Source organism: Bos taurus, chromosome 20 (assembly GCF_002263795.3).
Source record: "Bos taurus isolate L1 Dominette 01449 registration number 42190680 breed Hereford chromosome 20, ARS-UCD2.0, whole genome shotgun sequence".
Taxonomy (NCBI): domain Eukaryota; kingdom Metazoa; phylum Chordata; class Mammalia; order Artiodactyla; family Bovidae; genus Bos; species Bos taurus.
In genome coordinates this window covers 66,363,923-66,436,011 of record NC_037347.1, presented here as the reverse complement: position 1 = coordinate 66,436,011, position 72,089 = coordinate 66,363,923, and positions in this window count along the sequence as shown.

Below are 72,089 nucleotides of genomic sequence, written 5' to 3'. Positions count from 1 at the left end.
CAGGGTTGATTAAATTAAGGATCTTAAAAGGGGGGAGGTTGTCCTGGATTGTCTGGGTAGGTCCCACATATAATCATAAGTGTCCTCCTAAGAGGAAGGTGGGGGAGATTTGACTACAGAACAGACAGCAATGGTTGCAGTGATGTGGTCATAAGCTGAGGGATGCTAGTGGGACCCGAAGCTGCAAGAGGCAAGGACCCTCTCTCCTCAGAACCTCCAGGAGTGGCCGGCCCCACCCAGCCCTCAGCGTTAGCACCCCCGACACTGATTTTGGCTTTCTGGCCTTCAAGACCATCAGAGAATGAATCTGTGCTGTGTTTCAGGCACCAGGTTTGTGGTCATTTGTGAGAGCGGCTGTGAGAACTGGGACAGCAGCACTTCATCTTCCCCAGGGAGAAGGGAGGGCCCTGGGGCTGCTTACTTGCTCCTTTAGGTTGGGGTCTCCATTCGGTTGGCTCAGAGGAGGATAGACAGAGAGAATCAATGAGAGAAGGTTCTGGAATGAGCTTGCTTCAATTTGATGAAAAGTGTGCATGTCCGGAGATGAAGCTCTAGCCTTGGGGATGCATCTCAGGCGTCCCTCCAACTTGTCAGCATCCACAGGTCGGCACGTGGCTTGCCTGGTCCAGTGGGGGTTGGGGGTCCGTGACCACCGGGCCGCAGGAGGGTGTGTCCTGCGTCCCCCGGGGGGCTGCCTTGGGCTGCCCTGGTCTGACTCTGCCTCACTCCCCAGCCCCCTGGGGTCTGCTCCTCCCTCACACAGACGTTTCATCACCACGTGGGTGGGGTGGTCATGGCGTGTCCTGTGCGAGGAGGCAGGTCCCAGGGAGCAGGAGAGATGTGACCACTGGCCATCACACAGATGTCTCAGGAGACCTCCAGAGACCAAGAGACTCTGCCGAGTGTCTAGACTGGCTCTTCACAGGGTCTTAGAAATACTTTTATTTTATTTTTTTTTAATTTTAAATAAAATTTTTTTTTTATTGGAGGATAATTGCTTTAAAATGTTGTGTTCATTCCTGCCGTACAACAAAGCAAATCAGCTGTACATATTCATATATTCCCCTCCCTTCTGAACCTCCCTCCCACCCACCCTAGAAATGCTTTCAGATACAAGGGAGCTGGCTTGGGCAAACTCCGGGGGGTAGTGGGGAACAGGGAGGCCTGCTGCCGCCCATGGGGTCGCAGAGAGCCAGACACGACTGAGCGACTGAACAGTGGCAGAGCTGGGAAGGGGCCCCGTAACCACCTGCCCTCACCTCCGGGGCAGAGGCCCGCTCGCTGTCCCTGTGCCTCTGGGCCAATGCTCAGGGACTGGTCAGGGGGCTTTGGCAGAGATGGCTCATGTGCGCGTCACCTCTGATCACTTGTCACCGGGACTGTTGGGGGTGCCGAGCTGGAGTGGAGCTAAGCTAAGCTGGGCGTTGTGGGGAAGCTCCAAGCCCACAGAGCGGTTCTGAAAACCAGCCGCTCAGGGCCCCCAACACCTGCTATTTATCTGGGCTTGGTTGGGGCTTGTGTGGGGGCTCCACGGGGCCACCCCATCTCAGTGGTTTGCCAGCAGCATTCCCAGGACTCAGCGTGTGATCAACCTTGTGGCTCAGACTTATTCCAACAAAAGGATACACATCTAAACCAGCCAAGGGAGGGGGTGCACTGGGTGAAGCCCAGAAGGGACCAGGCGTGAGCGGGCAGGACCCGCCCCCCAGGGGACACCCTCCAGGGGAGCCCCTCATGGTGGGGAGAGGCCCATATCCCTTCAAGGGGGAGCTGAGACAGGGGTACGCAGTAGTCTCGGTGGCCAGGGCTTTTACTGGGGGGCTGGTCACGAGGGTACCCACTGCCGAGTGGGGCTGGAAATCCCAGACCCCAGAAGGAAGCTGGTGATCTGGACACAGTGAGCCCCTCTATCAGCGAGGGATGGGGGAGCCCTGCATTCTGGCACTCGGGGAGGAGCAAGCCAGGGCCTCATTCCTGCTCTAAAGCGGGGAGTTGTTTGTCTGGGAACTTACCTATGGGAACCGAGTGGGCTGGGGGTGGTGGGAGGCCCTTCCCATCTCGGCATCTCCAGCACAATCCTGAATCTTAACCTCCAGCCTCCCCCAAGCATGGAGAGTGCTCAGTAGATGTTCACCAGGGAGGGAAGGAATGAAGGTGTGGAGTGGCTTCTAGAACCCTCCTTGGGGCTGCTCCCTTGCCCCGTGCTGAGTCCCTCAGCCCCACAGGGCCCGCTCTGAGCCGGCCTCCACTGGATGGGGAGTTTCAGTCCACACTCACCTGACCGGCCCCGTCGGCCTGACTTGGGAGCCCTGAGGCAGGGCTTTAAAAGCCTTTATTTGCTTTCTCCACTGCTGCGCCCTGAGTCCTGAGCACTGCCTGGCACACACACATGCTCAGAAGAACCGGTCCCTAGACCAGCCTCTGGGATCAGAGGACAATCTGTTCCCACCGGCCCAGCTTCCCTGGAGCCTGGGGAGGAGCGGAGCATGCCTTCATGAACCAGAGATTGTGGGGGCACAGGAGAAGGAAATGGCAGCCCACTCCAGTGTTCTTGCCTGGAGAATCCCAGGGATGGGGGAGCCTGGTGGGCTGCCGTCAATGGGGTCACACAGAGTCGAACACAACTGAAGTGACTTAGCAGCAGGCTGTCCCCGGGAAGAATTGTTCTCTGCGGGCACAACCCCTGACTGTCCTCTGGGGTCAGCCTGCCCGGGGTTAATTTCTGCCTTGAGTTTTTACCTCTTTGTTCCCTGAGGAGGGGGCAGGTGGCCCTGGCCACAGCAGGGGTGGGACGACTGGGTTGGTGGGGGCGGCGGTCATCACCTCTGTCTTCCCTGTTCCTTGGCCAGAGGCTGAAGCCACATCTGGCCAGCGCTGGGGTCTGTCATTGCTGGAGAGGATGCTGTGGTCTGCTCCATGAGCTTGCAGACCAGGGCCTCTCTCTGCCTCACCAGCTGACCTCCTGCTTCTCCGTGGCCACATTTATGGGCTTTGATGCCATGGGACTTCTCTGGCCACTTTGGACGGTTCCGTCCTGCTAGCGTGACACTGACTCGCCCACTGGGGCAGGCTCTTTGGGACCAACTCTGGCCATCCCTGCACAGGCATCTGCCCAGGAGCCTCACGTACCTGGGAGCTTGAGGGGCTCCTTGAGGCACAGGGAGCTGGCCGAGGGGCAGGGCTGTGTCTGCCCAGAGGAAGGGGACCTTCTCCTGGTCGTCACAGAGGTGCCTGCCGTGTGAACCAGCAGGCAGGGGGAGCCAGGCACAGCCGCATGGCATTGGATGGTGAACTGTGATCCAGATCCCGGGCTGCCTCCCCAGCTCTGGTGTAGCTACAGCTTTGCGGGTACAGCGGGCGGGGGGCTTGGCGCAGTTGGGGGCTCTCAGAGATTTTCCTCACTGTTTGCCAGTCCCAGGAGACATGCCTGCAGTCCCAGTGTTGCCAAAGGTGTGACTGGAGGGACCCATGAAGGGACAAGAAGGTCCAGCCCGTGCCAGTGGCCAAGGTCATGAGGACTGCTGGTGAGATGGGCCAGTGCACCCGTGGGCTCAGGGGACCGGGGGGAGTGCACATCGGCTTCACGGCGAGGCCCAAGGTCTTTCCCTTTGCTGAGAACTCACTGCCTTGTGACCTGCAAACTACTGAATCTCTAAGACCCACCGGATATCAGCTCCTCGATGAGGGGACCAGTCCCCTTCATGACTCACAGACAGAGTGAATGACTTTGAGAAGAAATATACACTCTTTCCATATTCCTGGGCCAGCATGGTGCAGTAATGAAAAGGGGGAACCGTGTGTGTGTGTGTGTGTGTGTGCGTGTGTGTGTGCGCGTGCATATGTGTGTTTACTTGCACACACAGAGGAAAATACATCCTTAAACGTAATGTGGAGGTGGCCAAGCAGTCACCGGGGGGTCGGCCATGGGGACTGTTGATTTTATCCTCTCATAATTACATTTTTTCACCTGAGACAATTTCCAGTTAAATTTCCGTTAGTCGAGGTACCGAGTGAAGCCCATCTGACCTGGAAAATGATAGGAATGCGTTTATAATCATTCCCACGTAATCTTTTCATCCTGACTTAACCTTTTCCTTCTTTACATAAATGTGGAAATTTGGGCTCTTGACTTAACCGATTTAAGGAGATTACAGAAGGGCTGCTTGGGAGAACAAGCGGGTCATTTAGCTCCCCTCAGCCATGGAGAGATGATGCTCCGAATTTGGGGTCTCATACCCCTGAGAAGAGGCAACTCGGCCGACCCACAGCCTGCTAGTGGCCCACAGGACCCGGGGTCAGTCTCCCTGGGGACTCCTAATGCCCTGGGCACAGCTCTGAGTGCTGGGCAGGTTGGGTTAGTCAGTGCCCTGCAGGATCCTAGGATGTGGGTGCTGGGGTTGTGTGGGGAGGGGAGGAGTGGACCCCCAGACCTCTGGCTGGCGGTGCGCCAGGCCAGATGCCAGCTCCGTGGCCCCCTGGAATGCCCACCCCCTCCGGCAGCACAGCAGTGGCCCTAGGGAGGGAGAAGGAGGCTGCCAGCCCAAGCTGGGGCTCCATCAGCCTTGAAGGCGGCATTGACCGGCGGCCCAGATGAATAAGGCCACGTGCCCGGTAATTCACCAGAGGCCGCGCTGGGGTCCCAGGGCCATCCTGACAGAACGCCACAGGCTGGGAGGGCTAAGACAGCAGACATGTGTCTTTTCACATTCTGGAGCCAGAAGCCTGAAATCCAGGTGGCAGCAGGCCCTCCCTCTCCCTGGAGGCTCCAGGGGACCGATCCATTCTGCCTCTTCCAGCTTCTCATGGTGGCTGGCGATTCTTGCCTCTTCTTGCCTTGTAGAAGCATCACTTCGTCTTAACACAGCCTTTGTTCCTCGGTTTGTGTCCACATCTCCCTCCTCTTGTTAGGACACCAGCACAGGCTCAGCTTAATTTGCCTGATGACATCTGCAAAATCGCCATTTCCAATGATCATCCTATTCTGATGTTCCCGGCAGACGTGGGTTTCTGGAGGGCACTGTGCCACTCAGTACACCAAGCAGCTCCTCGCTCAGCCCCGTCCTTGTCAGCCTGGCCACCAGGACGGAGCAGCACAGCTTCCTCTGTGCCTCAGATGTAGGCGTTTGTTTCTCACAGCGTGGAGCCGAGACGTCCACGACTGGGCTCCTGCTGCAGACTCCGTTCCTGGCGGGTGCGTGGCTATCCTGACACTGGTCCTCGTGTGGCCTTTCCTTGCTGCAGCCCGTGGAGGGAGACTTTTGTCTTCCTCTTCCTGGGGTAGCGGGGAGTTCCATCATGAGGGCTCCACGCTCATCTAACCCTGAAGCCCCGTCTCCACCCCTGGAGGAGGAAACGGCAACCCACTCCAGTGTTCTTGCCTGGAGAATCCCATGGACAGGGGAGCCTGGAGGGCTACAGTCTATGGGGTCACAGTGAGTTAGATTCAACTGGGCACACACACCTACATGCCACATGCCATCACTTTGGGCATTAGGGTTCCTCCTGTGGATTGTGGGGGTGCAAACCTGCAGCCCTTAATGCTCCCGCGCTCGCTCACTCTGTCCCTCAGAGGAGGTGAGCAGGGGTTTCTTAGTGGGTATAGTCATGATGCCAGCTTCTGAGATGTGGCCTCCTTGATCGCAGACAGAGGACCATTCAGTGGTAGGCTGATGGAAGGGAGGGCTTGGAGGATGCTGGCGTCGCAAGGGGTAACAGGGATCACCTGTTCAGTTCCCCAGGCAACTGTGGTGCCACGGCTGTGGTGTGTGGTCCACCTCATCGGACACTGGACCGCGGGTCAGCCCAGGGACTGCTCTCCTGCTCCTATGGGTTTCCAGGGTTCCCAGCTTCTGAGAAGGAGATCATGGTGGGGGCAGGGTTGAGCCCCTTGATTGGCTTGTGTCGAAGTTGGGGTGTGAGTGCAGACATAAGGGGCTTGTGTGAATGGCCCTTTTCCACCTTCCCCCGTGGCACTGGAATCAAGACAGGAGCTGCCTCATCCTCCTCACCGTCCCATCCTCTCCTAGAGGTGGGGTCCTGGCCTGGGGCCTTACCTTTCCCATCTGTGAAATGGGGATAAAATAGCATCCACCCGACAGTGCTGAGGTGAGGATGGCGAGGTGATTCTGTCCAGTGTTCACTGCAGCCGTTCTTGTTATTCCTTCCCTACTACGTCCACACACTATCCATCTGCTAACGTCTGTTTCTGTAAAAGGAGTCATGCGATACGTGCCCTCTGTGCCTGGCTTATTTCCTCGAGTGTCATGTATCACCGCTTCATTCTTTGCTATGGCCAAACAGCACTGGATTGTGTGGGAATACCACATGTCGTTTACCCATCTTTGGCGGGTAAATTTGACGTCTGTCCCTACTTTTTAGTCACTTAGAATAATGCTGCTGTGAACATTTGTGTGCAGGTTTTTGTGTTAGCACATGGTTCATTTCTCTGTGGTGGATAGCCAGGGCTGGCGTTTCTGGATCATGCGGTAATTCCACAGACAATTTATGGAGGAGCCGCCAAGCTGTTTCCCGAAGTGGCCTCACTATTTTACACGCCCACCAGCCATGAGTGAGTGTTCTGATTCTTCCACATGCTCACCAACACTCGTTATTATCTGAATTTTTTAAATGGAAGTATAGCTGGCTTACAATGTTGTGTGAGTTTCTAGTACAGGAAAGTGACTCGGTTATACACGTATCTGTGCACACATGTTCTCTTCCATCCCGGTTTATCACGGGGTATTCAGGATAGACCTCTGTGCTCTACAGCAGGGCCTTGTTGTTTATCCATCCTGTGTATACTAGCTCGTACCTGCTTATCCCACGCTCCCAGGCCAGCCCTCCTCCCCACCCGCCATCTGCCCTGCAACCACAAGTCTGTTCTCTCTGTTTCCATTTTGTAGATAAGTTCGTTGTGTCATACTTCAGAGTCTATGCATAAATGATATCATAAGGTATTTGTCTTTCTCTTTCTGACTTGCTTCGGCTTATGATGATAATTTCTAGGTCCTTCCATATTGCTGCGGTTGGTATTATCCCATTCTCTCTTATGGTCAGGTAGTATTCCCTTGTATGTATGTAACACATCTTCTTTTCTCTGCATCTGTGGATGGATGCTTAGCTTGTTTCCACACATTGTCAATTGTAAACAATGCTGTTGGAACACTGAGGTGCATGTATCTTTTCAGATAAGAGTTTTCTGCAGATATATGCCCTGGAGTGGGGTTGCTGGACCATATTGTAACTATATTTTCAGTTTTTTGAATAACTTCCATACTGCTCTCCATAGTGAGTGGCTGCACCAGCTCACCTTCGCACCAACAGTGCCCCTTTTCCCCTCACCCTCTCCACCATTTATTATTTGTAGACAGTTTGATGATGGCTGCTCACCGCTCCTGCGCCGCCCAACTGCTGCTAGCCGATATTGACTATGCCAAAGCTGTGGACTGTGTGGATCACAATAAACTGTAGGAAATTCTGAAAGAGATGGGACTACCAGACCACCTGACCTGCCTCTTAAGAAACCTGTATACAGGTCAGGAAGCAACAGTTAGACTGAACATGGAACAACAGACTGGTTCCATATAGGAAAAGAAGTACGTCAAGGCTGTATGTTGTCACCCTGCTTATTTAGCTTATATGCAGAGTACATCATGACAAACACTGGGCTGGAAGAAGCACAAGAATCAAGTTTGCAGGGAGAAATATCAATAACCTCAGATATGCAGATGACACCACCCTTATGGCAGAAAGTGAAGAAGAACTAAAGAGCCTTTTGATGAGAGTGAAAGAGGAGAGTGAAAAAGTTGGCTTAAACCTCAACATTCAGAAAACTAAGTTCATGGCATCTGGTCCCATCTCTTCATGGGAAATAGATGGGGAAATAGTGGAAACAGTGTCAGACTTTATTTTTCTGGGCTCCAAAATCACTGCAGATGGTGACTGCAGCCATGAAATTAAAAGATGCTTACTCTTGGAAGAAAAGTTATGATCAACCTAGACAGCTTATTAAAAAGCAGAGACATTACTTTGCCAACAAAGGTCCAACTAGTCAAGGCTATGGTTTTTCCAGTGGTCATGTATGGATGTGAGAGTTGGACTGTGAAGAAAGCTGAGCACCGAACAATTGATGCTTTTGAACTGTGGTGTTGGCAAAGACTCTTGAGAGTCCTTGGACTGCAAGGAGATCCAACCAGTCCATTCTAAAGATCAGTCTTGGGTATTCACTGGAAGGACTGATGCTAAAGCTGAAACTCCAGTACTTTGGCCACCTGATGCGAAGAGTTGATTCATTGGAAAAGACTCTGATGCTGGGAGGGATTGGAGGCAAGAGGAGAAGGGGACAACAGAGGATGAGATGGCTGGATGGCATCACTGACTCGATGGACATGAGTTATAGTGAACTCCAGGAGTTGGTGATGGACAGGGAGGCCTGGCGTGCTGCGATTCATGGGGTCACAAAGAGTCGGACACGACTGAGCAACTGAACTGAATTGATAAGGGATTAATTTTCAAAATATACAACATCTCTTTCAGAATGTTCCACAGTTCATTGTGATCCACACAGTCAAGGCTTTGGTATAGTCAGTAAAGCAGAAGTAGATGTTTTTCTGGAACTCTCTTGCTTTTTTGATGATCCAGCAGATGTTGGCAATTTGATCTCTGGTTCCTCTGCCTTTTCTAAAACCAGCTTGAACATCTGGAAGTTCACGGTTCACGTACTGCTGAAGCCTGGCTTGGAGAATTTTGAGCATTGCTTTACTAGCGTGTGAAATGAGTGCAATTGTGCAGTAGTTTGAGTATTGTTTGGCATTGCCTTTCTTTGGGATTGGAATGAAAACTGACCTTTTCCAGTCCTGTGGCCACTGCTGAGTCTCCCAAATTTGCTGGCATATTGAGTGCAGCACTTTCACAGCATCATCTTTCAGGATTTGAAATAGCTCAACTGGAATTCCATCACCTCCACTAGCTTTGTTCATAGTGATGCTTTCTAAGGCCCACTTGACTTCACATTCCAGGATGTCTGGTTCTAGGTGAGTGATCACACCATCGTGATTATCTCGGTCATGAAGATCTTTTTTGTACAGTTCTTCTGTGTATTCTTGCCATCTCTTCTTAATATCTTCTGCTTCTGTTAGGTCCATACCATTTCTGTCCTTTATCGAGCCCATCTTTGCATGAAATGTTCCCTTGGTATCTCTAATTTTCTTGAAGAGATCTCTGCTGCTGCTAAGTCACTTCGGTCGTGTCCGACTCTGTGCGACCCCATAGACGGCAGCCCACCAGGCTCCCCCATCTCTGGGATTCTCCAGGGAAGAACACTGGAGTGGGTTGTCATTTCCTTCTCTTTCCCATTCTGTTGTTTTCCTCTATTTCTTTGCACTGATCGTTCCTAATCCCTTATAGTTCACATCATTTGCAAATGGGCCCCCTGCATGTGGAGATACTGTGTCTGGTCACCATCAAAGTCCAGCTTTGCAAATTTTGAGCTATTGTTCAGTGGAAGAATCCCTGAAGCACTTTCTAAAAACGCTCACTCTTTTGATTCCAGAGATGCTAATTCTGCAGGTCCGGGGCGTAGACCCCAGAGCTCTTCATTTTTAACTAATACCCCAGGTAGTTCTGAGGATGGCACTTTTTGAAATACTGGGTTCGCTTGTACTCTCTTAGACAATTAGGGGTGGATTCTTAATTCAGCAGGTTAAGTTGAAAGATAAGACAGACGTGACACATGGACCACACGATGCCTCCTGTTTGAGAGAACGGCTACCTGGTCCACCTGAGCTGTGATCACGGTGATGCCGTAAACCACAGGACTGAGAGTGCCTAGTGTGTGCAGGGGTGCATTACAAAGAATGGAACAGATGTATAACTGGCCTGCTTAGCAGGTGCCAAAAAGTGATTCGACATAGGGCAGATTTCCGATGGCCCAGCAGGTTAAAGAATCTGCCTGCAATGCAGGAGGTGCAGGAGACCTGGGTTTGTTTCCTGGGTCAGGAAGATCCCCTGGAGAAGGGAATGGCAACCCACTCCCGTACTCTTGCCTGGAGAATCCCATGGACAGAGGAGCCTGGCAGGCTACAGTCCATGGGGTCACAAAGAGTCGGACACATTTGAGCACATGGCACAGCGTAATTAAAAAGTACCATTGAAGGGACTTCCTTGGTGGTCTGTTGGCTAAGACTTCATGGTCTCTTTGGACCCAGGTTTGATCCTGGGTCAGGGAACTAGATCCCATTGCAAACTAAAGGTTTGCATGCTGCAACTAAGACCCTGAGCAGCCAAATACATAAAATACAAAAAATACCATGGAAAGAGGCAGTGAGGGAGGCCAGGCATCCGCAATGAGTGGGGATTAAACTTAGTTCCCTCTCCCTTTGCAGCCCTCCGCCCTGCGTGCTGCTGTGTGTGCTCAGTCGTGGCCGACTCTGCGCAGCCCCACGGACTGTAGCTCGCCAGCTCCTCTGTCCATGGGATTCTCCAGGCAAAAGGCCTGGAGTGTGTCACCATTTCCCCCTCCAGAGGATCTTCCCAAACGGGGATCGAACCCTCATCTCTTGTGTCTCCTGCATTGGCAGGCAGATTCTTTACCAACTGGGCCACGGGGTTGACGTCTTAGAATTTATTATCTCAGAATATTTGGGATGGGGCTAAACTGAAGCATGGAGCTTTCATGTGACCACTGTTGTTCCAATAGAACTGTGTGTGGGCCTGCTGAACTGAACTGTCAAAAGCCAAAATTAAATGTGACGAAGTTTCCCATAGAGATAATGTTTCAAAAAACCGTTTTATTTTGAAATAATTATACATTCACAGGAAGCAGCAGGAATAATAGAGAAAATCTTCTGTACCTTTTACTTAGTTTCCCAGATGGTCACATTTTATGTAACTATAGCTCAATATCAAAACCAGGAGACTGGTGTTGGTACCATGTGTATAGAACTTTATGCTGGTTCACGATGTGTAAATTTGCATGCATTTTTATTTAGAGCAAGCAGAGGGCCTAATCCAGTTGGCTTCCGGGTTTTATAAACAAAGTCCTATTAGAACACGGCTGCGTTTGCTCATGTGCTTGTTGTCCAGGGCTGCTTTCTGCCGCAGCGGCAGAACTGAGTGCCTGTGGCAGGCCACATGGCCGGCAAAGCCGCAACTATTTACCATCTGGCTTTTCATAGATAAAGTTTTCTAACTCCTGATCTAGAGCATCATTGGATATTTTTTTTTAAATCTAAAAATAAACTGCATTCTCATCCATATTTTTATTTTCTCCCTAAATTTCTTTTGCTACTTGAATTTCATTGGACAATGGGTGTTCACTCATTTCCTTATTGTAGCAAAGGAGACTGTGTGTCAGGGCATTGAGAATCGTGAAGTGGGTCTGTAGACTTGAGCTGCAGACTCGGTGCCCCCAGTAAGGCGGCAGTGTCAGTAAGGGGAGCACCGCCTTGCTGGGGGCCCTGTAGGGAAGCGTGGGGACTGTGACCAAGGGGAGACGCATGCTGGAGGCAGAAGGGCAGGGGTCATTCATCTTCACTGCTGAACCCAAGGCTTGTGTGGCATATTCTACTTTTTAAGGGAAGCCTGAAATCTGGAGCTTTGTGTAACATTTTCTAATTCTTGTGTGTTGGAGACTATAGGCATACTTTGTTTTATCGTGTTCCACTTTATCGCATTTCACAGACACTGTGTCTTTTGTTCCCATTTGTTTTGTTTTTTACAAATTGAAGGTTTCTCGCAACTCTGCATTGAACAAGTCTACTGACCCCATTTTCCAGTACACTGCTATTTTTTAAACCTGTTAGCCATGGGGTCACAAAGAGTCAAACACGACTTAGTGACTAGACAACAACATAGCCAATGTTGCGATAGTTTCAGGTGGACAGCAAAGTGTCTCAGCCATACGAGTGGAGAACGTATCCCCCAGACTTCCCTCCCATCCATCCACGCTGCCACATAGCATTGAGCTGAGTTCCCTGTGCTATACTGGAGGTGGCTGTTGTTTATCATTTTAAATACAGCAGTGTGGACATGTCCATCTCAAACTCACCAACTATCCCTTCCCCCATTCTAAGGCCAGTGGCATTATCTTTAATTAAGGTATGTGCACTGCCTTTTTAGACTTGATGCTGTTTTCCACTTAAGAGAGGACAGAGGAGCCTGGCTTCATAGTAGACGACAGTATAGTGTGAACAAAACTTTCCCATGCACTGGGAAACCAAGTCATTCCCGTGTTGCCGTGATTTGGGACTGACGCTGTCATGTCTCTGAGGTCTGCCTGCAATTAGAACATTCGCAGACTCTTGGCAAGCCAAGCAAAGCAGGTTAGCGGCTCAGAGTTGGCTTAACACTTACCATGCTTGTTCTTGGGTTTTCATGGGAAATCTTATTGATTTGAGCCATCAGTTCACAGGGTTGCAGGTGAGAGAAGATGGTTAAGATAATCTCTCACCACCCCGGCAAAGTGAGTTCAGTCTGCAAGGGATCAATGACAGGTCTATGCATTGTCTCATGGGTGGAGGATGATCCGTTGTCACCATACGACGTGCAATCATTTACCATGGGAAGATTTTCCAAGGAAGCCCAGCAGTCAGGCTCCTGGGGCCGTGCCCAGGGAGGACCCCTGCTGGTGGTGGAGCAGCTACTGTATAAAGAGGTGATTCCCTAAACGAAAGACCGTGGGCGCATGTGTGCTAAGTCCTTCAATCGTATCTGACTTTGCGACCCTATGGACTGAAGTCTTCCAGGCTCCTCTGTACATGGGGCTCTCCAGGCAAGAATAGTGAGGTGGGTTCCCATTTCCTCCTCCAGAGGATCTTTCCAACCCAGGGACTGAACTGCGTCTCTTGTGTCTCCTGCACTGGCAGGTGGGTTTTTCACCACTAGCGCCACCTGGGGAGCCCAAACGTAAGATGTGTGTGTGTGCGTGAAGCCGCTTCAGTCTCGTCCGACTCCATGTGATGCCATGGATGCAGCCCACCAGGCTCCTCTGTCCATGGATTCTCCAGGTAAGAGTACTGGAGTGGGGTGCCATTGCCTTCTCCAGAGAACGTAAGACATCCCTCACTAAATACCAGTACTTTCATGCCCTCAGAGTGGGTTCAATCAACACACACCAGTTGTTTGCAATGGGGATGATTGTCCCTCCCAGGGGCAGTTGGCCATGTTGGGAGGTATTTTTGGTTGTTATAATTGGGGGGCTGCTCGTGGCATCTCATGGGTGGAGGCCAGGAATGCTGCTAAACACCCTACAACATACAGGACAGGCCTCCACCACAAAGAATAATCAGCCCCCCTCCCCCCACCCCCCCACCACCTCCAGATTGCAGCAATACCCAAGTCCAAAAGCCCCAGTGTAGAGCGATGACCTGGATATCCACAGTCATAAGGCCAGGTGCGAAAGTGATGCATCAGTCAGGGTGCAGTTCAGCAAGTGCAGTGGCCTCTAGAGGGTCAGTCCAGTTCATTCATCCCTGACCTCCTTTGAGGAGCAATGTTGTCTGTGATGTGTTCACCGTCTATCAGGAGAATCGGGACCACTGATACATCCTGTACCCAGGGCTCACACGCCTGTGTGGAGGGAAGTGGTTCTGCAGAGGAGGGAGCACCCCACGGCTGGGGTGGGGGAACTGGCTTCTGGAGCAGTGTTTGGAATTTTATTCATTCATTTAATGCAAATGTTGGTCTGCCCTGGTAGTGCGGCTGATAAAGAATCCGCCTGCAATGCGGGAGACCCTGGTTCCATCCCTGGGTTGGGAAGATCCCCTGGAGGAGGAAATGGCACCCCACTCCAGTATTCTTGCCTGGAGAATCTCATGGACAGAGGAGCCTGGCTGGCTACAGTCCATGGGGTCGCAAAGAGCCAGACACGACCGAGTGACTTAGCACAGCAGTGCAAATGTCTATTATTTTAAAGGATTTGCTTAAAATGTGTAGGTGAAAACAGTTGCCTTGCAGGGATCTTTGGTTGCAAGTGAAGGCCCCAAGTGACAGGATTAGAAGCAGGTTGCTTCGTATGCGTGTCAGTGGGACATCGGGGGAGAAGCTTGGATTCTCTGACCTCAGGTGCTGCTGGGGACGTGGCCGCCCGCGAGTTCTGCCAGCAGGACTTTGATAAGCGCTGTGTGAAGCAGGACAGACCGTGTGGAGGAGGAAAGACATTTGAGCTTGTTTCATTTTTCCATCCTTATTGAGTTTGTAGTGTCGAGAAATAAAACTTTTTCTTGGGCCGATACACTACCAATGAGACAAGAATGGCATTTGAGGGAAATGTATCTGAAAAGAGAATTTCATCCGCTTCCTCAAGTGAATCAGTCTGTGTGTGTGTGTGCACACATTCTATCCTGTGTGTGCGTGCTCACAGAAGTGTCCACACGGGTTAAAGAGAAGAAGCGAAAGAAATAAAAATCTTTCTGTTGGAGCTTCAAACAAGCCAAGTGTGAGCTGTTTAATCACAGGCTACTTCCCTGGTGGCCCAGTGGTTAGGACTCCACGCTCTCACTGCTGAGGGCCTGGGGTCAGTGCTTGGGGACCAAGAGCCCATAAGCCATGTGGCTCGGCCAAAATATAAAAAAGAAAAAGATGAAAAAAAGGAAAAGTAGTCTCATCTTATAAAAAACAAAAAACGAAACAGCAAAAGAACAGTGTTTGGGACCCACAAGTCTGGTGTCCTGCCCTGGGGAACAAGCGTCAGTCCTTACTGATGCTGACACAGCTGACCAAGGGATCAGCAGGCCCGGCTGACTTAGCTTAAACCCTCCTCTGATTGTAAATGTGATGGGCATGTTCAGAATTCTGTTGGCAACTCATAATTGCTTGTGGCTCAGCTGGTAAAGAATCTGCCTGCAGTGTGGGAGACCTGGGTTCCATCCCTGGGTTGGGAAGATCCCCTGGAGGAGGAAATGGCAACCCACTCCAGTATTCTGGCCTGGAGAATCCCATGGACAGAGGAGCCTGGCGGGCTACAGTCCATGGGGTCACAAAGAGTCAGACACGACTGAGCAACTTTCACTTATTCACGTTCGCAGCCTTGGAAAATACAGAACAATATAAAGATTATCAAAACCTCTTAGAATTCTGGTGTTTGTTGATAACCCCTGGTACCCATGGGTGTATTTTAGGGCATGGCTCAGGGAACTAGGGCTCGTTGGCCACATTCGGCCTGCTGCTTGTTTGTATGAATAAAGCTTTATTGGGATGTATCCAGCCTGCTGCTTGTTTGTATGAATAAAGCTTTATTGGGACGCAGCCACACTTTTTCACTTACATATTGTCCAGGGCCATTTTCACACGGCAGGGGTGGCGCTGAGTGGATGTGACAGACACTCCACACCCAACAAAGCTGAAGTTGTTCACTATGTGGCTCTTTATTGGAAAAAAAAAAGTTTGGTGACCGCTGCTTAGGGCAGTCTTTATCCTGGGAGTGTGTGTGGGTTCACATGTGACAGACACATTGAGTTGAAGACTCAGCGCGGGTCTGAGTAAGGAGACTTGAGGAACTTGTTCCAAGATTTCTTGGGACATCTGAGCTGAGTCTTCATGGGTATGAGGGAGGCGCCTGGGAGAGAGCGGGGTGGGGGTATTCCCAGGGGGAGTGAGGAGGGTGGTCCAGGCGGGACGGAGGGTCTTGGTGACGGAGGAAGCTGGGGGCATGAATGAGGATGAAGTTTCAGGGTGAAAGGAAAGAGCAGCGGTGGGCTAGGGGTCTCCAGGCAGTGAGCTGCTCTTGTTCCGGGGAGAGTAAGAGAGGAAGGAGACAGGAGCCCCGGCCCCCAGGAAGAGAGACTCCCCAGCAGAGACAAATGCTGCTGAGAAGGGCACGGAGCTAGGTGCAGGGGCGACAGGAGTGGAAATCGCAGGTGGTTAGTGAGTTATGTGTTCACAGGTGCCACACAGGAACGCCTGCCGGATAGGGCTGAGGGGCCGGGTGCACAGATGGGGAAGTGGTAGGGAGGAGCCAGCAGGTACCAGAAGACCGTAGCTGTTTTGTGGAATAAAAATGTGTGCTCAGCAGTTGTGTGCCCGGGGGACAAAAACCCACCCGTAAAAGATTCTGTCCATTAGACTAAATTCATTTCGATGATACAAGCCCCTGATATGGTTGCATTCATTATGGGAAGTTTCCTTTTCCATTATCTTAATATCCATCTGAGTGTAGTCTTATCAGTGATTTATAGACCTGTTTTTGGATCAAGACGCTGCTTCATATATGCAAAAAAATTTCAACGGTGAAATTTTTTCAGGGCTGAAAGGGAAAGACCAGCGGTGGGCTAGGGGTCTCCAGGCAGTGAGCTGCTCTTGTTCGGGGGAGAGTAAAGAGAGAATACCGAGGGGTATTCTTCGGTGATTTACATATAGGTTATTACGTCAATGTGCATATAGACAAAATCTGTATTTTTAATTGCATAAGAAATCACATACCCTAGGGAGAGAAACTATAATATAAATCATTTTACAGAGTCAGTAGTTGCAGCCCAGTTTTGTGTGAATCTGTATTTTAGCATGAAGTTTGACAAAGAAATGAGTATCTTAAGAAGTTTAGGTGGTAAACGCTTAATAAAGGCATCGGAAATAACTTAGTTTAGAATTCAGTGAAAAGTTTCCCTCCATTTAAATGAACTGGAGCTGAAGGCCAGTATTTGGGATGACTGATAGTTTAGGATCTGCTCATAAGGCAGTGGCGGTGGGGGGACTTCCCGGGTGGCTCAGTGATAAGGAAGCCATCTGCAACACAGGAGACCCGGGTTTGACCCCTGGGTCAGGAAGATCCCCTGGAGGAGCAAATGGCAACCCGCTCCAGTATTCTCGCCTGGATGATCCCATGGACAGAAGGGTCTGGAGGGCTACAGACCATGGGGTCCCAAAAGAGTTGGACTCAACTTAGTGACTAAACAATCGCAATGAGGTAGTTGTGTGACTTTTCACTACTCCTTTTTTTTTTTCTTTTTTTAGCTCAAGTGCTAAAGAGATGGGTGTGCGCATACTAAGTCCCCTCACTTGTATCTGACTCTCTGCGACCCCATGGACTGTAGCCCTCCAGGCTCCTCTGTCCATGGGCAAGAATACTGGAGTGGGCCGCCATGCCCTCCTCCAGGGGATCTTCCCCACCTCGGATCTGAACCCGTGTCTCCTGTGGCTCCTGCATTGCAGGTGGATTCTTTATCATTGAGCCATCAAGGAAGCCGTTAAAGGGACAATGGTTGTTAATTTTTAACCCTCAGTGCCACCAGGCCAAGTAGAGTGGTTCTGGGGTGACTCTGAGAGGAGGGCTGTGTGGGGGTCACTGTCTCTACCTGTGAAAAGGACATAGTCAGGGGTGGGAGATGGGGAGGCTTTAGAGAAGATCCTCAAGCAGATGAAAATCTTGTTAGTGATTTCACTAACAAGAGCCCGTTTTCCCATTCATCATGCAGTCAACAGGCTTTGGTTTCTCTAATGACCACCCCCAGTATGGGGTTTGCTGGCACTGAACTGGGAGAATCACAGGAGCCTTTACTCCCTGAGATCATCAAGATGGGGTTTGCAAAGAGATGGCCGAGAGGCAAAGACCCACTGTCTCACACACCCCTCATTTTCCAGGGAGTGAGGATGAGCCGGAAGGCTCTGGGTTAGCTCCTCCAGGCCCTGTTGCTCCTGGCTCCACAAGAGGGCCGGTGAGGATGCTGGGCCCCCTGCCAGGGCCGGTGTCGCTGGAGGAGATGGGGTGCTTGCAGGAGCCCAGGAGCAAGCAGGCTCTGTGGGGACTCTTAACCCAGAGGCCAGATTCCACAGCGGTCTCACAGGAGAGCCCCCAACACCCTCCAGGGTGAGGACCCTGAGCTGGTCCAGGGATGCCCTAGTGCAGCTATCCCTGGCCCCAGAATCTCTCCAGGTTGGGTGTGATGGGAAATCTCGGAGACGTGCCCTGCAGGGGCAACACCTGTCCTTCCATCCTGGGAGCAGTGAAAACGGGCCAGAGGCTGCCTGACAGCTTATCTTTGGCTGGCGTCGGATATCCGGGTGCGAATCTCCAGTCTGGGAACGCCGGGTGTCGGCTTCCACAGCACAGCTGACTTGGCGCCTCGCCTCTGCAATCTCCACAAAATTTATCCGGAATTTCCTGCTGGGCCAGATCCACTCCGACTTTGAACTTTTAAGAAAGCAGCTCCTGGGGTTACGTAAGTGGTGTGCTCTGGATGTGAGCCGGGAGGGCGCAACAGGAAACTGAGGGAGCAGAGCAGAGGGGTTTGTTCCTGGTCCAGGCCCAGCGGGGCTGGCATGGGGCGACCCGCCCTGCCCTCCCTGCCTGGGGAGCCTCTGGAGGCAGGGCCTTCAAATGGGTGGGGCTCTTCTGCTTCCAACTACACTCACCCCAACAAAACAGCCGCCTTGGGACCATTGCTTCTGGGCTCTGCAAGGGACCAGCAGGTGGATCTGAAATGAACCTTAGTTAAGGTTGTAAGAATATGACACCTCCGTGTTCAACCCTGACTCATCACACTCACCAGGGGACCCTGTGAAGCGACTGCTGCAGGGCCGCATTGCCAGAGACCAGGACTGAATTGAGTGGGGCTGAGCCTGGGGGTCAACGTGTCAAAGCTCTCTTGGCTTTTCTGGGATCTAGCCAGGGTGGAGCCCCATGGATCAAAGGCCTTTCTTTCACAGATGACATTCACTGATCCCACGCCTCGGAGCCTCGGCTTCAATCTGCAAACCAAGAATCTTGGCTCCTGTGATCTCCCGGATCTGCTGTGAGTGACTAAAAGTTGCTCAGTTGTGTCCGACTCTGACCCCAAGGACTGTAGCCCGCCAGGCTCCTCTGTCCATGGGATTCTCCAGGCAAGAATACTGGAGTGGGTGGCATGCCCTCTTCCAGGGGATCTTCCTGACCCAGGGATCGAACCCAGTTCTCCCGCATTGCAGGCGGATTCTTTACCATCTGAGCCACCAGGAAAGCCCCCGGGCTCTGCTAGCCCCAGTGTTTTATGACCCTGAAGTTCAAACGCTGTGGGAATCCTAGTAGTGCTCGAGGCCACAAGACTTCCCCGAATGGCACTGTAATCTTGGCCGTGCTGTCTCTGCCTCCAACCTTCCCTGCCTGCAGGGGACTGTCTAAACTCCTGGGGAGCTCCTTTATGCACTGTCTCTTATTTCCCTTGTCATCCAGCATTCAGTCCATGAATCTTCTCACACCTACCAGGCCCATGTCCCTATCCACTGGCCAGAACAAAACACGAGCTCTGCCAGCCCCTGGAATTCCTTCCCATACTTCCCTTCATTCACTACCCCTCTCTGTCTGTCCCGACCTCTATCACCTTAGATGAGCTTTGCCTGCTCTTGAACTTGGCCTCTATGGCAACATACAGCAGGTTGTAACTGTACGGCTTCTTTCGCGTGACTGTGTCTTTGAAGTTCATCCACGTTGTTGCAGCTGTCCGTCATCAGTCTTCATCATCACCATGTGCTACGGACTCAGTGTCTGTGTCTACTGCACAACGCGAAAGTTGAGACGTTTTATCCAGCGGACATTCTTAGAACTTCAAGCCCAGGAGGCAGCCTCTCAACTAACCCTGAGAATACTGCTCTGAAGAGGTGAAGGGGGAGCCAGGATATATAAGAGTTTTTGCAACAAAGACCAGGTACTTGGAATGGCAAGAGAACATTGATAATTAAAGAAAATCAGACATCTCAAGGGATTTAGCTCTCTTCTTTGGATGGAAAGAGGCAAGAGTCTGGGCTCACTGAAGTCATTCTTTTGATATGTCCCCTGAGGCCAGTATCCTGTGCTTTCTCATCCAGTCTCCTCAAGGCGGCAGGGGTGGCTGCAGTCTGACGGCTGTGAATGGGCCGGCATTCTTTGTTTCCATCCTGAGTCCCCACAGGGCTCACCGTGGGGGAGGCTGCGATCGCTGATGGCTGAGACATCCTTTGTCTACTGAAATGGCAGGCCATATTTGTGTCCTTCCAAAATTCATATGTCGGAGCCTAAATTCCCCACAGGGTGGTATGAGGAGGTAGGGCCGCTGGGGGTGATTAGGTGGTAAGAGTGGAGCCCTCAGGAATGGGGTTAGTGCCCTCGTAAGGCGATGAGGGGGCCAGAGCTATCTCTCTCTCCACCACGTGAGGACACAGGGAGAGTCAGCCATCTGCCAGCCAGGAAGTGGACTCTCACCAGACATCAGACCTGTCGGCGTCTAGATCTTGGACGTCTGGCCCCTAGAGCTATGAGAGGCCCCCCGGTCTACAGTGTTCTGTTATTCGCCTGAACTGACAAACACATTATGCCATATTCCATTGTCTGACTCTCTTCCCAGGTGGCAGTAGTGGTAAAGAATCTGCCTGCCAATACAGGAGTTTCAAGAGACGCGAGTTTGATCTCTGGTTGGTGAAGATCGCCTGGTGGAGGGCATGGAGATCCACTCCAGTATTCTTGCCTGGAGAATCCCATGGACAGAGGAGCCTTGTGGCCACAGTCCACAGGACTGTGAAGAGCTGGACTTGACTGAGCACATGCACATTGTCAGACTAGCCTTTGTCTTGATGTACATTTGGGTTGTTTCCAGTTTGCGGCTATTTTAAAGCAGCCAGGAACATTCTTGTATTTGTCTCTACCTTTCAGCAGATAGTATCACCTTGGATTTGTTTCATTTGAACTTGAAAAGCTGGTCTGGACATTTAGGAAGATTGTATAGGAAATGAACACACAAGAAACCTGTTTGGTTTTGATGCAAATTGCAGAATGAAGAATGATCACCACACTCAGATTTGACACAGCTGCTTGGCTTTAAAGATGTGCTTGGCCACAGTTTTATTACCTAAAAAGTCAATGAATGGAGTTTGTATTGAGCAAGGAGTAACTATATCATTGCTACGGCTCCTTCCTGCTCCTCCTGACCTGGGGATGAACGGATGGAGTCTGAAGTGATGGGTGAGATGGGGCGAACGTGGAAGATCAGTTGCACTTCTGGAATGCACGCGGATGTGGACGTGTGTCCCACAGTGTCAGAGGGCAACCCCACTGCTCCGACTGTGCCTCCTGCCCAAGCTAAATCTTGCCTTTTGAAAAATAACATGAGGATTTGAAGATGAATTTTGAAGACCGTATAGTTAAAGCTAATGGCTGTTTTCTAGAAATCTTCCAGGCTTATGGCTGTGTTGGGTAAAGTGGAGGGACTTTTACTGTATAATCCTCGGTCACCTGTTGAAAACAGGAAGCATGAGGAAACCCAGTTAGACGCAAGAGTGGAGCTCGCTTTGTTTTGGCTCCATTGCCAACTGCTGTGGGTAACACCGCACGGAGTGTTCCTTTTGATTTCTATTTCAACTGAAGTATGGTTGCTTTACAGTGTTTTAGGTGTGCAGCGGGTATTCAGTTACAGATGTGTGTACATGGTGTATGTGTGTGTGTGCGAGCTCAGTTGTGTCCAAGTCTTTGCAGCTCCCCTGGACTGTAGCCCGCCAGGCTCCTCCATCCATGGGATTCTCCAGGCAAGAAAACTGGAGTGGGTTGCCATGCCCTCCTCCAGGGGATCCTCCCGACCCAGGGATTGAACCCACATCTCCTGCAGTTCCTGCATTGCAGGCCGGTTCTTTACTGCTGAGCTACCAGGGAAGCCCATGTATAGTGTACGTTACATATTATATATATATATATATATATATATATATTATTTTTCAGGTTCTTTTCCATTAGAATCTATTACAAGATATTGGGTGGGTCCCCTGTGCTATATAGTATAGGTCCTTGTTGGTTATTTGTTTTACACATTGGAGTGTATATAGTTTAATTCCAAACTCCTAATTTACCTCTCCCCATTTTTTTCCCCTTTGGTAACTAAAGGTTTGTTTTCTACATTTGTGAGCCTATTTCTGTTTTATAAGTAAGCTCATTTGTATCCTTGTTTAAGATTCCACACATAAGTGATATCATACACTATTTATCTCTGCCTGACTTACTTTGCTTGGTATGATCATCTCTAGGGCCATCCATGTTGCTGCAAAGGGCATTATGTCATTCTTTTTATGGCTGAGTCATATTTCATCATATACAGACCATGTCTTTGTTATCCATTCCTCTGTGGATGGACATTTAGGTTGCTTCCATGTCTTGGCTATTGATGACCTCAATAATACTTCAATCAGGATTCAGTAATCAATAATCTTTCCCTTTTCATTGAAATTTGAATCATCTGGTTGCCCATGTGTTGATCTGAGTGGTGAGTTTTCCAGTACAGAGGGTGTTAGGCTGTATTCCCTCAGGGTCAAGTTCATTGAGACGCACCCAGGGACCAGTACCTGGTCATCCCACGTGGCTGCCACGGGGCTCGGCCCTGCTGCTGCCTGAGCTGCTGCATTTGTAACGAGGTTCCCCTGTGTTTTGTTTTCTCTTTAGAATCCCCTTTATCAGGTTTTGGTGTCATGTTGGCCTCATAAAATGAATTGAGGAGACTTCCACTTTTGCCTGTGGTCTGGAACAGTTGGGTAATATTGGAATCTTTGTTGATTTTAGATAATTATATAGAAACTCCCTCAGACACCCACACAGCTCCCTCTGTCACTTTGTCTAGTGAGTTGGTGGGTGTCAACGTGCAAATAGTCCTGGAAGGCTGAGATTGGCGGTGCCTCTAGCATCCATGCCCCTCCCCTCCATGATGTCTGCTTTCCTTCTAAGCTTGACAGCCACCTGCCGTGGTGTGCATCCATTCTTTTCTACCTTGTCTCCCATGGGTGTGTTATAAATGATACAAGACTAGGGATTTTATTTTGTTTATTGCTCTGTCTCTAGTGTCTAGAATAGAAGTGGCCTATGGTAGGAGAAGGCAATGGCACCCCACTCCAGTACTGTTGCCTGGAAAATCCCACGGACGGAGGAGCCTGGTGGGCTGTAGTCCATGGGGTCGCCAAGAGTCGGACATGACTGAGCGACTTCACTTTCACTTGTCACTTTCATGCATTGGAGAAGGAAATGGCAACCCTCTCCAGTGTTCTTGCCTGGAGAATCCCAGGGACGGGGGAGCCTGGTGGGCTGCCATCTCTGGAGTCACACAGAGTCGGACACGACTGAAGCGACTTAGCAGCAGCAGCAGCAGCAGCAGCAGCAGCAGCATGGCAGGAGCTGGAGAAGGAAACGGCAACCCACTCCAGTATTCTTGCCTGGAGAATCCCATGGATGGAGGAACTGCATACTGTCCAGGGATTGCAAAGAGTCACACATGACTGAGTGACTTTCTTTTCTTTTTTTTTTATGGCAGGAGTTAATAAATACTTGTTTGAGTGAATGAACTTAGCTGCAAAACCATCAAGCTCTAGTCACTTGTTTTTTAGTTGTAGAACTTTCATGGATTATCTAAGTATTTTAATTCTTTCTGAGTAAATTTTTATTTTTATATTTGACCAGAAAAGCATCCATTTCCTCCAGTGTTAAAATTTGACACAGGATTGCCTGAGGCATTCTGTTATATTTCTTTAAAGCTCTTCTTTATCTATGGGGATAACTTCTTTTTTATATCTGATCTTGTATCTTTTTTAAAATTTATGAGCCAGTCTTTGTATTAATGTATCTGGGATACTTTGCAAATCTTTATAAGTAAACTGCTCTTTTCTTTAAAGTGATTTTACCTGAGTTTTCTTTTTATGTGTAAGATCCAAACCCTCCTCAATTTTGTCTCTTGGTTTGATCTCCTGATGACATTATAGCCCAGGTACCAAATCCACGCATGGCTCGTGCTCAGTTGCTTCAGTCGTGTCTGACTCTTTGTGACCCTATGGACTGTAGCCCGCCAGGGTCCTCGGTCTATGGGATTCTCCAGGTAAGAATACTGGAGTAGGTTGCCATTTCTTCCTCCAGGGGATCTTCCTGACCCAGGGATTGAACCCAGGTCTCCTGCATTGCTGGTGGATTCCTTACCCACTGAGCCACCTGAGAAGCCCTACCAAATCCATAAATCTACTCAATTCAAGACTAACTCTTTAGAAAACTTTCTAAATTCCACTTGGGCAGAGACCAATTTTTGTTCACCCTCTTTGTCTTTAGTGTCCCAGGCAACCCTGGGTGGACATGCCAGTCAGTTCACTTAGACCTTATGATTCCATAAGACAAGGGATGAAATCCAACCTACGAGGCCTTGTTTCCAATTAGGTTCTTGTGCCAAAGATTTGACCTAAGATGCACAGAGACCATCCATTCTCCCAGTAATCCCAAATGCTGGCTGGACACTCAGGCAGCATGGAAGAGAAGCAGGCTCAATGAACTGACAGAGAATAAAGAAACATACCTGCCGTTTGTGACCTGATCCAGCTGGATGGAGACCACGGCCGGCCCTGTTGGCAGTCCCAGAGCCTGGGCAGGTCACCACGGCGGAGGAGCCACTCGGACGCTGTTCGTGCACACACTGTGTGGGTGTTGCTCCTGCCACTGAGGGAGATGTTCTGCTCTTGGACACCGCTGACCCGCATGAGTGCCTTTAGCACATCATACCTCTTCTAGTCCCCATTTCCTCACTCATCCGACAGAGTTAATAATACCTCCTGGAGAAATGAGACCTTGAATGTGACTAACGAAGTACAAAGGGCTCTCCAAATGCATCTTAGTATCAAAGTAAGAAATATCTAAAGTACTGTCAAAGTAGATTGGGAGAAGATGTCCGTTATCAAAATCTAATCAGGTTTTGAGCTGTTTCAGGGTTTCCCAGGTGGCAAAATGGTGAAGAATCCGCCTGCCAATGCAAAGAGATGGGAGTTGGATTCCTGGGCTGGGAGGATCTCTTGGAATAGGAAATGGCAACCTGCTTCAGTAATCTTGCCTGGAAAATTCCAGGGACAGAGGAGCCTAGAGGGCTATAGTCCAGGGGGCCGCAAAACTCAGACACAGCTGAGCGACTGAGCACACACAGGACTGAGAGTGAGGGAGTCAAGAGTGCAGAGGGCTGAACCTAAACTTCTCAAAGACACCTGCTGTCCATCAGAACTGAGGAAGCAGAGATGTTCCACCCTCTCACGGAGGTAGACCGAGTTTGACCCATCATGATTTGACAGATGTCTTGATGGAGAGAATGGTTATGTGTGTGGTGCCTTCCAGGCTCTAATTTTGTCCCTCTTGAATGTCAAAACTCTTTTGCTGATTTTTCTGTTTCCCAGCAGTAGATTTTTGCCAGCGGCTGAACCTGGATTCTTAGCCTTTAGCGATAACTCAAATTGGACAGGTAGTTCCTGCTGTCAATTTGCCATAAGCTTTCATCTTCTGTGTGTTTTCTTTTTAAGTCCTTTCCCTTAGAAGATCTTTGATCCTAAACCCCTGTTAGAATCTTTGATCCTAAATACTGTTGGAAATTTTACTCTTTCTTTCAAAATCTTTCCACCTAGCTCTTTAGCTTCTACTCCCCTGACCACTTAGCCCAAAAGGTGAGCAAGCATCTCGTGGATGAACTCATCCATGCATTTCAGGTCCCTCGCCCTACACCACCTCTAAGAGCTTTTCTGTCTCTCTCTCCCCAGCCATATCCTCTATCTGGCCAAAGTCTGATCATCAGGCTTCTATCTAGAGGTGGAAGATGCCTCTAGGGAAAAATGGGTATCAATCACCTACTTTTCTCTCTCTGGAATTTTAGTTTATTTAGTCCTCATTAATTCCACAGCTCTCTAATGCTTTAAAATGATTTTTCCACGTTGTTATTTTGTCACTAAGTCATGTCCTACTCTTTGTGACTCCATGAACTATAGCATGCCAGGCTTCCCTGTACTTCACTATCTCCCGGAGCTTGCTCAAACTCTTGTCCACTGAGTCAGTGATGCCATCCAACCATCTCATCTTCTGTTGCCCCCTTCTCCTCCTGACCTCCATCTTTCCCAGCATCAGGGTTTTTTTCCAGTGAGTCAGATCTTCTCATCAGGTGACCAAAATATTGGAGCTTCAGCTTCAGCATCAGTCCTTCCAATGAATATTCAGGGTTGATTTCCTTTAGGATTGGTTGGTTTGACTTCCTTGCAGTCCAAGGGATGCTCAAGAGTATTCTCCAGCATCAATTCTTTGGCACTTAGCCCTCTTTATGGTCCAACTCTCACATCCATACATGACTACTAGAAAAACCATAGCTTTGACTATAGGGACATTTGTCAGCTAAGTGATATCTCTGATTTTTAATATGCTGTCTAGTTTGCTCATAGCTTTTCTTCCAAGAAGCAAGCATCTTTTAATTTCTTATCCCTTAAAAGAAAAGTGTTGAGAGCAGGAGCATTGGCTATGACCTAAGACATCCTAATTAGAAGTGGAAGTTTGACTTTTTCCATAGTTTGATGACTTGATTACAGGTCAGTCCACTCCACACTCTGCCTTTTCCCTGAGACTCCATAATTTTACTTGCAAAACTGCTGCATTGGAGGCATTTTCAGTGGTCACAGACCAGGATTTTTTTCCTTGCGAAGCTGAGTAGTCCTTAGAAGACTGGAACCTTTGAAACTAGCTTTATGAGAATTATGACATCATTCTGAACTTTTGAATCTTCTATATCAAACTGGGGCCTGAAGTGGAAGATCCTGCACTTCCTTGTAAAGTCATAACATGGCTGAAGTATCCCATCAGGGTTGTGCCCTTTGATCACTGCCTGGAGTTATCTCCTTTTGGAGTTCTTCCGTTTAAGGCATGAAGATGGAGGAGGGATTTGACCAGGGTTTGGAGCTTTTTTACTTAACCAGTTAATTAGTTTGGCCGCACCATGCCCTAGTTGCAACACGCAGGGCCTTTGATCTTCATGGCAGCATGCGGGAACTTGAGTTGCGGCATGTGGGATCTAGTTCCCTGACTGGGGATCGAACCCAGGCCCCCTGCATTGGGAGCTCAGAGTCTTAGCCACTGGATCACCAGGGACATCCTGGGGTTTGAGCTTTTGGTCTGTGCAATTTATGAAGATTGGAGGAGTGAGTATCGACCTAGGGAGTGTAGAGACAGAATTAGTTCCAACCTGCCCAAATGTTTCAGGTCGATTCAGAGTTCCCTTTTTTCTTTTCCTGTTCAGGCTAGCTGTTCACTGAGCCACCATCATATGCCACTCTTCATTTTTGGATCCACTGGATGTTTTTCTCAATTACACTTTAAGAAGAACTGATTTCACCATCCGGATTACAGGCTTAAGCAACTGAAAGCCTTATTGGATTATCGTTACGACCCTGGAGACTCATCTTTTTCAGAGTGTTCTCAGTGACGAGGTGGACTCTTCAGGGAAGGTTCTTTTACGGCAGAAGAGAAGGAGCCGGCTACAATGGGACCACGTCTACATGATGCTACGTGGTGGCTACAGCGAGGTATAGAGAGATGGCTTGAGGTCTGGAAACAAGGGGTACACAGCTCCTCTGAGAGAGAAGGGTCAGTGCTCATGGAATGCTATCCCCCATGACCGGAAGGCAGTTGTAGGGAGCTGAGGGAGTTCCAAGTGCTGAGACTTCATCTCCAGTCCTTTGCACGTGCTGTCCAACTAGACAGAAATTATTCTTTTACTTAGATCTCTCACATTTGGTGTGATAGGCCCTGCATCATATATCTTCTGATTGCCCAGTTGGCAGACATTCCTTCCACTTTTTCACTGCTGAAGCACATGGCATCATTTATGTATCAAACTTGCTGTCACTGTAGTCATGAGTAAAAATCCTATCTACCCTTCACTGCAAGGAGATCAAACTGTCAATCCTAAAGGAAATTAACCCTGAATATTCATTGGAAGGACTGATGCTGAAGTGGAAGCTCTGATACTTTGGCCACCTAATGTGAAGAGCCAACTCATTGGAAAAGACCCTGGTGCTGAGAAAGATTAAGGGCAGGAAGACAAGGGGGGCAACAGAGGATGAGATGGTTGGATGGCATCGCTGACTCAATGGACATGAATCTGAGCAGACTCCGGGAGATAGTGGAGAACAGAGGAGCCTGGGATGCCACAGTCCAGGGGGTCACAAAGAGTTGGACACAACTTAGCGACTGAACAACAATAGGTCAAGAGGGCTATGTGTTTTGGTGGTTATAAGAATGAGCTCCAGGTTCAGATTTCCTGAGTACAGATCCCTGCATCTGCTCTCACAAGCTAGTATCTAGGACAAGTCAACTTTTCCTGTTTGTAAAGTAGACCAGATCTTGGTAGCAACTTCAATAAATTTTGTGAGGGTTAACAAGCCATTATGTAATGAATTAACATGTACACAGCACTTGGAATTACACACACTGATTACTCAATAATGCTAGCTGCTCCTTTTCTTACCATTTCCATTGAATTAATACACACAGAGCATTGAGAGGAACTAAAAAGCCTCTTGATGAAAGTGAAAGTGGAGAATGAAAAAGTTGGCTTAAAGCTCAACATTCAGAAAATGAAGATCATGGCATCTGGTCCCATCACTTCATGGCAAATAGATGGGGAAACAGTGGAAACAGTGTCAGACTTTATTTTTTGGGGGCTCCAAAATCACTGCAGATGGTGACTGCAGCCATGGAATTAAAAGACGCTTACTCCTTGGAAGGAAAGTTATGACCAACCTAGATAGGATATTCAAAAGCAGAGACATTACTTTGCCAACAAAGGTCCGTCTAGTCAAGGCTATGGTTTTTCCTGTGGTCATGTATGGATGTGAGAGTTGGACTGTGAAGAAGGCTGAGCACCGAAGAATTGATGCTTTTGAACTGTGGTGTTGGAGAAGACTCTTGAGAGTCCCTTGGACTGCAAGGAGATCCAATCAGTCCATTCTGAAGGAGATCAGCCCTGGGATTTCTTTGGAAGGAATGATGCTAAAGCTGAAACTCCAGTACTTTGGCCACCTCATGCGAAGAGTTGACTCATTGGGAAAGACTCTGATGCTGGGAGGGATTGGGGGCAGGAGGAGAAGGGGACGACAGAGGATGAGATGGCTGGATGGCATCACTGACTCGATGGACATGAGTCTGGGTGAACTCCGGGAGTTAGTTGGTGATGGACAGGGAGGCCTGGCGTGCTGCGATTCATGGGGTCGCAAAGAGTTGGACACGACTGAGTGACTGAACTGAACTGAATTGAGCATTGAGAATACATTACTCTTTAAATAAATGTTACTTTTCTTACCTGATTGTCAGCTCTTTGGTTACAGAGACTCTCTCAACAGAGCAGTAGTGAAGGGCACCACAGTGGCCACCCTTATGCTGGAGTGCTAATAAGACCACTAAGAGGATCTTTGTAAAAGGGTCTCCAGAATCCTTTTACACTGACTGCTTGTCTGTGCTCAGTTGTGTCAGACTCTGTGACCCCGTGGACTTATGGCCTACCAGGCCCCTCTGTCCAGCCAAGAATACTGGAGCTTGTTGCCATTCCCATCTCCAGGGGAACTTCCCAACCTAGGGATCAAACCTGAGTCTCCTGCGTCTCCTGCATTGACAGGAGATTCTTTACCACTGAGACACCTGGGAAGCCCTCCAGAATCCCAGAGAAAATATCAAAGGGAACTTTTGTAAATGATGGTTAGGCTTACAGATTCACATGGATCTTACTCATGAACTATGAGCCAGAGGTCTGCAGGTCTACAGGGGTGTGAGTGCTCATTGACAGACTTGCCTGTTTTGAGTTTCCTGGAGGGACTGCTAATGCAAGAGACATAAGAGATTCATGTTTGATCTCTGGGTTTCCTGGAGAAGATCTCCTGGAGAAGGAAATGTAACCCAGTCCAGTATTCTTGCTTGGAAAATTCCATGGGCAGAGGAGCCTGGGGCTACATACAGTCCATGAGGTCATAAAGAGTCAGACATGACTGACACAATCATTCAAGTGATTATATGTAGTATGTCATTGTGATTTTAACCTCTCTAGTGATTAATGGTGTACATTATCTTCAGTGAAATAGTTACTCAAACCTTTGTCCATTTTTAATTGGGCTACTTATCATATTATTAAGTTGAAATAGTTCTTTACATAGTCTGAAAAAATCCTTTATCAGATATGTGCTTTGCAAATATTTTCTCTCAGTTTGTGGCTCATCTTTTTATTTTCTTATTGATATGCTCTAAAAAGAGCAAAAGTTCTTAATTTTGATAAACTTCAATTTACCGTTTTTTTCTTTCAAAGATCATGTGTTAGTGTCATATCTAAAAAAAACTTTGCCTAACTTAAAGTCACCCAGGATTTTTCTTATCTTTTCTTCTAGTTCTGAAAAAATCCTGGTGAAATTTTTATAGGAATGGCTTTGTACTTGTAAGTTACTTTGGGAAATATTACCATCAGTTCTCTCTGCTTTTTAATATGCTGTCTAGGTTGGTCATAGATTTTCTTCCAAGGAGTAAGCATCTTTTAATTTCATGGCTGCAGTCACCATCTGCAGTGATTTTGGAGCCCAAGAAAAGAAAGTCTGTCATTGTTTTCATTGTTTCTCCATCTATTTGCCATGAAGTGATGGGATTGGATGCCATGATCTTAGTTTTTTGAAGGTTGGGTTTTAAGCCAGCTTTTTCATTCTCCTCTTTCACTTTCATCAAGAGGCTCTTTAGTTCTTCTTTGCTTTCTGCCATAAGGGTGGTGTCATCTGCATATCTGAGGTCATTGATATTTCTACCAGAAATCTGGATTCCAGCTTGTGCTTCATCCAGTCCAGCATTTCTCATGATGTACTCTGCACAGAAGTTAAATAAGCAGGGTGACAATATACAGCCTTGATGTACTCCTTTCCTGATTTGGAACCAGTCTGTTGTTCCATGTCAAGTTCTAACTGTTGCTTCTTGATGTGCATACAGGTTTCTCAGGAGGCAGATCAGGTGGTCTGGTATTCCCATCTCTTGAAGAATTTTCCACAGTTTGTTGTGATCCACAGTCAGAGGCTTTGGTGTAGTCGATAAAGCAGAAGTAGATTTTTTTCTGGAACTCTCTTGCTTTTTCGAAGATTCAACAGATGTTGGCCATTTGATCTCTGGTTCCTCTGCCATATTCACAGTATTAAGCCTTTCAATCCATGAACAGGATATATTTTTGCATATACTTAGATCTTTAATGTCTGTCCACAGTGTGTTGTAGTTCTCAATGTACAGTTCTTCTGCTCCTGTTTTTAAATTTATTCCTAAATATCTTCTTCTTTTTGACGCTATGGAATTAGCTAGAAGAATTTACTAGAAGAATTGTTTTCTTGATCTCACTTTTTATTGTTTGTGACAAGTGCATAGAAACACAGTCGATTTGTATGTACTGGTCTCGTGTGCTGTGACCTTGTTAAACTCACTTCTGAGATTGAGTAGTTTTCTGTTTTTTTAGATTTCTTGGAATTGCCTACACAAAAGATCAACTTGTCTTGAGAATAAAGACAATTTTCCTTTTTCCCTGATATGACTGCATTTAATTTCTTTTTCTTGCCTTTCAGGACTAGCCAGAATATCCAGAAAAATATTGAAGGTAAATGGTGAGAGCAGATTTTGTTGCCTCATTCTTGAGCTTCTGGGAGAAACATTCAGTCTTTCACAATTAAGTATCCGTATCTACCATGTCACCCACTCCAGTACTCTTGCCTGGAAAATCCCATGAGTGGAGGAGCCTGATAGGCTGCAGTCCATGGGGTCACTAAGAGTCAGACACGACTGAGCGACTTCACTTTCATTGTTCACTTTCATGCATTGGAGAAGGAAATGGCAACCCACTCGTGTTCTTGCCTGGAGAATCCCAGGGATGGGGGAGCCTGGTGGGCTGCCGTCTATGAGGTCACACAGAGTCGGACACAACTGAAGCGGCTTAGCCCCAGTATCTACCATGTCAACTGTAGGCTTTTGTAGGTTCTCGTTATCAAGTTGAGGAAGTTCCCTTATATTTCTAGTTTTTAGAGTTAGTCCCATGGATGGTGTTGAATTTTTTCTAACATTTTTTTTTTCTCAGCATGAATTGAGATGACCATGTTTTTGTTCTTTGTTCTCTTAATAAGGTTTGTTATTAACACATGAAATGATTTTGAAATGGTAGACTATTCTTGCATTCATGAAATAAGCCCCACTTGGTCATAGTATATGATTCCTTTTCTGTGTTGCTGTATTTCGTTTGTAACTTTTTTGTTAAGGAGTTTTATATCTATCATTTTCATTCAGTTTAAGATATTTTCATTTTCCTCCATGATTTTTTTCTTTGGCCTACTGGAGACATAGTATTTGTTGTTTAATTTCTAAAAATTTGGGGACTTCCCACATTTTTTCTGTGTTAATTTCTAATTTCATTGTGTTTAAAGAAAAAGTTTTGTATAGTTTCAAACTTTTAAAATTTCTGAAATTAATTCATTACCTAGATTATGGTCTATCCTTGAAGTGAAATCATATGTTTTTCAAAAGGATATGCATTCTGCTTTCTATTTATTCTATTCTATCCTATATTATGAATAGTAAGTCAGGTTGGTTGATGCTGCTATTCAGTTCTATGATTTGCTGAATTTTTGTTAAAAATTTTTTGTATCAGTTGCTGAAAGAAGTATTGAAGTGTCCAGTTATAACTGTAAAATTGTCTGTTTTTCCTTTCAACTGTGACAGTTTTTGCTTCAACTGTTCTGGGGCTTTGTTGTTAATTGCTGCATCTTTCTAATGAATTGACTTCTTTATGTAACATCCTTCTTTGGCTCCTCTAATATAGCTCATCTTAAAGTCTGTTTTGTCTCATATTACCATAACCTCTCGAGCTCTTGTATGGTTATTGTTCTCATGGCATATATCTGATCCTCTCTTTACTTTGATCTGCATCTTTAAGTATAACTGGTGTCTCTTGTGGACAGTACAGAGTTGGACCCAGCTTGTCATTCTGATCATCTCCGCCTTTTGAGTGGAGGGTTTTGTCCACTGATGTGACTGCAATTATGCTTAATACTTGGCTCCTTTTTTCTTTTCATTTCTTTTCTTTGCCCTTGCTGCCTTCTTGGCTCCAGCAGTGCCAGGGGCTAGCCCTGTTTGCTGGAATCTAGGTGGTCCCTCATAGCTGCCTGGCTTGAATGAGCCCAAGGGGACACACCATTTCCCCAGCAGGAGGCAGCCTCTGATGAAAGGACTCTTCCCTCGTTTTCCCGCTTCTGGAGGTGTTGGGAACCTGACTCATTTTTCCATTTCTCTGTGTTCTTCCCACAACCTTAGGCCAAAGCTAACCTCATTCATATTTGCATCCCCTCTTCTGCCTCTCCTCTACTCCTTGCCAACCTTCCCCTGCCCTGGCTGGATACCTTGGTAGATCCTGCACTCAGGAATCACCAGACAGGAAGTGGAATTCAGTTTTTTATTTCCAAATACATGCCCCCTCTCCCGAGTAGTGTGTGTTTGTGTGTGTCTGTGTGTGCGTGCATGCCTATAGAAGCTGCAAGAAAGAAGGAAGTAAGAACTCACTTCATGTCTCATGTAAACCCCCAGGAGACAAAACTTCACGCTCACTCCTTTACACTTACATTTGCTCACTGTTACGGGGGCTTCCCTGGTGGCTCAGATGGTAAAGAATCCACCTGCTATGCAGGAGACCTGGGTTCTGTCCCTGGGTCAAGAAGGTCCCCTGGAGAAGGGAATGTCTACCCACTCCAGTATTCTTGCCTGGAGAATCCCAGGGACAGAGGCTGGAGTTCACAGGGTCTCAAAGAATCAAACATGACTGAGCAACCAACTTTCACTTGACACCAGCCAGCTCTGGACATAAGCAGTTTTCTTCTGAACCATCCTCACAGACTGTGCTTTCTGCATTCACCCATCACCTTCCTTCCGTCCTCTGCCCTGCTTTGCTGTCTCCCCCGTGGAATATCTCAACAGTGCGGACCCTCACGTGGTTTCACGGCCCCTTTTGTTCAGTGGCACCGATTAGCTCCAAAAGCCACATGGAAAAGCATCTCTGATGGGCAGTTACGTAAGTTCATGGGTCACCGGTTCTTCTGGAAGCGATTCAAGATCCCCAGAAATGTATTAGAGTTCAACCACTGCAATGAAGCCAAGATCGGAGCTCCGGTGTTTGTGAGGGAACGGCAAGTTTTCTGAGGAAGCATCACTGGGAGGTGCTGTTTCTCCACTGAGCCTGGAAGTGGCTGCGCCCTCCGACTCTTGGCTTCCGGTCCTCTCTGTTCCTGTCTGTTAACTGCTTGCAGTTCAGGAAGCACTGCCGCCTTTCCCACCTGCTGGATTGTCACTGCCTCTTACTTTTCCTCTTGGTTGCCCCTGGCTTCACATGTCCAGAATGATCTCTTTATCTGAGAAGTGGTACCAAGCTAGCATTACTTTTCTACAGTAGAATCTAGCATTACATTTTGTTTCAAAGGAAGCTGCCTTTCCCTCTCTGGTTCTGTATTTATTCAAGGAACACAGAAGTTTTTAAGTGATTAAGGTTGCATGTTCTCATGGGTCGTGTTACAAGTGGGTTGAAATTCTGGGTTAGATCCACTTGCCCCTCAAAAATATCAAGCTAGAAAAATTTTGAAATGTGTGGCAGAGACATTTACTGTTCCGTGATTATCTTTATGATATCCACATTTCCCAGCCCCTTGGGGCTAGGTGGGTCCATGAGACAAGGTCTGGGCAATGGGCCAGAATTATAAAGGATCACTTCTAGACCTTTAGGCCACTTGAGGGAGGGTGTGTGAGCCTACACTTCTCTTCACTGGTGCATTGAACTGGAAACCATGGTACCCAGATGAGGTAGCTCTAAGAAGCAATTTGTCTGGGTCTGGGAGTTACTGTTCAGAGTAAGAGTCCATAGAAAATGGCAAAAATCACAGAAAGCTTTGTGAGGGAGGCAAAGGAACCTTTGCATGTAAAGTCCATGAGATTTCCAGGTTAGCTTATTATGGCAGGATAACCTACTCAATTCTGGCTAACATATGAAGATAAGACACTTTCTGCAATAACTAATAAATTAAATAGTGCATAAACAAAAGGGGTGATCAGTGATTTAATAACTGTTGACAAAGTTGAAATCCTGGTGCTTATGGAATGTAATTTGTGAAGTTTCTGGGAAGGAGTTTCTTAGGGGAGAATCAAGGGCTAGCAGTTACTGATGTTGTGTGATTTTGTTTCAAATGTCTAACCTATTTGAAAATTTATAACATATTAGAAAAGTGTCTAACGATTTTCTATTTTTTTTTTACCTCAGGGCAGATGCCAAGCATAATAAGAGTCATTTTCATATTTTCATTCATAAGCAGAGATGAAAGGAAAAATTATTCTCCCTAGAGTATGAAAGTGTGATAAAATGATTGCTTTAGGTGGAAATAGCTTGGATTTAAGCAGTAAGAGAAGAGGAAACAAAATCTCTGTCTAATTTACTGTTCCAGTCACAATTCATGATGCTTCTAAAGATCCCGGAAACGTTGAATTCACTTAAAGTTGGACAGTTCTCTTTAACAGCCTCGAGAGGGCGCCATCACCCTAGTGCAGCTTAGCTGTTGAGCATCTCAGGATAGGTGAGAGTGACTGCTCTGTTTGAGTAGAGAGAACGTGAGTATCTTAGGTTGTTGTCATTTTTACGGTCCGGAAATAACTTTTTCACATAGCCGTTTTAAGCATTAAAGTTAGAGTATACAGTTTAAATTCTCCTCTAAAGTAAGATATTTCCTGTCCCAGTAAAACCCCAAAGTATTTGCAAAAATACATATCAAAACACAAATCAGGGAATGACTGTATGATTTAGGAAATAATTTGCATCAGAATTTCTTTGAGTGGAAACCTTCCTATTTCGTTCAATAAATGTATGATAACTTTTTTTGTATCAACATTTTAGAAGTAGATTTATTTAAGAAGGCGAATCATATACACGCGGGACAAACCTGATTGACCTTGATATTAAGTTTCTGAACTCAGCAGACTCTCCAAAGCCATAATATAATAGGAAGTAATTGTTGGGTGACTTCCCAGAGGCAGCTTTTGTTAATGCAACTTTGGAAAATTTTCTTGCTCATTATGCAAACATTGTGTTAGTTGCTCAGTCATGTCCAACTCTTTGAGACCCCATGGAGCATAGCCCACCAGGCTCCTTTGTCCATGGAACTTTCCAGGCAAGAATACTGGAATGGTTAGCCAGTCCCTTCTCCAGTGGATCTTCTTGACCTAGGGATGGAATCCGGGTCTTCTGTATTACAGGCAGATTCTTTGCCATCTCAGCCACTAGGGAAGCCCTTATGCCAGCATCGTGGGTGCTAAATGATTTTTAGGTAAAGATTGCCAAAAATTCATGTGCTATAAATTTTTTTTGTTTTTCAAAAGTTCCTTAGAAACATCTTGACATTAACTAGGATACATACACAGTGTGTGCATGTGTGTTTATTTCGAAACAAGTTTGCTTCTTTCAAACAGTGCTGTCCTAAGCTTAGTCGCTCAGCTGTGTCCTACAGTTTGTGACTCCATGGATTGTAGCCCGCCAGGCTCCTCTGCCCATGGAGTTCTCCAGGCAGGAATACTGGAGTGGGTTGCCATGCCCTCCTCCCGGGGATCTTCCCAATCCAGGGATAGAACCCAGGTCTCCTTTATTACAGGCGGATTCTTTACCATCGGAGCCACACGTGGGGAACATTAAAAATGTGTTCCTGGGGTAAGAGCTCTCCTTTAGAAAGTTTTTAAGAGGCTGAGAACTACAGAGGTGAAGCGTTATCTATTCACCTGGGTTCTAGAGGTGCAGGATTATTACTTAGAGTTATCATTTTCATCTCCTTGGGGCATCTCGTTAGGATTCAGACTGTTCTGTGCCCTGAGGGAAACATGTAGCAGGATGTACTGGAAAGGTTCAAATTATATCAAGCATGAGGGGGTTTGGAAATGGAAAACAGCCTCGGGCTTTCCCCCAGCTTCTGCTTCAACCCTGTCATCAGCCTGGGGGAGCTGACCGCACAGCTGTGCTTGCTTTGACATGTAAGATGGAGACAGGCAGACACCGTGCTTGGTGTGCAGGTGCCCCAAGACCAGCTTTTGGAGAGAGGTCTTGGGGTTTGCTACTGTGCTACACGGATAGTGTCCCAAAGGAGGGTGTGAGTGTCGTGACCAGGTCTGTTGGGCGGGATTTGAGCAAGGAGGCTGGGTGATGGAGATAGCATGGCACATTGAGAGGTAAGGGGTCTGAAAAAATGGCTGCTGGGCAGAGAAAACGAGCCTACACTCTCTCAAATGCGCGCTGGCTTAGCCTCCTGATGGTGGAAAACACAGGGTCTGGACCTGAGCAGCTCCCTCAGCCAGAGACACGGTGAAGAGGACCAAGTGCATTGTACGGCGATGGGAAAGCATCATAACATTTGCAGGTAGGGTGCCGAAAAGATGCTGGTGTTTCAAAGGTCTCGTGACTAGAAAGTTTGAAAAGTAACAGGTTGGATGACCTACTTACTACTTCCCTGGTGGCTCAGACGGTAAAGCGTCTGCCTGCAATGTGGGAAACCCAGGTTCAATCCCTGGGTCGGGAAGATCTCCTGGAGAAGGAAATGGCAACCCACTCCAGTATTCTTGCCTGGAAAACCCCATGGACAGGGAAGCCTGGCGTGCTTCCGTCCATGGGGTTGCAAAGAGTCGGACACGACTGGGCAAATTCACTTTCACTTTCACCCTAGTTTGGTCTCCAGGAAATAATGAGCTGTTAGTATTTAGCAAAAAAAATGAAAGCACAGTTACAGAATTTCAGCCACTTTTCCCTTTGTAATTGAACAATAATAATCAAGGGTTTCCCAGGTGGTGCTAGTGGTAAAGAACCCATCTGCCAATGCAGTACACACAAGAGACTCTGCTTTGATCCCTGTGGCTCAGAGGGTAAAGCATCTGCCTGCAATGCGGGAGACCTGGGTTCAATCCCTGGGTGGAGAAGATTCCCTGGAGAAGGAAATGGCAACCCATTCCAGTATTCTTGCCTGGAAAACCCCATGGATGGAGAAGCCTGGTGGGCTACAGTCCATGGAGTCGCAGAGTCGGACACGACTGAGCGACTTCACTTTCACTTTTCTTTTCTTTTCAGGAAAATCCCCTGCAGGACGAAATGGCAACTCACTCTGGTATTCTTGTCTGGAGAATCCCAAGGGCAGAGGAGCCTAGCGGACTACAGTCCATGGGTGGCAAAGAGTTGGACACAGCAGGGCAGCTTTCACTTAACTTCTTCATGGCATGTACAACCCAAGAGTGAATTTTGATTCAAACCTGGGACTTAGGGTGATTCTGAGGTGTGAGGGTGGGTCCATCAGTTGGAACAGATGTGCCTTCTGGTGGGGATGTTGAGAGTGCGGAAGCCTGAGAATGTGTGGGGATGAGGGGAGGCAATAGAAACTCACTGCCCTTCCCGCCTGTTTTGGTGTTCTAAAACATAAAGTTTACTAAAGTATAAATGCATGTAAAAATTCTCTGTATAATTAAAAAAAAACTATACAAGGCTTTGTAATAAAGCACAGACATTGCCATTTGCCCCCTGAAATGACATTTGAGGGTCCCCTCCCGCCCCAGGCACGTGGAATGGTCCTGAGTCCAGGATTGAACCCGTGTCCCCTGCATTGGCAGGCAGATTCCTATTCACTGCACCACCAGGGAAGCCCTGCTTTTGCATATTTCTCGTTAGAGGCATATCTAGGGTTTTTTTCCCCCCTATTGTTATTGTGACTGGGATGTTTTCTCCCCTATTAGACTTGCTAATTGCTTGCAACAGTACATAGAAAATTGTCTTGGGGGTAATTCATGCTAGCTGCTGTAATAAATACTCCAACATTTCAGTGATTTAGCACCAGAAAGTTCTGCTTTTTGCTGATGAGCAATCTGAGTTGGGTCACCTTCATCCAAGCAGTGTTCAGCGTGCCAAGGTCTTTCCATTCTAGTCATGCAAGGCTGGGGATTTCTGGACTCTATTTCCAACGATTACCGCGAGGACACCAGCCCCTCCTTTTCTGAACTCATCTCTTTCTTGTAATTGCTTTCCAAGTAAAGCTGTTGCCAGGACTCTCCATTAACGCTCTCCGTTCATCTTCAGAACTACAAGATCCTCTGGCTTGTGACCTGACTTCCAAAAAGTAAAAGCTAAGAATTTACCAAGTATCTTGCCACGAGATAACGCTGACTCATCTTCTAGTCTTGAATATCAGTTTTCTTACCTCTCGCCATCCGGTTACTAGAACAGTGCTATGTTTTTTAGATTTTACTGTGTTTTTGAATTTCAAGAATCCTCTTTCAAGTTGTTTGTTTTGCATTAGGATGATTAGAGCGAGCCGATGTAACAAACAATCTAAAAAGAGGAGGGGCTTCGTCCCTGAAGCTGTGTTTCTTTCTCATGTCGCAGGTGTAATGAATTTGGTCTGTTTTGAAATGTGTTTTTCCTTTGTCGTTTCTACGTATGTGGGGCAAGGGCAAAGGGAGAGAGTCGTACCTCGTTCAGTCCACCGCTTTGATCTGCTCCTTCCCTGTGAGTTGGTTTTTACCCCATTTAAAATGTGATGCCCAGCAGGAAGCTCCATGTCTCTGGGCCCTCCAGCTTTTGAGTCCTTGGATATTGTTTATCAGGCAGGAAGTACGTCAGCTGTTCCACCTTACTTACCTGCTGTGAGCTGGAATAATTATACCTGCTCGCTGGGGCCCTCAGCAGTGTGTTCCCAGCCTGAATGGGAAACCCAGGACGACCTGAAATGGTATGTTTAGGTGCCCTCTTCCTATTCCGGCCCCTCGCCAGCTGCACTGCCCCAGTTGGAAGGACTGGTGGTGGTTTCGTCGCTCAGTCGTGTCCGACTCTTGTGACCCCATGGACTGTAGCCCGCCAGGCTCCTCTGCCCATGGGATTCTCCAGGCAAAAATACTGCAGTGGGTAGCCATTTCCTTCTCCAGGCTATCTTCCCGACAAGGGATTGAACCTGGGTCTCCTGCACTGCAGGCAGATTCTTTACCAACAGAGCTATGAGGGAAGGACTAGATTCTTATTTTCTTTGCCTCCCAATCTTGTTTTGCTATGTGATAGGCTGACCCCGGCCCACTTGCTTTTTAAAAAAATTTATTTATTTTTAATTGGAGGATAATTGTTTTACAGCATCGTGTGGGTTTCTGCCATATATCAACATGAATCAGCCACAGGTATACATTCGTTCCCTCCTTGTTGAACCTTCCTCCTATCCACCCCAATCCAGCCCACTGAAATCTGCCAGCTTTTCCCACTGGAGCTGGGCAATGGCCTTGGCTCCCCAACAGATGCAGGCCTGACCCCTGGTGCCTGTCACCCACTGGGCGTCCCGTGCTCCTGGAGTTCCTCCAGGCTCTCCCCACTTGTCTCCTCACCTCCAGGCTGCCGACTCCCGTCCGTCAGAGACGGATAGTTGTCCAGTGCGTATTGGCTATAGTTCTTTCTTTCCCTCGCAAGACGGCATCTCTTTAGAAGGGCTGGCTGCTCCCTCGGGTCAGTTTTTCTTCCTGCTTGACTTTCCTTGATCATGAATCCCCCACCCCCAGCCTTGAATGACGTGAGGGGTCCTGGCCTCTGTGCATGCATGTGTGATAAGCCGCTTCAGTCGTGTCCAACTCTTTGCGACCCCATGGACTGTAGCCTGCCAGGCTCCTCTGTCCACGGGGATTCTCCAGGCAAGAATATTGGGGTGGCTTGCTATGCCCTCCTCCAGTGGATCTTCCTGACCCAGGGGTAGAACCTGCATCTGTTACATCTCCTGCACTGGCAGGTGGGTTCTTGACCACTAGTGCCACCTGGGAAGCCAGGACATCAGAGCTCTTGGGAAGAATTCACAGAGGAGGAGGGAGACAGGTGAAGTCACTCCTTTCCATGAAGACTTCAGCTCAAATTAGTTTTGTCACATGAGTGATGCAAAGCCATAAACTGGTACTGATGAAATCTGGGCACATAGCGAATGGTACTGATGAAATCTGGGCACACAGCGAATGGTACTGATGAAATCTGGGCACACGGCGAAGCCTCTTTTATGCAGGGTTCACCTAGTTGAATTTGCATATAGCTGAAGGTGACTCCTTCCACGGACACCCTGGGAGGGGCTCGGTGATGGGCTCTGAAAATAACCAGAAACAAAATAACCAGTGGGGAGGCCACGGGGAAGGGGCGGAGCCCAAAAGAACAGGTGGTGGAGGGGGAGGGACCCCAGAGCCCACCACAGGGAAGTCGGCTGCTCCTGAGCTTCAATTCCAAAGTCCCTTAGGAGGAGGAGGACGAAGTGCTGTCCGTAAACACACTCTGTTTGCAGGGACTTTTGGTGAGAGAAGTGCCCACAGTTGGGTCACTGTCATGTCAAGGCCTTAAACATTGTCAGACACAATTGCATTTGATAGAGTCCCTATGGGGCTCCCTGGACTCTTTATCATAAGCAGACACATCACAACATTATCACCCCCAAAATGATGACTCCATCTGATTTTCCTGGGCTGAACTGGAAACCCGAGACTGTATCTGCTGGTAACTGCTCCCACGTGTGTGGGTGTTCTTATCGACCCGTCACCCACGAGAACCTCCGGCCATTACATCCTTGTCCACGAGATAAACTGTGTGAATGTGGACTCTTGGAGGTTCTGGTAGGAACTGTTCCCTTCTCATGCAATTCAGAGCCCTAGGAGTTTGCAATGACACAAACAACACACTCCATGGAAAACAGTGTATAAAAACACACGTGGGACTTCCCTGGTGCTCCGGTGGTTAAGAATCCACCCACCAATGCAGGAGACGCGGGTTTGATCCCTGGATTGGGAAGATCCCACAGGCGGCCCAGCAACTAAACCCGAGTGCGGCCACCACTGCAGCGGAGCGCCCTGGAGCCCCCGCTCGGCAGCAGGAAAAGCCACCATCACAGCTAGAGCAAGCCCATGGCTAAGCAGGAAAAGCCACCATCATAGTTAGAGCAAGCCCGCGGCTAGAGCAAGCCCACCGCTAAGCAGGAAAAGCCACCATCACAGCTAGAGAAAGCCCACAGCTAGAGCAAGCCCATGGCTAAGCAGGAAAAGCCACCATCACACCTAGAGCAAACCCATGCACAACAACAAAGACCCAGCACAGCCAAAGCAAGAAAAGTAATTAATTTTTAAGAATCACACACACACTGTATGTTTTTATGTAAATCAACTTGAAGATAAAGAGCTTGTCTTGTCGTATGTGGTTCCTCCAGAGGATGTATTGAAATAAGGAAACAGGAGATTACATTCTTTCAGAAGAGTGATGTCAATAATTCAAACTGAAAGAAAAATCCAAACAACCGTCTAGATACTGGGCTTGAAAAATATATAACAAGTCCAAGGATCATTTTTATGTTTTTTAAATATTTTACATTTGACCATGGCTCTTCCTGGGGTTTCATGAGTATATACCTGGATGGAAGAGATTTAAAATCTGAAATACTCCCAGAACAGGTGAGGAAAAGAAGTCCCTTTTAGACCATACTTTTTTCTTTCTCAGAAAAATTTATAATTTAATATTTCCCTTTCTGGCTTCCACTGGAAATCAGTTTTCTTTAGAAGTTAAGTGAGTGTGGTTCACGAGTTTGCTTGAATGTCTTCTTTGGAAACTAGTACTTTGCAGTGTTCTCACCTCAAACCTGTGTCTCTTGAGTTTACCCTTCAGCCTTTCAATGTGTGGAATTATTGGCAAAAATGGATAAAGGAAAATTAAGAATCAGGTTAAGAAGGAACAAATCAGGGGTCAGCAGACTTTTGCATAAGGAGTCAGAAAGGCAGTATTTTTCGTTTTTTGAAGCTGATGATCTTTTTTCTTCCCAACTTTGCTGCTGTTACTCTAGACGGCGGGAAGAATCCTTTTATAAAGTATTCATACGTGAAATCATCACATTCTGTACTTTAAATATTTTATAATTTTATTTGTCAATTAAGAATTTTAAAAAAGCCCCCACAGACAAGGAGCAAAAGATTGGGTACGGCTGTGTGCTAATGAAACCTTATTTTTAGGTTTCAATTTCATGTAATTTTCACATGCCCTGAAATATTAATTGTTGTTTAACTCTTAAAATCCTCTTAAAACGTAAGAACTATTCTCAGCTTATGAAGTGAAAGTGTTAGTTGCTCAGTCATGTCTGACTCTCTGCGGCCCCCTGGACTGTAACTCACCAGGCTCCTCTGTTTGTGAGATTTTCCAGGCAAGAATACTGGAGTGGGTCATCATTCCTTTCTCCAGGGGATATTAAAACAGATGATGGACTGGATTGTTTGCTGACTTCTTACAAAATCACACCCTTGACCTAGCTTACCTTTAACGTTCCCACAAACACATTTATTATTATTTTTCAATTCTTAAAAAAAATCTTTATTGAAGTATAGTTTGCATACAATAAAATCACCAGTTGTATACTTTGATTTTTTTTTTAGTTGCTTTACAGTGTTGTTACTTGAACAGCATCTGACTGGGTTTAATGTTCTAGGCTCACGTTTTCCTTCCCTCATTACTTTACAAACATCTCCTCCATTCTCCTTTGATATCAAATATTGCTATGGAGAATAAAGTTAGCCATGTTAAAAAAAATCCTTAATGTTGATCCACTTTTCCCTGAGATTCCGTTACTTGTTCTTGACGTGGCAGTAGCTTAGCCAGTATCTCAGTTATCTCTTGCTGTGTAACAGGTCACCACAAACTTAGCACATGGTCATCTCGTCTCACAGTTTGTGTGGTCAGGCGTGTGGGCAGAGTGCAGGTGACTGCACGTTTCGTGTGCTCCCAGAGGCTGAGGTCCTGGCACTGACCCAGGGTCTGTGGTCATCCGAAGGCTCCGCTGGGGACGGACCGGCTGCCACGCGCACTGGAGGCTGCTGGCAGCATCTGGACCCTTGTTGGGTTGAGGGTCTCGGACCCTCCCATGCGGACCATTGGCTGGAGTCTGCTCCCTGTTCTGTGCCATGTGGGCCTCGTCCACACGGCAGCTCGCTTCATTAAGGCGGGCAGGCTGCGACGAGACAGAGGAGGCTCCGGAGAAAGAAATCTGTGTCTTTTATAACCTGATCACAGAAGGGATAAGAAATCACACCCTTGTGTACCTTGAGAGCTCTAACACGTACTTCATCAAAAGCGGAAAGTAAATTCATCTTTTTTTAGGGAACACTTACTTTTGATTAGTGACCTACATCTCCATCTTTAAGCTTTGACGACTTAATCGCAACAACCTGGGCTGTTTACTCAGATCATACAACGCAGACAAGCAAAGAGCATATACCTGATGGTCAGATGGTGTGTTTTGGCAGTAACCACGATTAGAGCAGCCAATAATGGAGTAGAGCTCACTGTGGTTCTGGGACTATCTGCGGTGCTTTCCAGCATCAGTTCAATGAATCATCACACCAAACGCGTGAGAAAGGCCCTGACTCTGTCACTGTGGGGCTGGGAGGTTCACTGACCTGCTTGAGGTCACAAGGTCCGAGTGGTGGCCCTTCTCCCTGCTCAGGTGGGCAGGTCCCAGGCTGTGCTGACCCACGGCTTTACAGAGGAGGACACGCTCCTGCAACAGCTTAACCTGGAAAAGGAGAGTAGGGTGATGACAACCTGAGGAAGGCGCCTGTCGCTCCAGCAAAGAGTAAGCCCTGACTGATTCAGAGTAGAATTTTGCTTTTTGTAAAATGATTGGTCAGTACTCCAAAGGGGACATGACTCAGCAACAACAAAACAACAACTCCAAATGGGACTGCACAGTGTTTTTCTTTTCATCTAAGCAGACAACTAGTCTGTCTAGTCAAGGCTATGGTTTTTCCAGTGGTCATGTATGGATGTGAGAGTTGGACCATAAAGAAAGCTGAGTGCTGATGAACTGATGCTTTTGAACTGCAGTGTTGGAGAAGACTCTTGAGAGTCCCTTGGACTGCAAGGAGATCCAACCAGTCCATCCTAAAGGAGATCAGTCCTGGGTGTTCATTGAAGGACTGATGCTGAAGCTCAAACTCCAATACTTTGGCCACCTCATGCAAAGAGCTGACTCATTGGGAAAGACCCTGATACTGGGAGGGATTGGGGGCAGGAGGAGAAGGGGATGACAGAGGATGAGATGGCTGGATGGCATCACCGACTCTATGGACATGAGTTTGAGTGAACTCCGGGAGTTGGTGATGGACAGGGAGGCATGGTGTACTGCGGTCCATTGGGTTGCAAAGAGTCAGACACAACTGAGCGACCGAACTGAGCTGAAGTAGACAACACACAAACCTGGGAGGAGCCACAATGTTTAAGAAATTCTACTCATTGGTCTTCTTTCTTTGAGCTATATTTTTATGTCACCCAGACATGAATGTCATTGTTTGGTGACCCTTTTTTTCTTTTTCTTCCTTTTTCTTTCCCCCTGACCAGTGTTCTTTCTGCAGTACAAACGTTGGAAATAAATGCGGGGTTGCAGAGTTAATCTTAGTGAGAATCTTTATTTTGAGCTGGTGGCCAGGGTAGTTCCCCTCCCCACTGGGAGAGAAGCAGAGTGAGTCTTTTTGTTTGAGCCACGTGGCCCGAGGCGTGAGAGTGGAAACACTCGTGGTTTGTAAAGTCCTTTATGACACAAATCAATGTATCTCTCGCTTACCTGCTTCCTGTGAGACAGACAGGGAATGACAAAATCACCATCCTGGGAACAAATGAAGTGAATCATAATACTTGAAAGTTATTTAACTTCTACTGTGTGAACAGGGATGCACGTGTCTACACGTTTATATTTTGTGGAGGCTCTGTCCTCTCGTTTCTCCTAGAACAGGACTTTATTTCTAATTGCAGTAACTTGACATGTAACACTATATTAGGTTCAGGTGTGCAACACAGTGATTTGATACCTGTTTATTGTGAAATGATCACCCCAATAAGCCTAGTTAACATCTGTCTCCACACATTTGTGTGTTAGTCACTCAGTCATGTCAGACTCTTTGCAACCTGGTAGACTGTAGCCTGCCAGGCTCCCCCATCCATGGGATTCTCCAGGCAAGGATACTGGAGTGGGTTGCCATTCCCTTCTCCAGGAGACCTTCCCAACCCAGGGATCGAAACCAGGTCTCCTGTATTGTAGGCGGATTCTTAACCACCTGAGCTACCAGGGTCTCCACACAAAGTTTTACAGTGAGAACTTGTAGGATCTAGTCTCTCAGCAGTGTTCAAACACGCATAGAGTCTTACTAACCCCAGTCACCGTGATGCATATTCCCCCCCTGGGACTTTTTCTCTTATAACAGGAAGTTTGGATCTTTTGACCACCATCGTCCATGTTGCACAGCCCCTAAGCCCCACTCTGGCAACCACCAGCCTCTCTATGTATCTATGAGGCTGAGATCTTTGTTTAGATTCCATATAGAAATGAGGTCATATGCTACTTGTCTTTAGCTGTCTGACTTATTGGGTTGGTCACAAAGTTTGCTCAGGTTTTGGCCAACGCAGTATTTCACTTATCACAATGGCCTCAATTCCATCCATGTTTCAAATGGTAAGGTTTACTTCCTTTTTTATGGCTGAATAATATTCTGTTGTACATACATACTGCATCTTCTGTGTCCATTCGTCCACTGATGGACATTCAGATTGCTTCTGTATCTCAGCTGTTGTAATTAATGCTGCCGTGAACCTGACATAATGGATGGGGCATAGTTGATTAGAATAGATTCATAGGGCTTATGTAGATCAATCAGTACTATGGATCCATGATAGTCACCATCACTTTAATTTTATCCTAATGACTATGTTAAATGCTTACATATGACTGACTTTTTGTTGTTCAGTCACTAAGTCGTGTATGACTCTTTGCAACCCCATGGACTGCTGCATGCTAGTCTTCCCTGTCCTTCACCATCTCCCGGAGTTTGTTCAAACTCATGTCCCCTGAGCTGGTGATGCCATCCAGCCATCTCATCCTCTGTTGTCCCCTTTTCTTCCTGCCTTCAGTCTTTCCAAGCATCAGTGACCCCACAAGAGACTGAGGCAGACTTGCCTGTGAGCACTGGGAGTCTCCGGTGGAGGCATGGATTGACGGTGGCCCTCCGCGGGCTGAGGGACTCTGGCAGCAGCAGTCCCGGGAGGCATGGCGCGCTGGCACAAGTCCTCTTGGAGGAGGCCGCCGTTAGCCCTACCATGGAGTGCACCATATGGTAGGCCTGCCATGGAGGCTGCAGACGCCAGGACGGGGCCGCCTCAGGCCAAACTACAGGGAGGGACACAGCCCCAGCTGTCAGCAGAAAACTGGATTAAAGATTTACTCACTGGAGCAAGACCTGGTTTTCCCCACAGCCAGTCCTTCCGATCAGAAAGCTTCCATAAGCCCTCTCACTCTCATCCATCAGAGGGCAGATAGAAGATGCAAGAACTGCAATCCCAGGGCTTCCAGAACAAAACCCAGAATCAACCAGGTATCAGGATCTGTTCCGGCACCTTAAATGACTTAGTCCCCACAAAGCCCCTTCTGGTAGGTCTGATTCCTTCCCTCCCCATTTTACAGATGAGGAAACTGAGGCACAGAAGGAGTGAAGAACCAGCTCCGGCTCCCACAGCCGCACCTGGCAGAGCAGCTGCTGCTGGACCAGCAGTTCCTGGCCCCTCAGGGCGTCAGGCGTCGGTGACCCAGCAGGAAACGGGGGCACAGATGGCGCTCCATGCAACTGCTGGCCGGCTGGTTGGCTGGCGTGACTGGGCCCCGTTCCCGTCGGAGGATGGGGCCACTGGGGCTGGGTTCACGGGGGACGCAGGTTTCACAACAGTGAGCAGAAGAGTGTCCTCGGGCCTGACTCCCCCACCTGCCTGAGGCGGTCGTGGGGTCACCCGCAGCACGTGGGGTCACCAGGCAGCCCCGGGGCCCCGGCAGGACTCACCCAGACCTCGGCATCCCACGCGGGTCTAGGTGCCCAACCTCCCTGGGCCTGGACAGACGAGGTAGGAAGCCAGCCCTCTGCCTGGGGGGCTGGGGTAGAGCAGGAGACCCCTCCCCGGCTCTCAGGGGCTGGGCCCACTCACCCCCTCTCAGATCCCCATCTGCCAACCGACTCTGGAGCTGGGGCATCCGGCTGGTGCCCGTCAGGCATGTTCCCTCCACCGGCTACAGAGAAGCGCTTTGCAGTCCACAGTTACCTTAAATACGTGTACATTAAGTCTCCACTCGATTTCTAGAAATCCACACACGCTTTAAAGGGTTGGAAACACTCTGGGAAGTCTCCAAAGACAGCTTCGGGATCACCAACCCAGAATAAGAAACAGCCAAAGTCACTTGGGGGTGCTTCCACGCCTCCCCCCACCCCCAGGATTCCTGTGGCTGGAGCCAGGCTTCCCATCGGAAGGGAGTTGTTGCTGTTGTCCAGTCGCTCAGTCGTGTCCGACTCTTTGCGACCCCATGGACTGCAGCATGCTGGGCCTCCGTGTCCATCACCATCTCCTGGAGTTCGCCCAAGTTCATGTCCATTGAGTCGGTGATGCCATCCAAGCATCTCATCCTCTGCCGCCCTCTTCTCCTTCTGCCCTGGATCTTCCCTGGCAGGAAGGGCGGACCCTCTGCTGATCTGTGGGACCGGGACTGCGATCCCTGCAGGCGATTCTCCAATCCTGGTGAGCAGAGTATGTTTGCATGAAAACGCAGTAATTAAAAATAACAGGAAAGCCTTTCTATTTATAGATGGTTTTATAGGCGCTCCTCTAAAAAAAATCCCAAATTTGGCTCTAGCGATTTGGCAGTGGTTCTTCTGGGTCCTATGAGGGTTTTATTTTTAGTGGCGCAGAAGGGTTTCTGAAGGCATTCGGCTATAATAATAGAAGAGGGCCACAGGCAGCCTTTGCAAAACACCAGGCTCCTCAGTTGGAAGAGGACAGCTGAAAGTAAGAAGCAGGTTAGCGTTAGTGAGGGTGCGCATTCTCTGGGACGACTTCGCTTTTCGATTTCACGTTACGTGGTGTAAGACACTCTTCACACACTGAGTGCTTTGTTGCTTCTTACACCCATCCCTGTGAGAGACTGGCGGAAAATTTTGTCTTGTGTTTATGTAAAGATGGGGAACCTGAGCCTTGATGGGCCAGGATAGAAGTCAAAGCTACCTTTTTTTTCCTTTTTCTTTTTAAGTTGGAGGATAATTGCTTTACAATGTTGTGGTGATTTCTGCCATACAACAACATGAATCCACCATAAACATACCTATATCCCCTCTGTCTTGAACCTCCCAGTCCCCTCACCCCCATCCCAGCCCTTCAGGTTGTCGCAGAGCAGGGGGCTGAGCTCCCTGTGTTACACAGCGGCCTCCCACTGTCTGTCCATTTTACGCATGGTAACTGGCAACCCACTCCAGTGTTCTTGCCTGGAGAATCCCATGGACGGGGGAGCCTGGTAGGTTGCGGTCTATGGGGTCGCACAGAGTCAGACTGAAGCGACTTAGCAGCAGCAGCAGCAGCAGCAGCGTATGTTTCAACGCTACTCTTTCAGTTTGTCCCTCCCTCCTCTCCCCCCGCCCCGTGTCCACAACTCTGTTTTCTGTCTGCATCTCTATTCCTGCCCTGAAAATAGGCTCATTAGTACCATTTTTCTAGGTTCCGTACGTATGTGTTAATATATATTTGTTTGTCTCTTTCTGACTTACTTCACTCTGTATAATAGCTTCTAGGTTCATCTGCCTCACTAGAACTGACTCAGATTCATTCCTCTGTATGACTGAGCAGTACTCCATCGCACATATGTACCACATCTTTTTTACCCATTCATCTGTCTGTGGACATCTAGGGTGCTTCCATGTCCTGGCTGTTGTAAATAGTGTTGCAGTGAACATTGGGCCACCTGTGTCTTTTTGAATTATGGTTTTCTCAGGGTATGTGGCTCAGATGATAACGTGTCTGCCTACAATGCCCTGGGAGACCTGGGTTCGATCCCTGGGTTGGGAATTTCCCCTGGAGAAGGAAATGGCAACCCACTTCAGTACTCTTACCTGGAAAATCCCATGGACAGAGGAGCCTGGTGGGCTACAGTCTGTGGGGTTGCAAAGAGTCAGACACAACTGAGTGACTTCACTTCACTTCATTTCAGGGTATGTTGCGTTCGATCCCTGGGTTAGGAAGATCTCCTGGAGAAGGGAAAGGCTACCCACTCCAGTATTCTGGCCTGGAGAATTCCATGGACCGTATAGTCCATGGGGTTACAAAGAGTTGGACACAACTGAGCGACTTTCACTTTCAGGGTATATACCTAGCAGTGGGATTGCTGGGTCATATGGTAGTTTTATTCCTAGTTTTTTAAGAAATGGAGTCAAAGCTGTCTTGAGGCTTGGTGTTACTGCTTACCGTAGGATGCCACAGGGTCATTACAACTGGCTGAATAAGAAAGTCTGGGTCCTGGCAGCGATTGTTCCTCATTGCCTAGAATCTCCTGAATTTCAGAGGATTCTTGGCCATTTCATGTACCAGATAAGACCAGGGTTAGTTTTGGTTTGATGTTTGTTGGTGATGATCCCTGCAATTAAATCAGAGTAGCAACCTTTCCTTCCTTAGAGCTGTGTTGGTGTATATGCTGAATAAATTAATGTCCTCATTTAAGGAAATTCACTTGGCATCAGCTATTTCTTTTTATGCAACTAGACAAATAGAGTGTGGGAAGAGGGCTAAAAAGAGAAGAATTTTGTATTAAAGAGTTTTTTTTTTTCTTTGAAAAAGCACAAGATAAGACACTGGTCAATGTTGTTTAGTGCGGAGTGGTGAAAAAAAAAATGACCCAAAGATGGTGCCTGAAGTATAGACTGGAGTGATGTGCTGGACTCACTCAAGTGGTCCAGGGCTCATTTAACTTGTGACAGCAAGATGGACACAAGAGAGGACAAGAAAGACTGCTCATTGTCAGGCTCTTGATTTTGAGAAAGATGCTACCCACAGCTTGAGGGAGAGCTTTGGAAAAACTTGCTCTTACTTTCTCTCCTTATGAGAGTACTTCTAGCAAAGGTGCTTCCCCAAATTGCCTTTTTGTCCTTTGTCTAAGTATCAGTCAGTGTACTCCAGAGACACAGAACCAATGGTGTGATTTTTATTAAGAAATTTGGCCACATGATTGTGGATTTCCTGGAGAATCAGGAGAGTGCGGCGGTTCAGCTGTTCACGTCCACATGTCATCTGCTGGCAAAATTCCCTCCTTGCCGGGGTGAGGTCAGTCTTTGTTCTAGTCAGGCCTTCGACTGATCAGATGAGACGCGCCTACAATATGGATGGCAATCTGCTTTTACTCAAAGTCCCCTGATTTAAACATTAATTTCATCCAAAAAAACAGTCTCAGAGAAATATCCAGAATAATATTTGGCCAACTGTCTGGGTACCTTGGGTCAGAAAAGTTGACGGGTAAAATAAACCATCACATCCTTGCCTGGAAGCACAGAACGATTTCAGGAACTCCTCAGTAGGGACCCTGCTCACCGGGTATCTACAGGCCCCTGTGTTTCCTAGAGCCTTGCAGTTCCGCAAACATCTCTTCCACGTGAAGCAGTCAGCATCAGCGCTCCTCCTCAGTCACTATTTCCTTGCCTTGGCGATCGGGGAGTTATGTGCGAAGAAAGCAGAAGTATTCGACTGAAGCTCCAGGAGTCTTCTGCCTACATGCTGCTGTTGCTAAGTCGCTGCAGTCATGTTCAACTCTGTGCGACCCCATAGACAGCAGCCCACCAGGCTCCCCCGTCCCTGGGATTCTCCAGGCAAGAACACTGGAGTGGGTTGCCATTTCCTTCTCCAATGCATGAAAGGAAAAGTGAGAGTGAAGTCGTTCAGTCATGTTTGACTCTTAGCGACTCCATGGACTGGAGCCTATCAGCTCCAGGGACTGGAACCATGGGATTGTCCAGGTGAGAGGACTGAAGTGGGATGCCATTGCCTTCTCCTTCTGCCTATGTGAGTGAGAAATAAATTCTTGTTGTGCTAAGCCACTGAGATTTCAAGGCACAGCTGTTCCATTCTGACCCCGGCTGTGGGTCTGTGTCTAAGGGTGCCTCTGTGTGTCTTGGTGTGTTTGCGGCAAGTTGATTAGAAGACCTGTGTGCCAGAGCTCAGCCAGCACCACCCCATACACTGACGCTCACTCTGGTGAAAGCCTGTTTTCCGCATTTTCCCTCACTGATTCTGACGAGTTTCTAGAGCTCGTCTCTCCAGGTCAGTTCTTTCCCAGGCTGAATGCAACGAGTATTGTTCCCAGCTCATCTGGGTCTGTTCTCACTGTCTCTGGAGGCCAGCAACACCCATCCTGAAGCTCTTTCTTGCTTTCAATTCAGTTCAGTCACTCAGTCGTGTCTGACTCTGTAACCCCATGGACTGCAGCATGCCAGGCCTCCCTGTCCATCACCAACTCCTGGAGTTTACTCAAACTCATGTCCATTGAGTCGGTGATGCCATCCATACATCTCATCCTCTGTCATCCCCTTCTCCTCCTGCCCGCAATCTTGCCCAGCATCAGGGTCTTTTCCAATGAGTCTGTTCTTCCCATCAGGTGGCCAAAGTATTGGAGTTTCATCTTCTGCATCAGTCCTTTCAATGAATATTCAGGACTGATTTCCTTTAGGATGACTAATTGGGTCTCCTTGCAGTCCAAGGGACTCTCAAGAGTCTTCTCCAACACCACAGTTCAAAAGCATCAATTCTTCAGTGCTCAGCTTTCTTTATAGTCCAACTCTCACATCCATACATGAAAAACCCATAGCTTTGACTAGACAGACCTTGGTTGGCAAAGTTATGTCTCTGCTTTTTAATACGATGTCTAGGCTGGTCATAACCTTTCTTCCAAGGAGCAAGTGTCTTTTAATTTCATGGCTGCTATTAATTTAATGGTCTTTTAATTTCTTGCTTTAGTCCGCCTGGAATTCCTTCCTTGGAGAATTCTCATCCTAATCCACGTGACCTGTGGGACTGGAAGTCACCCCCGCCTCTCTCCAGTATTGTGTTGACTACATGATAACCTGGAAAAATAAAATGACAGCATCCACAGCGTTCACTCTGGGTAGGTGTTCTATCAAAGCCAGACTCACTGGAGCCTCTCTCTTCCTGGAATTGGATGCGCGGGGTAGCCCTTAACCTCGAAACGTGATGCAGGCACGTAGGCTGGGCTGTCAGAGTAATCTTCCCACCTGCTTGGATGTTGTTTCATCGCAAACAAAGAGACCAACATGCAGAATGGAAGGGAGACAGCAGGGCTGTGAGGCAGAAGGGATGGGGAGTATGTCCTGACAGCATGCTTTACTCTCTGGATTCATTGGAAATTCACCATAGGTTTCCCACTTAGCTAAGCAGATATGGCCCTTCTGTGGCTTTGGCTAGTTGATCTTGGGTTTCTGTCACTTTCTAGAAGTCCTGATATTTATGGCCTCATTCCAGGGACATCAACATAACTTTTCCTATCAACAGCTGCTGTCAAGGTCGGCTGCCAAGAGTCAAGAAAAGACGAAGCCAGTTCTAAACAGAAGCTTTAAGCATTGAGAAGAGGAAAACTGACCTTTTACTTTTTTTTTTCCTCATTGGCTGTTCCTCCCTTTTAATGAGTCAAGTTCGTTTGTCAGTGTTACTTAATTTCCTTTATTATATTTGTGTTAGTCACTCAGTCATATGACTCTTTGCCACCCTAAGGACTGTAGCCTGCCAGACTCCTCTGTCCATGGGATTCTCCAGGCAAGAATGCTGGAGTGGGTTGACCATTTCCTTCTCCAGGGGATCTTCCTGACTCAGGGATTGAACCTGGGTCTCCTGCATTGCAAGTAGGTTCTTTGCCATCTGAGCCACCAAGCAGAGGTATTTAACTGGCACATCCTGGCTTCTGCACCGATCGTGCCTGCCAGGTACTGAGTATAGGTGATGCGTGCTTGCCTGTGAGTCTTTGTTAAGCAAAGACCTGGCAGAAGACACTTCAGCATGTTATTTCAATTTGAACCTGATTTCCCACATTTGTACAAAAGATAGCCTTCAGAGACTGTCTTTCAGGATCCCTTGAGATAGACGGAGCTGCTTCCACGTCATCACGTAATGAAGATGCTGCGGGATGCAGCCTTGCATGTGTCCCTGGGTCCCACGGAATGCTCTCAACTTCTCTCCTGGTGCTTTCTCCATAAGTGATCCCTGGGCTGTTCTGCTGCCAGAAGATTTTCTTCAAAGGGATGTTGTGAAATCTCATTTACGAATTGCTAGAGCCCCAGAGGCACTGTTTTCTCTAAGCATCCTCCTCCGTAGCTAACGTTTCACATGTGATAGTACACTAGACCTAAAAATCAATTTCCTGGGACTTAGACATAAGAGCATGATGACGCAGGTGCCATTAAGTGAGACCAAAGATGCTTTTGGCCGGGAGCAAGTCTCTACATGATGGGCTGAGAAGAACCGAGCAAGACGTCATGTAGAGAAAGCTAAAGGATCGAGTTATTCCTTCCTTCTGAAAAGGGGTACTGTTGAATTCACTTTTATTGAAGAATTCTGAAGCACCGTGGTTAGCTGTTTCTTAGATTTCTAAATGCTTTGTGTGATTACATCCATTTGTGATTTGAAGAGAAATTTGACCACTTGACATTGGCGTAGGTACCCTGTCTGTCTTGACTGTACCCTATGTCTTGTCTCTAAATTACTGAAAACCTTCTTGGCATCTGGAATGTCTCATATTGTTCCCTGGGTGGCTCTCTGCCTCAGCCGCAGAACAAGGGAAGCTTCTAGACACATGAAACATAAACTCCTTAGCTCCACATGGAAGCACACCATTCTCAGAGTTGAAAATGACTTTCGAGAATAGTTTTACAACCATTCCCTTATTCATGGATGACACAGGGAACACTTGGAGAATGGAAGCCACTTATTGAAGGTCTCCATGCTTCTAGGGGTGGAGGGTGATGGTTGCCGGGAACAGAGGATGCAAAGGGGAAGGGACACCAGGGAGAAGAGGGCAGATGTGCAGAGCAGTGTTTACAATGTGTCCGGGACAGTGTGGTCCACAGCTAGGCTGTCTGTGTTGGGGCTCAGCTGAGGACTGCAAGGTGGCAGCCTGTCCTCCTCCAGCGAGAACTTTGCTATCTTATCAGGATCAGTGAACCACTCAGGATGCAGAGCTCGGTGTCACTAACAGGTCACTGCAACCTAAATGTCCATCGACAGAAGAATGGACAAGAAGATGTGGTACATGTGCACAATGGAATACTACTCAGTCGTGAACAGTAATGAACGAGTGCCATTCACTGTGACGTGGATGGATCTAGAGACTCATCCTGAGTGAAGTACGAAAAAGACAAATGTCATATAATATCACTTATGTGGGGAATCTAGAGAGAGCATACAAATACACTTATTTGCAAAGCAGAAATAGGGTCACAGATGTAGAGAACAGAAGAATGGATACCAAGGTGGGGGAGTGGGTAGCAGGATGAACTTGGATATTGGGACTGACACATACACACTGCTGAGTATGCAATAGGTGACTAATGAGAACCTACTCAGTGCTCTCTGGTGACCTAAATGGGAAGGGAATCTTTGAAAAAGAGGGGATATATGTGTATACATAACTGATTCGCTTTGCTGTACTGCAGAAACTAACGCAACATTGTAGATCAGCTATATTCCAATAAAAATTTTTAAAAACTCCTAAAAATGTCATTGCAAATTGCTTTTCCAGGCCGAATACAAGCAACCTTTAGCATCTACAATTTTGAATTATCTGTGCCTCTCTTCACCAGCATTAGCAGAGATAATTGAAAATTGGCAACACTTAAATTCACGTTAAAAAAAAAAAAAAACAGCTCAGAAAGCTTGTTAATGTCTTAAGACCACAAGGGTGCCATTTATTCCTTCCCAGAGGAGTCCTCAAGGCTCCTGCAACCCAAGGAGGATCTCTGGTCTCCCAGATGACCCAAGCGATGTCAGTCATCTTGTACTGGACGTCTGCTCATGACCCAGGCCCCTTCTGTGGTAAGGAGATATCTTCCCTGTATAAGGGCCTCTGGGACTCATTGGCGTGACCAGCAGCATCAACTCAGTCCTAGAAGCTCCAGCGGCCACCAGCGCTGGTGGCCAGGGGTGAAAGGAGCCCTCGCCAAAGTGTGGCAAACCTCCCTATGATTCCAGTACAGCTCAGCTTGGAAGATGGCGGTAGTGGTAAAGAACCTGCCTGCCAACGCAGGAGACAGAAGAGACGTCAGTTCAATCCCTGGGTCAGGAAGATCCCCAGGAGTAGGAAACGGCACTGTCCTCCAGTATTCTTGCCTGGAGAATCCCACGAACAGAGGAGCCTGGTGGGCTACAGTCCATGGGGCTGCAGAGTTTGGCATGACTGAAGCAACTTTGCATGCATGCAGCTTGGTAGAGAGTCAGGCTGGCTCAGCGTGGATTGAAAGAAAAGCGTTTTGACTTTCCTGCCTAATAAAGATTCGTCATGTGTTAAGACTCTTAATCACTGAAGCTAAGAACCACTATTAATTAGAGCTGATAAAAGCATAAGAAATATTTAATCCTCTTGTTCTGGGAGCTGGGGATTTTCACAGCTTGACATTTGTGCTCGTAAAGCTACTAGTCTTACTAGGTTTTAGCGTGGCTTCAGTTGTCAATGATTAAATGCACTGCCTGTGGTCCCGCTGAGCTATGTCCTATGCTGAAAGATCCTCGGGTGGGGGGGTAGTTCAATGACTGTCACTGGCTTAAAATGAACACAGACGCTCCAGCAAAATGACTGTTCAGAAAGACTTTTCTGAAAATTGGTCCCCGAGTGCTCATTTCTCTTAGGAATAAGGGGTTAGGATTAGCAGCGAGCACAAGAGCTCAGCTTTTAGGTACTTTATTAAATCTGTTCTCTGCTGGTAGATTTTTATTTTTCATCCCTTTTAAATAATTGCCTTTAAAAAATATCATACCATACTATCAACTTTTGAAAAATAATGTTCATTATCAAATAACTTGGTTTTTGAAGGTAGATTTTCTTTTTTTTTTTTTTCCATAAAGAAGGCTTAATAAACATGCTTGTGAACCCAAACTATGTTTATTGGGTGAATGTGTAGCTAAACCTGTATCTTTAATCCTCACGTAAGCATTTGTATGACTTGCATTCAGTGTGTATTCTTAAAGCTGGGAAAAGTCAGTTGAGCTAGTCGCTGGTGAAGGAATTCAGAGTATGTTAACATTCACAGGGGCGTGAATGAAGGCAGTGAGTAGAGGTGATGAGGGATTTTAATAAATGTGTCTGGAAGTACATTCTTCAATGACATTGGCTGTGACCTTGGGCTCTTGATCACTGATGTGGCGGCAACAGTTGATGTGAACAGTCCCCAAGGCTGAATCCTCCAAGCACGTTTGGGCTAAGACTCGGGGTCTCTCACTTCAGTCCCTTTCCGTTGTTACAGTGCCCCGTCAGCCAGGCTTCAGAGAAAGAAAGCTTTCCCCCTCATTCTCTTTCCAAACTGTCTGTAGCCTTGGTGACCAAGATTGTCATATAAAAGTCTATGAAAAGCTTTTTCATTGAAACCCAGGTACTCCGATTTTTCATGGAACCCTTATAAATGGTGGCTCTCATGTTTTAATTTATGCCTTTCACCAAGAGGCTTGAGCGGAGTGAGAGAGCCCTACCATGCCCAGTGCCCTGGGGGCCTTTCTGCAGATTCACTTTCTTTCACTCTGGCTTTTTGGGGTCCCGAGTCAGTCATGGCAAAACAGAGCATGTTTATTAACAACCAAGACAGTCCATTAGGATGGGCTCACGTTTTAGTCAGCTGGATGAGGTTCCCGAGTGATGTCATTAACTTAATTTTGCTGTTGCTGTTGTTCAGTCACTCAGTCGTGTCCAACTCTTTGTGACCCCATGGACTGCAGCATGCCAGGCTCCCCCTGTCCTTCACTATCTCCCAGAGTTTGCTCAAACTCATGTTCATTGAGTCAGTGATGCCATCCAACCATCTCATTCTCTGTCGTCCCCTTCTCCTCCTGCCTTCAATCTTTCTCAGCATCAGGGTCTTTTCCAATGAGTCAGCTCTTTGCATCAAGTGGCCAAGGTATTGGAGCTTCAGCTTTAGCATCAGTCCTTCTAATAAATATTCAGGGTTGATTTCCTTTAGGATGGACAAACCTCTTTCCTTTAGGTTTGATCTCCTTGTAGTCCAAGGGACTCTCAAGAGTCTTCTCCAGCACCACAGTTCAAAAGCATCAATTCTTCGGCACCCAGCCCCCCTTATGGTCTAACTCTCACATCATACATGACTGCTGGAAAAACCATAGCTTTGACTGTATGGACCTTTGTCAGCAAAGTGATGTCTCAGCTTTTTAACGTGTTGTCCAGGTTTGTCATAGCCTTCCTTCTTAAACTTTACTTAAGGGGATGTATTTCCGTGGTGCCCTGGGTGGGGCAGTAGCTAGGGAGGACAGTGTGGTTCTAACTTATCATCTTAATTCAGAAGCTCCCAGGTTTTTTGTTTTTTTTTTTTCTTCTAAAGTTTACTTTCCTCCATAATTTGTTGTTGAGTTTTGTTATTTTTTTTTTTAAGGTTTATTGGGAAAATTTGTGTCTAAACCTGTATCTTTAACCTCAAGTAAGCACCTGCGTGTGTCAGGAACACAGTTTTTGCCTATCGAAAGCCATTTCTCCCTGCTTTCTCTTACTTCTCCTCTGCTAATAAAACTCCAATCTGAAACAGGTGAAGACCCTCGATCTGTGGGAAGGCTGGTCCCAGGAGAAGGACCATGACTGGCCTAAGCTAGCCATTGTCAGCCCACTCCTCTTTGCCAGTGACTATGGGCATGAGACCTGGTCCTGGCCCGTGGACTTGTATGTCATCATCCCTGCTCGATAACTCACCCTACACCACCGTGGCGTGAGTGACAATGGGCATTATTCTTCCAGTTTTGTGGGGAAGGAATCTGAGGGCGGATGGGTGGGGTGGGGGTTCTGACTGGGGATCTCTTGAGAGCTTTCAGTCGTGATGTTGACCAGGGCTGAGGTTCCCTCAGGACTCGCCTGGGGCTGTGGGATCCAGGGGTCTAATTCTCAGGTTGGTGCTGGCCGTTGGCTGGAGGCTTCCATTCCCTGCCCCTGGGCTTCTTCTACAGGGTCTTTAGGACATGGTGCCTGGCTTCCCCCGGAGCAGGCAAGCTGAGTCAGGGAGAGGAAGAGGTGGAGAAAGGGGAGAGAGAGAGAGATGGGGGGAGAGACAGAGACAGATGGAGACAGACAGGGGGAGGTGGAGAGAGAAAGAGAGAAACCACCCACTCTATGACCTGACTTTAGACCCATAGCAGCACTGTGCTGTTACGCGTCGGTCTGTAGCTAATTACCCTAATGTGGCAGCTTAAGAAAACACACTTCTCATCTCGCAGCTTCTCTGGGTCAGGACTCAGGACTCAAGGTCTCTAGGGAGGCTGCAGTCAGGGTGTCGAAGGACTGGGTTTCAGCTGAGGCTTGATGGGGAAGGATCTTCCAAGTTGAGTCAACAAGACTGACTGAGCTCCTCACGGCGGTCGGCTCTGGGCTGCCCCCCGTCCCTTACCCTGTGGGCCTCCATAACAAGGTCACTTTATCAAAGTCATGGGGAGAGGGTCCAGTGAGAGTCTTCTAGCCAGACAGAAGCCAAAATCCTATGTAACAAAAGCACAGAGGTGGCCTTCTTCGCCTTCGTCATGTTCTGCAGGTTAGAAGCAAGTCGGGGAGGGGGCTGTGGAGGGGCGTGAGTGTCAGGAGGTGGGACTGTGGGTGCCTCGGGGCGGGGCGGGGGCTGCCTCCACAGTCCCCCTGCTGTGCCTTCTGCTCTATTCACGAAGAGCGTGCTGAGTTGCTCAGTCATGTCCGACTCTCTGAGGCCTTACAGACTGTAGCCCGCCAGGCTCCACTGTTCATGGAATGCTCCAGGCAGGAATACTGGAGTGGGTTGCCATGCCCTTTTCCAGGAGATCTTCCACACCCAAGGACCAAACCTGGATCTCTTACATCGCTTGCACTGGCAGGCAGATTCTTTACCACTAACCCCACCTGGGAAGTCCCACAGTTTTCAGGCAGAGTGAGCCACTAAGTCTGGTCTGCATGCAAGGGAGGGTATGAGGCTTCACATTTCAAGGGGAGAGTCAGATAATTGATGGGCACATTTTCAAGCCCTTGCTTTCTTGACAGACAGCATATGTGCTTGGCTCTTCTCCTTCAGCCTTCTTGGCTGTAGAGCTGATTGCAGCCAGAGCTGCAGCTGCTATGCTGTGTCCACAGGACCACTGGGAGGGGACGAAAGGCCAAGAACTGCAGGTGGGGAAATAAGGTAGAAGGGCCATGGTCGTATCGACAGCATCGGGAACATCTGAACCCACATAGCAAACTGGTGACCTCTGGATTTCTCATTATAAGTATAATGGAAATTAAAAAAATATATATCTTTTATTCTGAAATGGTCTAGGACTCACAGGGGACTTCCCTGATGGCTCAGATGGTAAAGAATCCACCTGCAATGCAGGAGACCTGAGTTCAATCCCTGGAGAAGGTCATGGGAACCCACTCCAGTATTCTTGCCTGGAGAATTCCATGGACAGAGGAGCCTGGTGGGCTACAGTCCTTAGGATCACAAAGAAGCAGACACAACTGAATGACTAACACACATGGGACTCACAAGAAATTGCAAAGATAGTACAGAAATTTCCAGCTATCATTTGTATGATCTTACATAACCACAGGACCTCGCAGGAAACCAACCCTGGCACAATGCCATCAGCTCAACTACAACCTAATTCAGCTTTCACCATAAATTTCTATTTTTGAACAGCACGGTTGATTGCATCTGTCTCTAGTTTGCAGCCTAGAGCATTCATAGCTGATGCATTATGAAACTGTAAGTATATAAACACACGGATGGACCGTTTTTGATCTTCTGATTGGCTGGTCGGCAGACAGACACTTGGGAATGCTGACTGTTTCAAGTATTTGATGGGAGTTTCTGCCTGACCAGCAGAGCACAGAAAGGGACTTGTTTCGAAGGTTATCACAGATCATAGGATTAGTTATATGTACATCCTGGAACAGCGTGTTTCTAAGTTACTACTCTTAGAAATCTCTCCTATGAATTAATTAGGGTTCACCTTCACTCCTGCCTTCTTTGGCGCAAAGTAAACAATTGTCTCCAAATAATCCTGTTTGAGTCTCTGCCCTGGGGGAGTTCAGGCTCTCTCGATTCTGCACGCATGCAGGTGTGGGTCCTGCTAAATTCAGCTTCCATTTCCCACATGCAGCAGGGCCTGGCATAGGGTAGGCACTCAGTAAGACTGCATTAAGCAAACAAGTGAATCAGTGATGGGATTTCAATGCAAAGTGGCCTCACCTTCAGGTGACGGGGGTGAGTGGGCGGGTGAGAAGACAGGTCCCACCCTGATGTCACCAGTGTGAAATCGTCCAATATATTAGATGGGTGATTAGTTGCCTAATTTACTTCCCAACGTGGAGCGGCCGTGCTGGGGTGGGGGTTGCTCCATCAGGCCTCTGTGTACCTGTCTGAGTTGGCCATGGGCTGCCTACTAATTGTCTTTGTAGGGGTTCTGAGAGGCACTGGAAGTGGGGGGGTACCGCCTAACCCATGTCTCCCACCCAAGTATGACTGATACTTCACCTTCCACTACTAGGAGTCATGCCTCAAACCAAAGACCCATGAAAATGGGTTCTACGTTGATTTAGTTTTAGGTCCTTTCAGAGCAGCAATGGGAAACTGGGAGCCACTCTTCTGGAAAGTGACGCTGAAATAAATCTCCTGCGAATGAGGCTGTCTCTGTGGAGGAGGACCTAAAGCTGGATAGGGCGGGGAGAACCCTGTACTGGGAGGCCTGGGGGCACAGGGACCTCAGTGTGGAGAACATGAAGGCGGGTGAGCACTGGGAGAGAGAGGGTGCAGGTGCCAGGGCTGGGGCTCTTGAAGACATTGCATGTCTCTGCGTTTGGCCTGAGTCAGCCCGAGTGGCACCTGTGGTTTGAGCCATGGTTTGGGTCTTTTCCTTGGAGCATTCACTTTTGACTGCGTCAGTTAGGGATGAGTCAGCACAACCCAAAGTGATGGTGGCTTTGTAATAGGGAACAACAAATTTGATTCCATATTGCATCTGTTTCTTTTACTTTAACCTGTGTATTCTGCTTTTGCTAGAAGTTAAGAATGTTGCCTATCACTCAAAGTATACAGAACAGCCGATTCTCAAGGCTTGGACCTTTAAAGGTATAACACTTTTCCATTTATATAGAGAGAAAAAAAATTTCAGAACAGAGAACGACATTTGTCTTATTGGAGGTTCATAGGAACACTGTGACTCCATCTCGGTGGACAGTTGTGAGAACAAAGGGTTCCAGCACCAAACGTTTTCAGCGACCAGCCGCAGCCCTCTCTTTTTAGTCTGAAAGAAGTCTGAATTCTAACTCAGATAGGACGGTTCTTTGGGACACTAGCCCATCATCGCTAACTGCTGGCTTTCCAAGTAAACTTGCTGTTCCTTGCCCCAGCAGTATGAACCTGGACTCAGTAACAGCTTGAGCAAAATTCATTTCCATTTCGTAAGTAAATGATGCTTTAAGATATTGGGGATCTGGACCCCTGTTTTTTCATGCTGCCAAACATGGTCTTCATTATCAGGAGCCAAGATGTGGCATCAGCTATGACATCCATAGTCAAACCCAAAAGATGGAGAAAGTGGTCGGAAAAGGTGCCCAGTGGAGCACCAACTCTGCTGAGGAATGCTACTGGGAGCATTTCAACACTTCACGTACATCCCAGTGACAAATTGTAGTCACATGATCATACCTATCTACAGGGGGCTGGAAAATGCAGCTTTTATTCGGCACAGTCCGTGCCTGACTCTATTTCTATAGAAAAGAGGAGAAAACAGATTTGAAGGAGGGCCACCAGTGCCCTCTGCCTGAAGCATCACTTACACACCCGAGAGCATATTCTCCAAAACTGTCAGCCACAGTCATCTAAATTCGGGGGTGAGAATACATTTTGCTAAAGCTATTACTGACTCCAAGCTCACACTTCTGTGGCCCAAGATTTTTCTCTCAGTCAGTTCAGTTCAATCACTCAGTCATATCTGAGTCTTTGTGACCCCGTGGACTGCAGCACACAGGTCTCTGTCTGTCAACTCCTGGAGCTTGCTCAAACTCATGTCCATTGAGTCAGTGATGCCATCCAATCATCTCATCCTCTGTCATCCCCTTCTCCTCCCGCCTTCAGTCTTTCCCAGCACTAGGGTCTTTTCCAATGAGTGAGTTCTTTGCATCAGATGGCCAAAGTATCAGAGTTTCAACTTCAACATCAGTCCTAGAATTACTTGGCAGACAGGACGGACTGGGAGGATGGGAGTGATCTTTACCTCCCAGGCAGGCAGAGAGGTTTCATGCAGCCAGAAGGAGGAAGCCAGGCATTTGTCTGGGGCCATAAGCTGGGTATTGAAGTGCTTTCTGGGACAACTGCTGATGTGGGGGTTTCCTCTGGGGACTAATGGCTGTCATTATTTTCATCACTAGCAATGCCTTCTATTTATGTTTTTAAAGCAACGTCAGATCATTATTTTAAAGCCTTTTGAAGGCCTAGTTTCTCATCGCGTAGGGCTCATTGTCATTTTTTCCAGGAAGTCTGGTCTCCTAGCCCTTTCCCTTCTCCCCTGCAGGGTCCCTTCTGTGGATGCTCTGGCTGTCTGCACACAGTGTCCCCTCACATAAGTATCCCCCTTTCCAGGTCACCTGGGGACTGAGGAGGGCGGGGGGAGGGCTTCAATAGCACTGCCGCCTCAGCTGATGACTTCGTGGAAGGGGGACAAATGACCATGGCTCCCTGACTCAGAACTGGCCGTCTCTGGGCGTGTTACAGTCGCTGGCAGGGGCCAAGCTGGAAAGACATTCCTGTCTGCATTTCTCTTCATTCACAGAGAGTCAGCTCCAGGCCCCAAGACTGAGCAGTCATCCAAAATTAGATGCCGCAACAGTTCTCATTTGTTAGTTAAAAATAGCTGTTCTGCAACCTTCTTGCAATCCACCCAGGGGCTGTTTTCAACAAATGTTTATGATTGAGGAAGACGTTTGCTAATCCACTGCTTATTCAGGGAGAATAGCACTTCTTTCTTGTCCTCCCCCAAATAGACAACCCAGGACTCTGGTGGCAATTCACTTGCATTTTCTTTGCATTGGCAGGGCTGTTTCGTTACAGGAGAATGACCAGCGAAGAGAGAGGCGAGAAGGGCATATGTTTCAGATGATTCTATAAAAGAGGCAATTAAAGTGGGCTCCGCTGGAAGACAGCATATGGTGCCGGGTAATTTTGATGCAGAGGAAATGCCCACATCTTTCACTTAGATGGCGGTGAGCCCAAAGCAGCGGCCACCTTGTGGGTTTTCAGTCCCCGCCTGAGTGTACATGTTCGTCCATCCTTTCTGAGGGACAGCTTAGGGGGGGAGCCCCTGCCTTTCAGACTCAAGGCCCCGTTTATTCTTGTTCTGAGTCAGCCCTGCCTGTGTGTTCAAACGGGGAACACCCTCTTGCTTCGGATGGCTCCTGTCTCAACTCTGTCCTGTGCTGCCCCTCCCTTTTCTCATCCTTCCCTAAGTCCTGCTCCCCCTGAGTCCGGTTGATGGGGGAGAGGCCAAAGGGTGGGTAAGGGGGGGCCTTACCTGGGCATTGGGGTCTTTCTCTCTGCCAATAAAGTGACATGAAGCTCCTCTAGGGGACATACCAGTGTTAGGAATTTTAAAAGTTCAGTTTGCCAAGAACAGAGTCTGAAGACATTTATCTTGAAGGCAGCGTTAGCCCTGAACTTTAAAAGGCCCCCCACCCCCCCCACACAGGGAAAGTCATCTTTAAAACCTGGCTTTTGGATCTGAGGATCAGCTGGGAAGCAGAGCTATTCAGCGAGGCAAGCTGCTACCTGTCCTGAAAAGTGTGACCCACGGAGGAACATGCTGGTCATGACTCCAGGCGCAGGTTTCCACAGAATATTCAGACTCACAGGACCTACTTCTCATTCCCATTCAGTGACCGGTTTGTTTTTACTGAGTTACGATAGAATCAGATGTCGAAAAGCGACTCGTGTGCGCAGTCACTTCAGTTGCAACCCCATGGACGGTTGCCCGCCAGGCTCCTCTATCCATGGGATTTCCTAAGCTAGAGGACTGGAGTGGGTTGCCATTCCCTTCTCCAGGGCATCTTCTCAACCCAGAGATTGAGCCAGCATCTCCAGCGTTGCAGGTGGATTCTTTACCTACCGAGCCACCTGCCAAGTCACTGAAAAGCTAACATAGGTTTAAAAGGACAGAGAACAACAAATGCAGTAATGTGATTTTTTTTTGTTTGTCCTAAAGAAGGTGTCAGGGGAGAAGTGCATTCTTCTCTGGGGAGCAAACATATGGCTTCTGAGCCCTTGAGGGCCTGGTTGGAAGGGAGAAGGGAGTCATACCCTGCTGATGAGTCATACTGCTTTTTGGACTCTTGCCAGGACTTGGGTAGCAGCAGGGAGTCTGAGTGAAGGAGCAGAAGTCTAGCGAGAGACCATAGATATTAGAAATAGCAGCTACAGCCTGGCAGGGCTCGGGGCCTGTGACCTGTGACCTGTGCCATCTCAAAGGCTCCACACAGAGGGCCCACCCTGATTATTCTCTGCTGCCATTGGTTTGAAATTCTTTTTTTTTTTCCATTCTGCATTGCTTTTATTTTATGAGAAAGCTCATTTCAAGTCTCCATGAAAACTCAGCTGAATACAAAGGCTTAGTGAAGGAGGCCTGGTGTCCTGCTTACAAAAGTATGGCCACCGTCCTTAGGCCTTAAAACTGCAGGAAGGGACAGACTCTGGCGTCCACTGGCAGACGTTCATCAGCCCCTAGAGCCTCACTGTCTGCAGCAGGTCATTTTTGGTAAGGAAATTACTTCCGCAAACTCTCCATCTCCAGGCTTTGGCTCAGGCCTCGCGTTTCCAGCATCGTCTCCACGGACAGTTTGGGTCACGATGCGTGCGGTACAGTTTGACACACCTGGATTCATAGAGACAGCTGGGGACATTCACAAGGTCGCACGTGTAGCTGGTCTTTTCCTTGAGATGAGACTGGGGATGGGGGATTCCAGGCAATAGCCCCCGCTGGTGCTCAGCACTGCTCCACCAGAAGCATGCACTCAGGGTGAAAGGTTCTTGCAGCAGGGGGATGACCGCCACTCCAAGGACCGCCACACCATCAGCCACTGCCTTCCCTGGTCGTCCGCTTTACAGTTTCTCAACTTCTTGTTTTGAGTGGTGGATGGTTGTAATCTTTTACGTCTTTCTTAAAGCTTGACCCATTTTCCTTCTAAATTAACTCCTCTGAAATAAGGGCATTTTGAGAAGGGGCGTCCTTAGTGGCTCAGTGGTAAAGAATCCAACTGCCAATGCGGGGGACATGAGTTCGATCCCTGGGTTGGGAAGATCCCCTGGAAAAGGGAATGGCAACCCGCTCCTGTATTCTTGCCTGGGAAATCCCATGGACGGAGGAGCCTGGTGGGTTACCCTCCACGGGGTCCCAGAGAGTCAGAAATGATTTAACAACTAAACAACGAACATTTGGAGAAGAATCTGTTGGTTCTAGTTCCATTTTCACTTTACAGTCCTCAGGCAAGAAGTTCATGTCCCAGGTCAGGGGGATGGGATGTGCATGCCTTCAGGAAAGGGGAGGAAAGGGGAGGAAAGGGGAAAGTCCAGGTCCCAGACAGCAGGGTCATGGCGGCAGGGGGGCCGGGTCTGGGTTGCTGCCTGGCCTGAAACGCTTCACACGTTTTGAATGAGGAGTCGGCTGGTCCTGGCTAGAGGGATGGTCAGAAGGGAAGCAGAGAGGAAGGGGAAGCAGAGGGGAAGGGGAAGCAGAGGGGAAGGGGAAGCAGAGAGGAAGGGGACGCAGAGGGGAAGGGAAGCAGAGGGGAAGGGGACGCAGAGGGGAAGGGGACGCAGAGGGGAAGGGAAGCAGAGGGGAAGGGAAGCAGAGGGGAAGGGGAAGAAGAGAAGGGCAAGCAGAGGGGAAGGGGACGCAGAGAGGAAGGGCAAGCAGAGGGGAAGGGGAAGAAGAGAAGGGCAAGCAGAGGGGAAGGGGACGCAGAGAGGAAGGGCAAGCAGAGGGGAAGGGAAGCAGAGGCAAACGGTCGTGAGCTGAGGGAAGCAGCGTACAAGACAGAAGATTGTATGTTTTATAGAACTTGGGAGAGAGGAAGGGGCAGAGAGGGCAGAGAGAGCGAACACTGGACTAGGTGTTTTTGGGTCATACAGAATAAATAAAACACCACCTGTTACGTGGCTTCCAAGATACTTGCACAAGAGACGCTTGTGCTTAGTCATGTCTGACTGTTTGTGACTCCGTGGACTGTAGCCCACCAGGCTCCTCCGTTCATGGGATTCTCCAGGCAAGAATACTTGAGTGGGTCACTATTCCCTTCTCCAGGGGATCTTCCTGACCTAGGGACTGAACCCTGGTCTCTCGAGGCTCCTGCACTGGCAGGAGGATTCTTTATGACTAGCAGCACCTGGGAAGCCCCAGGAAATGCTCAAGCGAGTGAGTGAAAGTCGTTCTGTTGTGCCCGACTCTTTGAGACCCCATGGTCTATACAGTCCATGTGATTCTCCAGGCCAGAACACTGGAGTGGGTAGCCTTTCCCTTCTCCAGGGGATCTTCCCAACCCAGGGATCGAGCCCAGGTCTCCCGCATTGCATAAATCTTCCATCCAGGTGTGTCACGGCTGCCTTTAGTTGCAATGCCTTGAAGTAAAACAAACATGAGTGCAGAGTGGTCTCTCTTTATTTTTGGTCAAAGCCAATTAGGAAATGCCCTTCTTTAAATCAAACCAGCTTTTTTTTTTTTCTTTTGGAAAGATTTGGTTCCCGAGTGAAAGGGGGACGAAGGGCCGCGTGGCTCCTGCATTACGTTTAACTCAGGAGCTTTCCAGTTTTCAGCCCTTCCTGAAAAAGCGTTTCAATCGCTTTTCCCTTTTCTTCTCTGAAGGGAGTTTTATGGTTCTCTGATGTACGTGAAGGTCAAGGGAAGCTTTGCGAGCTGCGGCACAACATGAATTACAGAGCCCCTGAAGTAACGGTGGGGTCAGAAAGGGCCGTGGAACACACGCTCGGAGGCTGCATCCGCAGGCCTGTAACTGCTGATTCATCTCTCCTGTGTGCAGCGAGAAGTCTCCCCCTCTGCCTGCTCATTAGTCCCGAGGCCAAGCCTTTTCCGTATTCATCACGGAGCTGCACCCATCAGGCTGTGGAACTCGGAGCCTCCCTGAGCTGTGACTCACGGCCCGTGAGAATTACTCCACAGACAGGAGGGACTGAGAGGATGGGAGTGATCTTTACCTCCCAGGCAAGCGGATGCAGTGATCCAGAAACCTGGGCACGGGGCAGGAAGCCAGCCCACATGGTTAGCTTCCCTGTTGGTTGTGCAGCCTGGTGAAGTCCCTGAGGTTTACGGTCTTGGGGGAGAGGAGACAGGGACATCAGCTGGCAGGCCATCAGTGCACGGATGGGAGGCGGCCGGGATGCTGTGGGGCTTAGGGCTGGAGGCAGTGTGTGCGTCTGTGAGGTTGCAGAAGGCGGGTCTTAAGTCAGACCTGGAGGGAAGAGGCCCGTGGTGGGGTTGGCAGGCTGGGGGTGCCTGGGCGGGACACCATGCGGAGAAGGGTAGTGTTGACTTGAACAGTGTGGTGAATAGGGTGACTAACTGGGAAAAATGCCTTTCCTAGTCCATGGGGTCGCTAAGAGTCGGACACGACTGAGCAACTTCACTTTCACTTCTCACTTTCCTGCATTGGAGAAGGAAATGGCAACCCACTCCAGCGTTCTTGCCTGGAGAATCCCAGGGACAGGGGAGCCTGGTGGGCTGCCGTCTTCAGAGTCGGACACGACTGAAGAGATTTAGCAGCAGCAGCAGGGAGGTGGTAGATACCAGGGCGTGGCAGAGGAAGACCACCGTTAGGGTCAGGGTCTCCCCGCCTCAGCATGGACCAGAGTGACCTCACGGGGCCCCGGGAGCCCCCGCTGCAGTGCCCCCGCTCTGCCACCTTTATTTTGTGGCCAAGCCATATGCCATGTGGGATCTTAGTTCCCCGACCAGGGACTGAACCTTAGCTCCGGCGAGTGAAAGCACCTAGTTGTAACCGCTGGACTGCCAGGGAATTCCCGCTAAGCCCTGTCCTCCATATGGGCGCCCTGCAGGGATCACAGACGTCCACTCCTCTCTAGAGTCGGGGCAGACCCCACATGAGATCCTGGGAACACAGAAGCCATGTGGCAGCCTCATTTCCAGCTCTTCCCTGCTCCTTTCAGGGCCCGATGAGCCGAGCAATCGAGATCAGAGATCTCAGCTCACAGCCTGCCGTCCGGTAGGAAAGAGAGCTGCCTGGGACGTGCTGAGGCTGAACATAACAGGGCTTCAGGGGAAGCCAGGGTGACCGGACCTGGAGTCAAACTGGGGCTGTGTCCCGGAAGAGTCAAGGCCAGACGGTCATGGAGCCAGGGTGCCCCTGGTTCGTTCCTCCGCTTGTTCGGCCCTGAACTTTCTGGGCGCTGTCGTGCTGCGGTGGGGGCCACAGATAAGCCGCCAAATCTCGGAAAACCTGAAGCTTCACTGGGGAGACCAACCACAAACATGTAAAGAGTAAATAAGATGATCCTGTACGTTCCCGCTTGTGAAATCGATAGCCAGTGGGAATTTGCTTTATGATGCAGGGAACTCAAACCTGGTGCTCTGTGACAGCCTAGAGGGGTGCGATCGGGTGGGGAGGGAGGCTCAAGAGTTGGGGGACATATGTGTACCTATGGCTGATTCACGTGGATGTACGGCAGAAACCAACACATCGTAAAGCAACTATCTGCCAATTAAAAACAAATAAGTTTTTAAAAAAAGAAGAAAAAGAAAAAAAAAGAGTCAATAATGCAATCCCAGATGCTGAGAAGGAAAGCAGAGCAGCGTAGTGTTAAGGGGTGGTGATGGGGACCACCTGGTTGGCTGGGTCACCCTGAAAGACCTCCTGGGGTGCAGACCCTGCTGGTGGGTGAGGGATCAGGCAGCTGAGAGAGGGTCTCCGAGGTGCCAGTGGTGGGGGGTGGGAGGTGCACAGCGTGTTGGGAGGTGGGCACCATTCGCGGGGCACAGCACAGTCCTAAGCGTTTCCGCTTGTCCATGCTCGGGGGTGAGAGCAGGAATGGGGGGCAGACCAGGACCCTGAAGCTGAGCGATGCACCCCCTCAGCACCCTTTGGAGCCCACGGCCGGCAGGTGGTGGGGCCGGATCCTGAACACCCACCATCCCCCCATCCCAGGCCACTCTGCTCTCCGTTTTCCCAAAGTGACCACCAACGTGCCCCCGGCAATGAGCCTCCAGAGGAGGCTGGGGAAGGAGCTCCGGGCCAGGCTGAGCTCCGCACGCACGTGTCTGGTGGAGGCGCCCAGGGTGGCGGGAGGGGCATCTCTGCGAACTCCTGTCCTCCTGGAGGGGCCCCAGAGGGACCGCTAACGCTGCAGCCAAGGGTCTGGGCTCATTCTGGATGTTCTAAGAGCCACCCAAGGTTTCTGAGCACAAGTCACCGGCGCAAGGTGGAATTTTAGGCAGGTGGGCAGCGGGAGGGCTAAGGATCTGAGGGTGGGAAAGGGACTCACCGCCTGGGCCAGCCTCAGGCTCACGGTGTCGTGGGTTGTATTGTTTTTCCCCAAAATGCAGCCCTAATCCCCAGGACCTCAGGATGTGATTTCTTTTGGAAATAGGGCCTTGGCGGGTGGTCACATGACATTGAGGTCATTAGGCCGGGTTTTCTCCCCACGTGGCTGGAGTCCTTATAAAAGGAGAGAATGTGGACACAGACACAGAGGGAGAATGAATGTGAGCGTGCAGGCAGAGATGGGGTGAGCTTACACAAGGCAAAGAAGTCTGTTTCAGTTGAGTTGTGTCTCCTTCATATCCACGTGTGGAAGTCCTACTCCCTCATTGTGACTCCACAGTAAGCCCCCACACCCAAACCTTCAAGTTGTGAACTTCCAAAGGTGCAGATGTGCGGTCCATCAACGTCAGGCGTGAGTGACATTGCAGCTGGCCCTGCATCTCCCATTGCTGATGACCCTTCAGCTCTACCATCTCCTGCCTCCTCTCCTTCCCCGTCAGTCACTCTCCTTGCCTGGTCACTTGAAGCCAGCCCCTGTGTGCCAGCTGTTGTATGATACCACTGTACTTCTCAACATACCGTACTGCAAGATTAAAGATGCTTTCTTTATTTTTGTGTTTGCTGTTTATGGATTATTTGGGTGAAAAATATTATAAACCTATCTCAGTACGGTACTACGTAGCTGATTGTGTCAGCTGGGTACCTAGGCTAATCTTGTTGGACTTCTGATGTGCTCTCGGAATCGAACTTGTTTGTATGTAGGGAAAGTGAGTGTCGGTCACTCAGTCAGGTCCAACTCTTTGTGATTCCATGGACTGTAGCCCACCAGATTCCTCTGTCCATGGAATTCTCCAGGCTGGAATACTGGAGTGGGTTGCCATTTCATTCTCCAAGTGAACCCAGGGCTTCTGCATTGCAGGCAAATTCTTTACCATCCGAACCACCAGGGAGGCTCTGCATGTAGGGGACTTACTGTATTTGGAGATGGGGATCTACAGGAGGTGAAAGTGAAAGTCACTCATTCGTGTCAGACTCTTTGCAGCCCCATGGACTGTACAGTCCATGCAATTCTGCAGGCCAGAATACTGGAGTGGGGAGCCTTTTCCTTCTCCAGGGGATCTTCCAAACCCAGGGATTGAACTCAGGTCTCCTACATTGCAGGTGGATTCTTTACCAGCTGAGCTACTGGGGAAGCCCCTTAAAAGGAGGTGATAAGGGTTAAATGAGGTCTCTCTAATCTGGTAGGACTGCTGTCCTGATGAGAATAGGGAGAGACACTGCAGTTCTGTCTCTGTGGCCCGTGAAGACAGAGAGAAGGCAGTGGTCTGGAAGCCAGAAGACAGCTCCCTTCAGAAGCTAAATGTGCTGACACCTTGATCGTGGGCTTCTAGCCTCCAGATCTGTGGGAAAATAAATGTCTGTAGTTTAAGATGCCTGTCTGTGGTTTTCTTCATATGGCAGCCTAAGCAGATGAAGACACAACGTGCTGTTGGGTGGCAGGTGAGAGGCATGGATCAGAAACTCCCCACATCTCAGAAGGATGCACCCTGCTGACACCTGGATCTCAGACTTCTGGTCTCTGAGCTTCCCAGGTGGCTCAGCAGTAAAGTATCTGTCTTCAGGAGATCCAGGAGATGTGGGTTCGATCCCTGGATTGGGAAGATCCCCTGGAGAAGGCAATGGCAACCCGCTCCACTGTTCTT